The sequence below is a fragment of the Humulus lupulus genome, chromosome 8 (assembly GCF_963169125.1).
Source record: "Humulus lupulus chromosome 8, drHumLupu1.1, whole genome shotgun sequence".
NCBI lineage: Eukaryota > Viridiplantae > Streptophyta > Magnoliopsida > Rosales > Cannabaceae > Humulus > Humulus lupulus.
In genome coordinates, this window is record NC_084800.1 from 143,741,016 (window position 1) to 143,813,104 (window position 72,089).

Here is a 72,089-nt window from a genome sequence, read left to right on the forward strand (position 1 = left end):
GGGTCGTGGTGTCGATGCTGATAAATGGTTAGAAGCATGTAGGTCATGTCACCACTCCTCGTACCTCCACTACTTATTGGGGAGAGATGTCAGAGGATGGTAGAGAAGGACCACGTCAGGTACTTGGTGCGTACGACCACTACTTGTCTGGCGTGGGGATACGTTCTGCCATCTGTGAATTTCAGGGTCGTACCTCCGTATGCATTTCGTACCTCCAGGAGAATAGAAGGCAAAATCCTCCCAAGGCTCGTGGTGCGCAAGGCTAGTACATGCGACACGGTGTGGCGTGCGAGGCCCCTGCGTGTGAGGCACTTCCATGGTGCGGGGGGCTAGTGTGCGTGAGATGGTGTGGCGCGCGAGGTGCAATCGTGGCACGCGAGGCCCCTCTGCGCGAGGCACTGTCATGAGTCGCCTCCAAGGCACGGGGCACCTTCCAAGTGTGCGGCCCTCTTGGCGCGCGGCCCCTCTAAGGCACGGGGCACCTTCTAAGCATGAGACCCTCTTGGTGTGAGGTGCTTGTGACGCGAGACCCTCTTGGTGCGAGACGAAGGCCTGTTGCTCAAGACCATGTCTTGCTTGGTTCTGCCGCGGGGCTCTTAGCAGAAGACGCCAGGTCGAGCTTCGCCGCTTCCATCTCAAATCTATAGTTTGAAGGGCACAAAGTTGGAGTCTCGTGCAACTAGGATTTTTGGTATCCACACTTGCCCCCAGTCTACGAGAGGGTCTTCAGGCTTTCTTGTAGACTTCAAGGTGCGATGCTTTTGGGATGCTCGCGAGGTATTAGCTTGCCTCTCCATTTTGACATTATAGAAAAACACACTTTGGATTTGAAGACTATTATGAGATTTTGAGAATGAATGTGAGCCTATCATTGTGCTCTGTGGACCCCAAGGCAAGTGCCAAGCCCCATTCTTGACCATTGATCGAGTAGTGGATCCAATGGCTAAAGTGAGTTTGTGGTTCTTATAAACAGACCTTCATCTCAAGCATAATATTTGCATTTTCTCTCCTTAGCTTGGTGGTTTTAGTGTCTTCACTTCCTCCAAGAGGTAAGGGGTTCGATTCCTCACGAACTCATTTTGGTTGTCTCTCCCTTTTATTATTTAAATTCATTTCTTTTATTCCAATATCCATATAGGTGTTTGGAGACTAAAATACCTTTCTCCTTCATTTTTGCAGGTGCATACATTTGACCCCTTGCATTTCTTCGATCGCGATGGTGCTTTTGACCCCTGGCCTCCTTTCAACCATGACGGTACTTTCAACCCTTGGCCTCCTTTCGACTGTGACTGTGCTTTTGACCCTTGGCCTTCTTTTCGACTGTGTCAGTGCTCAATTTTTCTTACTCAAGGTATAATCTCTTTCTTTCTTATGTTCATTGGGTCTAAATTAGCACTACTCGGGATAGGTTGCCTTGGCGGGATCTCCTTGTGAGCTAATCCACACACATGTCCTTACTTGTACCTCGTAGTTTGTCATTTAGATCTCCTGTGTCTATAGGTTTTGAGCCTATTCCTTTGTGTTTTGTAGCACTCCCTTAACCTACACATGCACCATTATTACCTACGAGACGAGGTTCCATGGCATGTGAGGGATTGTCTAGCATTCCTCTGGGGGTCAAGTTTGTAGACTTATCTTCAGACTCGGAGTCCCCCGAAAACAACCCTCACCAAGACTATGACACTTTGAAGCAGACCCGTATACGTCACCTTGACCACATGGCTTAACTTAGGCATAAAATCTGGGTGGTGGAGAGCAAAATAGATTCAGTTTTGAGGGATGATGGAGTTCCTTTCTCTTTTGACCCTAGTGACCACATTGCAAACCTTAGAGTGAGCCTTTTTGATCTACAAATGCAGTTGGAATTCATGGAGGGAAACCTCCCACCTGAACCTCCTGCCCCGTTCTCCCCTTATATTTGTCATTTGGTCACTTCGGGTTCCCCTCAACCCTTGTCTTCAATTCACCCTTGCTCAGCGCTTCCACTCTCAGCGACTCGGTGGAAAACTCTTGCTAGAAAGAAAAAATGGAGGGTAAAGTGCCCTATTTTGACCTCACTTTTTTCCTTGGGTTTTGAAGATATGTCGAAGAAAGTGCGGCGACAGGTGGCTCCCGAGGGGCTAGATTCTGATCCTCTATTGGCATATTCTATTGTGTCCAACATGTCAGAGAACTAGCTGTTGGAGTCTGAGAAATACCATATTGACAAGGAGTATAAGTTGTATATTCCTTCCAACAAGTGTCAGGACGATAATACCCCCCAGGGGTACGTGGCCATGAGTGAGCATATCCTGTAGGCGGGTGGGACCATTCCCTTACACCCATTCTTTGTCATGATCCTTAACCATTTCGACCTTGCTCTGCTCCAGCTAGCGCCTAATAGCTGGCTGACCTTAAGCTGCCTATACATGGCATTCATCGATCTCAACCGTCGTGCTCCTATGGCTCAAGAGATGCACTTTATGTACAACCTTATGCCAACCCTTAAATCCAAAGGCTTTTATTTCCTACAAAGACAATTCCCAGGTTTCCTTCATAGAGGGCTCTGTATCCAACCCGGGGTCTTGGAAGCAGGACTTTTTCTTCGTGAAAGGTCCCCTTTTTGTACGTGAACACTTTCGCTCATCCCCAAGTAAGTACTTCAAGATTTTCTTCCTTTTACCTTAAATTTTTTATTTTGGAACTTATGCTCATATTGGTAACTGTGTTGATTGTGTAGAGAACTGGGGTGTCCCCGACATTATTGAGTTGGAGGCAGCACCGGTGGACACCTTTCTTGATGTTGACCCTGCTAAAAAGATGGTCGCCAGTCTCTTCACCATGGCCAACCTTAACCGTTATGGTTTATCCACGGTTTCGGATCCCGCTTCGCTGTGGCATATTTCCGAACGAAGGAAGAAGGCGACTTTAGTCGAGCCTCACTCGGACAAGGGTGATGCAGATTGGGTGCCTGAGGAGGTTTCCCCAGAATCTAGACGCCCAACCCAGTCATCTCTGTCTCCCAAGGGGTGCCCTCCTTTGGTCCCTATGGACCGTGACATGGCCTCTCATTCCCGCAGTCCGCAGGCCATGCCAGGGTGCTTTTCATGCCCTTTTCTGAGGAATATGATACTCTTCCTCATGCTCCCATCATTCTCGGTCCGTCGGGCCCCATGTTTCTGGTGTTCTTATGCCTCCTTCTCCTTCAGTGAGTGGGTCATCCATGCCTGCTCAGTCGGGCACCCCTGATTCAGAGGGGAGACCCTGGGTGGGTCGTATGGCAGCCTCTTATCGGCAAAGGTATACCTGGGTCATCGAGGGTATTCCTGAGACCGAGTGGAGAGGTCTTGGGAATTTTTCCATGTCGGAGTTGGGGAAACTCTTGTGCACTCCATAACTTGGGTGAGTTCATGCATTTCACATTTGTCTTACTCATTCCTCTATTTTTTTTTTGTTTATTTTGGGCTCTTTGTTTGCTCATCATCATCATTTTTTTTCTTGTAGGCTTCTCTGGTGGCTCAACGCTTCACTGACTTGGCACAGGACCTCTCTTTGTCGAACGCTGAAAGGGACCGTCTAACGGTCAAGGTTCAGGAGTTTGAGAGGGAACTCGCTAACACCAAGCTTAAGCTTGAGAATTCCCTGGCGAAGGCCTCTTCATCGTCAAAAAAGAAGAGGAGAGGAGAAGCCAAGGTCGTGATGTTGCAGGAGAGGGTCACTCGCCTGGAAGCCAATCTTGAGAGAGCAGAAGCCAAGGTTGCAACGTTGCAAGAGAGGGTCACTCTCCTAGAGGCGAATTTAGCTGAGATTGAATACAAATCCATAGAGTGCACCCTCTATGGAATGTGTAGGCAAAATCCTAACTTCGATTTCTCTTCCTTTGGTGAGCATGTCGTCGCCAAGGTGGCCGAGTGGAATGCTCGTGGTGGGAGGCCTTGAGATTTTGCTTCTGCAATTTTTATTATTTGATTCGATTTGGTTGTATGCTCATTTGAGCCTATCATTTTTTTTGTTGGAACTTTTCTAAGTCCTACCACATTATCGCAACCCTTTTTATATATATGTGTGTGTGTGTGTGTGTGTGTGATCATTGGCTTTTGTTTGTCTATGTTTGAGGTCCTTTTGAGGCCGCAAAAAAGAGTTCGATAGGTCTTTCTTACTTTTTATTTATTATTTATTATTGTTGACGGTGAGAAATCATCAATGATATAAGCTCAGAAAACTCAAACTGTATTGCAAAAGATATGTAGGAAGAAGATGAAAAGACCTTGAAAGAACAAAAATGCATAACTACAATGGAGCAAAAATCATATATTCCTTAATTGTCTGTGCATACAAAGAATTTTCCAACCCCTAAGCCTGAGGGGTTGAAGCCTATTTATAGATGGGCTCTGTTTTCCCCTGATACAAGGTGGTCCAAAGGGACAATATCGTATGTAGGTACATTGTCAGGGTAGTAAGGCAGTACGTAGGTACGTTGTCAGGGTAGTGGTGCAGTACGTAGTGGTGTTGGCTCTCTCATACTTGGTCAGAGGCATGCAAAACATGCCACCACTTCACGTACTCATTTGTGTTGTCACTTCATGTTGGACATAGATGTCAGAGTCATGCATTTGCCACCGTTATAGTTGTATATTCCGTACTCATATGCACGCCTTGTACCTGGTGGTCCATCTTTCATCTTCAAGGTACCATTTCCCTCTAATCCTCCTTATATTCTATTGAGTGTTAAAGAATAGTGTGGGCTCTTCGTTAATGTAGAAGGAACTCCCTTTACCATGTTTCCACGTTGAGGCACTTCTAAGAGGTGGGCCTCAGGTAGTGAGCCTCTGTCGCGCAACAACCTTGCATCATGATGCACAGAGAACGGAGCCTAGTACAGTGAGGCATCTAGGAAGGTGGTTCCAGCAATGATGGAGTTTAGCATTTGGGCACGCAGCGCCTCTCATAGCAAGGTGCCTCTTCACTTACTCAGCCCCAAAACTCGAAGCCTCTTCCTCCCTGCAGGCCTCTCAGCAAGTCAAGCGAGGCTCAAAGCCTTGCACAGCGATCCTCGCGCAACGCCCCTCGCCCAGGGCCCATCATGCCAAGGCTCACACGCAACAGCATTCGCACAGTGCCCCTCACACCACGACCCTCGTGCAGCGACCCTCGCGCCACAGCCCTCGCTCCACAGCCATCACGCAATGACCCTTGCACAGCGACCCACGCGCCACGGCTGTGCGAGGGACTATTCTCCTTGCAGACCTCGCGCCAACTCGAATGAGGCTCTTGGCCCCACACAACGGTGCCACGACATGATACCCTTCTCTCCGTGGGCCTCGCATAGCGAGGGTCACTTCTCAAGGGACTCGTACACGGGTCCTTAGGCGCATGCGGGAGGCTCGTCGAGGTGACTTCTGTTGGGGTTTTATGCCCTAATTAAATCCCAAATTCTTTGTAATCTCATTTTATTATCAATAAAAGAATAGAAATCATTTTTTGACTTGGTCAATCACTTTGCTCACATATTTTTTTTCATGATTATTTGTTTAATATAAACTTCTATTAAATCCCGAGCATATAGCTAATCTTATTTATAGCGACGTAATCACAGTGGAATATAAATATTATTATATGTTCAAAATAAATTAGTCCTAAGATTAGTCAGTGCCCAGGATTTACACTGACTTGCCAATCTACAATATGATCTACTTACACATTATAGTGTTATGTTCTTTCCAAAACATTAGCAAAGTAGATAAGATCAAATGTATTTGTTACATCGGACTGGACCGATATTGACAGTTGATAAGATAAGTAAACATACCGTTATTATCTATTCTAGTCATATCATATAGTTTACCATAGGTTAATTCAATATCAATTCTGAGTGGTTAGTATTCTAACTGATTGTATTATTTGACTTCTTTGACTTGTTAGTTACCGGCTTACCCTACGGACTAGCCCATACTTACATCTTCGGAACTCGGTAGTATAATTGAGTGGGAGTGTTAATCATAGATATTAACATCTATAGCTTCTGATGAAGAAGTGAAACGATGGTTTCCTTTTAGTTTGGATCAAGGTGTTAAATGATAGAGATCTCATTTCAGTAATTAAATTAGTTTACTGAAATATCATTTACAAGGAACTAAGTGTTTTAAGGATAAAATACAATGAGGGGTAAAACGGTATTTTAGTCCTATCTCATTGTAGACCGTCTATAGAGGATTGAGTGAAAATTATGGTTGTAACAATGGATAATTAATAGTGTATCTATATTTGTTATAGAGCGTTCTATGAATTCAAGAGTGCAATTCCAAGTCTATAGTGGAGTCACGAGGAATTAATAAGTTAGTAAATTTTTTTGTTAGATTTATGATAACTTATTGGAGCTTGATTTCATAGGCCCATGGTCCCCATTGTACCTTCGATAAAATCATCTAGATAGTCTCAATTAATTGATTTAATCATCAATTAGAATTATCAAAGTTGACCAGGTCAATTTTGGATAGTTTCACAGAGTTGTGTAATTTTGATAAGAAAAGAGAAATTATGGCAGATTTATTAATTAAGATAAATTGGTATCTAAATTAATAAATAAGTTTAAATCAAGGTTCAAATTATAAATAATTAATTTGATAAAGGATTTAAATAATTATTTAATTAAATCAATAGATAATAATATAGGCCTTGATTTTAAGTCCAATGGGCTTATAATCAAATGAGGAATTTCACGGGCCTATGGCCCATGATAATTTCGATCTAGGGCTTCAAAATGGCTGTTATTTTATTGATTTTTTTAATTAAGTTAAATGGCCTAATTGAGTCTATAAAAGGATTGCTTACAGAGAAGTCAAAACAGAAGTTTGAGAAGTCACAAGTCAGATTTTCTGATTGTTTTAGATTCTCTCTAAACACAAGTCTTTTTCTAAGCCTCTTTGTTATTTTCTCTTCTTCTCTCTTTATCTATCTCATGTGTTGAGAATTGCCCACACTAGTTCAGGTGGTTCTAAGGATACATTGGAAGATTGTGAAGAAAATAGAAGATCGGTTCAGTTTCTTGATAATACTTTGCGACAGACAGGATACAAGAGTTAGAGAAACTGAAGGAAGGACTCTTTAATTCCGCTGCGTATACTGTAAGTATTCTATTCTTTGTTTCTCTTTGAATTCAATTTTAGAAACATGTTTTAGGCTATCTTGCATTAATTTGTTTAATATTAGATATACATGAAAATAAATAAATATCCTGTATAAGCTAATCCAACAGCTTCGTCTAAAGACCTCTCTGCATGATGCACGGGAAGCTTCATGAGGGTCTCGCATCAGGTCTTCTCAGCAACATGTCCTTGGCAAGTGACTCCGTGTGCTAGTGTTCGAGTGGACTCGAGCCTCGTGCCTTTGCATTTCAAGCTATTTGAGGCCCTTTTTAACGTTAACCTCACTTGGTGGCGTCTTGGCAAGTAGCTTTTCGCATAGCGAGCGCCTCCATACACAAAGCCTTCAAGAATGAACTCTACTTTAAATATTTCTTGGGAAATTATTCCACATTCACAATTATGCTTGAGGTCCTTTTGAGCCCACACGAAGGGGTTCGATAGGTCTCTCTTTGGTGCACTTTGATTGCATCTATAAGGATATGTTGACCCTTTGGGTTTTAGTCATCCTTTTATATAGTTTCGCACGCGCTTATTATTTCCTGCGAGAAGCGTCCTTCTCGTCATTATGCATAGTACTATTTTTGCAAGGGTCTCTTTTAGGACCTTTTTTGGCTAGATGGCTTGGTGGCCGCTCTAGACTTATTGGTGGATGTTCTTCCTGAGGTCTTTCCTCTCATGGCGGTATCAGCCTTTATTAGGAGGCTTTTATTGTAGGACCTTTTGACCTTCTTGATGTTCATAAGGGTAGCTAATCCTTGTGAACTCAAGTGGTGCCTTGCAAAGTCTTCTTCCTTATCTATAAGGGGTCTCTCTTTTATATATATATATATAAGGGTTTTTTGTTTAGGACCCATTTTTGGATGTATACTCTGCCCCCCAAGTGGTTGGCGAGATTAATCTCATCGGGCACTTTGATCATTTCACTCATGCATTTTGATAATTATTGGAAATGAGAGTTAGATAGTGTGATCATTTTGCTCGAATGAGAGTTCTTACTACATATTCATTTGATGCCAAAACATATTTGTAGCAACCCAAATTTGCTAATAAGGCTTAGGGCCATGATTAGCATGCCTGGAGGGCAAGAATTGTTATATTGTATTGAATATGTGAATTTAATGAATATGTGATTAGAAATGCATGTTTAGGTGAATTAAATATGCATGTGGGTCCCATTTGGTTGTTAGGGGCATATTTGTAATTTAAGCCCGTTGAGGGCATAAATGTTATATTTATCTATATTGTGATTGATACCATGTGTGAGTGGTGATATAATTGTGATGCACGTTCTGAGACGATCCTAGGGAGTTGTTTCGCTAAAAGTCACAACAGGGTTAAATACCCAGCTCGGGAGGAGCCTAGGGGCATTTTGGGAATATTAGAACTTGAGTATGAGAATTATTGAGAAATGGTTAGTGGCACTTTGGTAACTTGAGTAACTTTAGGTAACTCTTAAGGATAGTTTCTTTAAGTGGGAAAGTGGTATTCTTGCAAGAGATTAAGGAAAAGTCTAGGATGCCCTTGAGGATTAGCTAGAATCTAAGTTAGAAAGCAGGGCAATTGGGTCATTTGGCTTAGGTGATAGATAAGCTTCGGCTGACCGAAAAGTTTAGAACGTTCTCACATTTTGGCTTATGCAAGACTTGTGTTTTGGGAGCTCTAGAGAGAACTAGAAACCAGGAAGGAAGATCTCAGGAGTTTTATGGGATCAAGAGGGGAATCAAGCCAAGGAAAAACTAGGGGATTGTTCTGCATATTGAGGTAAGGAAATCTGAGTAATTTTTTTGTAGAATTCAGCTAAGAATGTTATGGTTTCAGAGTTGAATTGTGTGTTGTCTTGTGGATTGTTGGAGTGAAATTCATATTGGGATTAGTGGAATTGAGCTTCGAATTGGATAGGGAAAGCAGCTCAAGGTCGAATCTCCATTTGAGGTGAGAGTTTCATGCATTTCTGAGGTTATGCTCTGTTATGGTTTAAGTTTTATGAAGTTTTAAACCATTTGGTGAACTATGGGTTTGAATGTGTATTTAAGCTAGTTGTTGTTGTTTCAGGGTTACCACACTGTTTATTTGGGGTTTTGGATTGATTTGGGACTTGGGAGTACCTTGGGGTTGATTTGGAAGAGTTTTGGCTCGGGAAAATGTTGGGGGAAAACCCAGTTTTCTGGGATGGCGTATGAGCGTCGCGGCCCTGTTCTTCCATGCTGCAGCTGTAATGCCCCGAATTCTCCGATGTGGTTTAGTGGCGGTTTAGTTGGCTGGGAGGGCCGTAATTGTTTAATTACACCATTAAATGAATATATGCATGTTTATGTGAATTATATTATGATATAATGATATATGCATGCATGTGGGTCCACATTTGATATATTATGATGTTTTGATAATTTGGCCCATTGAGGGTAAATTTGTGTATTTGGGTGCATGATGTGATTTGTGAATGAGATTCCATTATTATGGAGATATATTCGAGCTATTCGGCATGAGACGGTCATATTTAGTGGATTAGCGGTTTTGTCATAACGGGGTCAATTTTGGGGTAATAGGAATGTTTATTTGATGATAAAGTGGGAATATTTGAGATCAGGGTGAAATTCTGGAGGTTTTGACTATAATGTCCCCGGGGGTGTTTTCGGGACCCCGAGCATTAGGTTTTATTTGAGGTTACTTAAGCTTAAAGTAGCTGTCAGATAGAACGTACGATAAGAAAACCTCTCGTTCTCCTTCGTTAGTTCATTTTTGCCACCCGAAGCATATTTGAAGAAATCTTGAGTTCTAGGAGTCGGAATCAAGTGAGGATCGAGGCATAGCGATCCTAGGAAAGATTAGAAGCTTCTTGACTGAAGGATTTGACAGGAAACAACCTAATCGAAGGTAATCTAAGTTTAAAGTTTTGAGTTTTTAGAGTTTCTAAGCTTTGAATTGGACTTTGTGAATTGTTGAGTTTTCGATTTGTTTGAACCTTGGGACTTGAGGATTTTGATGCATTGGGAAGCTTGGGAACCTTGTTTTGATGATTGGGGAATGTTTAGGTATGATTTTGGAGGTTTTGAGAAGTTGAAAATGCGTTCGAGAATGGCCCAGGGTTGGGGGTCGCGGCCCTGTTCTTGGGCGCCGCGGCCTTAGCTCGAGGTTGAGGGAGGAGGTTCTGTTTGCGCTAGGCGCCGCGGCCCTTGGTGTTGGGCGCCGCGGTGCTTGCCCCTGGATTTTCTGGGGGCCGCGGCACAAGGTGCCAGGGCCGCAGCTCATGTCCAGGGTTGAGCCCATTTGCATGTTTTGACCCCGGGATCATGGTTTTAGGCCTCGGGATCACTCCTACTACCCGGATTAGTGAGGATTGATGTCTCGGTGGCTAAATCTTGGTTTGAGAACCTTTGAATATCATGTTATTGATGGTATCCTATAATGTGTTATGATTAGATAACCGCTAAAGGACTAAAAGCTAAACCGTTCTCAAGGGTCGTTCTCTTGTTCATTCTAGCTCGAATCAGAGGTAAGAAAACTGCACCCCAGATGTGACATGCATGGTTATTCATGAGGCATGTTGGTTGTATAAATGTGGACATGAATTGATTGGGGAATACTTAGCAAATGTTGCTCACTTGTGCATGGTACTGACTCATTAGTCAGATTTGGCAAAGGTGCTAGTATCAACTGTGAAGCTGTGACTCATTAGTCAGGTTCGGCAGTGGTACTGGGCACCAGTCACATTGCGCTAACTCATTAGTCAGGACGGCCTTAGTGTGTTTAACACAAGCCAATAAAGATTAGATCTAATTGACTTTCTGCATTGAATGACTCAAAGAGCATTAATGCCGGACCGACCTCAAGTTCGATGAATATTATAAGCGCTTGAAGGCTAGTGGCTTACCCAGCAGCCACTCTTCCATTTGAGTTAGTGACCTATTTGTCAGTCACTCAGTATGGTTTACCAGAACCTGTTGAAGGCTAGTGGCTTACCTAGCAGCCACTCTTCCATTTGAATTAGTGACTTGCTTGTCAGTCACTTAGTAAGGTTTATCAGAACCTCAAGTGATATTCACTCATCTATTTGAAAGCTATGAGCTCTATGTGATTATAATGATAATCAATTGATGATGTTTACATATAATGCTATGTTTTCTTGCTGGGCTTTTGTAACGACCCAAATTCACTAATAAGGCTTAAGGGCCTTGATTAGTGTGCCAGGAGGGCATTACTGGAATAACTGTGATTTAATGAGTTATTATATGTTTAATGATGCTTATATGATAATTGATTATATTATGTGGTAATATGATATGGGATATATGCGAGAACCACATTATGATGTGGATAAATCTGCAGCCGGCGACTCGAGGCGATCCTAGGGCTAGATAGCAGGAAAAGTCACAACGGGGCATTATAATTGACTTTGGACAAGTCAGGGGTATTTTAGGTATCGGGTAGTGGTTTAGACTATCGGGTGATGAAAATAAATAATTGGAGATATATTTGAGGTTAGGATGTCTAGGCGGGATTATTGGGGGATTTTACCGTTTTGGCCTCGGGGACGCTTCCGGCACCCCGAGCTTTGGGATTAGTTTAATAAAATAAGGGTATACTTGGAAGACTTAGGAAAATATTAGACAGAAAATCATAAACCGACCCTAACTCTCTTTCTCTCTCTCTTTTCTCTTGGCTAAGGAAGAACTTCTGAATTTGAGAGGAAATAGCTGGAATTGAGCTGTGTTTTAGGGAATTGAAGGGAATAAATAGGAGGATTAACTCAGGAACTGATCAAGGTCTGAGCTAGTGCTAAGGTAAGTATTGAATTTTCGTTTCTAAGGTTAGGAATTCAAAGGAAATGGCTGAATCTTAAATATCTGTGGTTTTTGGAATTTAAGGTGGGATTGAGGCTTGAAACTTTGAAGATAGGTCAGGGGACTCTTGGAGAATCGATTCTACAGCTGAGGTAAGGTTTAATTCAAAGTTGATGGTTGAATTTGAGAGTTTTCATGGCTGGTTTTTGGTTCTATGGGTTTGAAATTTCAGAAATTAGAATTGGGATCTTAGTGAGTCTTAGGCTGGATTTCTGGTTGGATTACGTTGTTTTAATCATTCTAATGTTGTTAATATTAGTTGGTTTTTAGTTAGGGGCTTTGGGGTGGCTTAAGGTGAGGTTTAGGGATTGAAAATGGTGGTTTTTTCTGGGTTCGAAGGGTCGAGCCGCGGCATGGTTCTTGGTGAGCCGCGGCCCTTCGAAATGGTTGCATGTAGAAGAAGAAGGGCGGGCCGCGGCATGGCCCAAGCAATGCCACGGCCCTTACCTGTTTTTGAGCCTTTGGAGGTTCTGTTTGAGGGCCATGCCGCGGCATGGGTGGCCTATGCCGCGGCGCTTAAGGAATTTTGGGATTTTAAGATTTTAGGATTGGAAATTTAACCTAAGGTGCTCGGGGTTGAGTCTTTTACTATATTTGGTGAAGTTCAATGTTCTGAGTACTAGAACTTGGCTTAGAAACTCATTTAAGGTTGTAATGGTGTCTTTCCTTATGGTTGTGACTAGGTGTCTAGCTAGGACTCGAGGATCGGATCGCGCTCAAGGGGTGTCGCCCATAGCTAATTCATCTGAAAGCTAAAGGTAAGAAAACTGCACCCGATTGTATGTTTGTGATGGGACTAAGTGCTCCCGAGAATTGTATCGTGTCAATGATGGTATTACGCCATGGGACATGTAAAAGCGGCCTAAGAGTGCCGTACATGATATTAGCACACAGGGCGCAGATTGGCCACTGGTAGCCAAAGTCAATGGGATAACAGAGGGGGTAGCCTGAGGGCGCCAGCCCTAGTTATCATTTGTAAACTGTAAATGACGTGAGTTGATATGCTTATTATTTGAATTACCTGATTATACCAATTGATGACATGGTTGAGATTATGTAATGTGATGTGAGATATTGACTTGTTGCTAATTGCTTATGCTTTGTTGTTGTTGTGTTTTCTTGCTGGGCCTTGGCTCACGGGTGCTACGTGGTGCAGGTAAAGGCAAGGGCAAGCTGGACCAAGCCTGAGGTGGAGAGCTCCGAGGTGAAATGTACATAGCCAGCTGTTCGATCACCATGGTCGAGGAGTGAGTCAGGACAGGGATTACCTAACTGCTCGTTTTGCCTTAGTATGGCTGGTTTATGTATTTGAACCTTATAACTTTTGTAAACGACCTTTAAACTAATATTTTTGGGATCCCGTGTTAGTGAACAACGTTTCTTAATGAAAATGTAGCTTTTGAGACCAAAATATCTTAAACCCTAGTTCCTTTACAGTCTCGTAGACACACTTTCAACTAATAGACTTGACTAGCAAGTCTGGCACTTTACAAACACACAGTGTAACGGTCTTGGCTATCCAGGGCGTTACAGCTTTGGCTCATGGGTGCTATTTGGTGTAGGTAAATGGAAAGAAAAGCTCACCCAGCCTTGAGTGGAGAGCTTAGGTGGTGATGTGTACATATGCGGCCGCTTGACCACCACGGCCAAGGAGTTCTCAAAGGAACTAGGGGGTTTACCCTATTTTTGCCGCTTAGGTCAGCGGGGTTTGAACTTTTGGAACAGTAATGACCTTTTTGAGTTGTAAATAACTTGTAAATGTTCTTGTGGGCCCATGAACAGTTTTATGTATCAAATAAAATATATCCTTTCCTTTTTATTGGTTTTCACCTTAATCTATTAATAGCACTTAGAACACGTTTTTAACCAAAGGACTCAGGCAATGAGTCAAATTTCCGGTTCACCGTAACTGTTCTGGGGTAACCAGGGCGTTACAGCAGCGCTAAGTTGAATCAGGAGGAGGGCACCATTTTGGGCGTCGTGGCCCCCATAGGGTTGTGCCGCGGCGCTAGGCCAATTTATGGGCAGGGGAAAATGTGTTTTCAGGGTTTTGACTTAGGGGGCTCGGGGGACGCTTCCGCTACCTTGTGCGAGGAAACGGGGGGTCCCGAGAGCACGAGATTGGTTCTAGGAGATGATTATGAATTGATTAGTAATGAGAGTGCTATGTATGTGTTGTGACTAGGTTTCTTGTGAGGCTCGGGTTAGGGGATCGTGCTTGAGATTTCGGTGCACAAGAAGCTCGGGACATAAGTAAAAAAAAATGTTGTACCCATAGAGCAGGGCGAGGCCCCAGTTGTGTTGCAGGCACGGACCTATATGATTATGTGCAGGGCATAGCCCATTGATTATGTTAATATGTGTTTGAGTGTTTGATTAATCAAGCTATTTATGCCTATATGTGAATGAATGGCTTAGGCCGAGAATGGTGAAGGCCGGGAACGGCAAGGGCCAGGAACGGCGAGGGCCGAGAACGGCAAGGGGGCCGGGAGCAGCGTTTAGCACGCGGAGTGCGAGTTGCCAGGGTAAGACCCTAAAGGATACCTGGGATATCCTTACGGTGTAGACCGTGAACCTAGGGCCTGGTAAAGCGCCTGGGACGGCACAGCCGTATGTGTTTAGCCTGTTGGTGGATTTGTTGTGTTGAGTAAATTATATGCATATGTTATCTATTTGTGTGGATTTTTCTTGCTGGGCTTCGGCTCATGAGTGCTCTGTGGTGCAGGTAAGGACAAGGGGAAGGCCGACCAACCATGAGTATGGAGAGCGTGAAGCGATGCGTACAAGTCCGATCTGCCTGACTATCACGGCTAGGGGTATTTTTGGAAGATGCTTTGTACTGAATCCTATTTTGTCGTTTAGTCAACTTAAAACATATTTTGAGTTGTAAATATTTATAAACAGTATTTTTGGGATCCCTAATGTAAAACACTTATAATTTTCAATGATTGTTTACATTTTCAAATTATGTGATTTTATTACAATTTAGTTACACTTTTGGGTTAAACGCTTGGTTAGCTAGTTAAATGCACATTTTATACTCACTTAGTAACAGCTCTAAGGTAGTAGGGCGTTACAACATGGTATCAGAGAGAGGCAAGGTTTATGGTTCTTGGAGATTGACCAAACATGTACGCTCGCTGTCAGTGACAAGCTCGACTCAGGGTTGGTTGGTAATAATTGATTTACATGCTTGAATATGTGCTTTCATGCCCTATTTGCCTGCTTATTTCATATAGATCATGATGAATGAGTAAACATATGCATGATGCCAGGGCATGGCCCGTTGAGTGTTATATGTTATTTGTGTTATGTGGACTACTGGTTATGGTTGGCTGGAGTGAATTGGGAAGTGGTTTTGGATTTTGTTATCATGCCTGATGAGCGGCGTCGTTGATTGCATGCATATAGTTGAGATGCCTCGACAATCATCTAGACTCCGCGATAGTCGGGCCGAGGATGACACTCAGAGTCAGGACCCTCCACCTGCCCCACAGAACTGGCAAGAGATGTTTTCCGAAATGGAAGCAAGATTGCAACGAACAGAAGAAGAACTTTTACAGTTGAGGCAACAGACCCCTCCATAGGTCACTGGGCTACCAATTCAGCAAGTTGTGGCGCCAGTGCCGGTTCAGCCTGTGATGGAGAACAGGTGGGAACCTTTGTATGAAAGGTTCAGGAAGCAGCATCCTCCCACCTTAGAGGGTGGACCAAACCCACTGCGGGCAGAGCAGTGGATGAATATGGTTTCCTCCATCCTGGATTTTATGAGGGTTGAAGGGAACGAGAGTGTACCTTGTGCCAGCTACATGTTCAGAGAGGATGCCCACATCTGGTGGGATGTAGTGGTTCAGAGAAGGAATGTGGCAGTTATGACTTGGGAAGAATTCAGGAATATCTTCAATGAGAAGTATTACAATGTGGTAGTCCGAGCTGTGAAGGTTGACGAGTTCATCAACCTAACTCAGAACCGGTTGACTGTTACAGAGTATGCCTTGAAATTTGACCGGTTGGCGAAGTTCGCGCTGGACTTGGTGCTGACGGATGCAGCAAGAAGAGAAAGATTTGTACGGGGGTTAAATGTTATGATCGCCTGTGATGTAAAGACCACCTTGGATCTAGAGACTACTACCTATGCTCAAGTTGTGGACAAGGCCCTTACAGCTGAGGGGGCCAAGGACCAGATTTGGAGAGCGAGCAATGTTAGGCACGATGCTAAGAGGATGGTGCCTCCTTTTATTGGATCTAGTCGGGGTAGTGGCTCCAGTGAACATAAAAGGAAGGCCCCAGATTCTTTTGTTCCTCCTAGCTCGGATAAGAGGGCACGGGGTGCTTTTAGTGGCTGTCAGGGCGAAGGTGACAGCTGGAGAGTTTTCCAGTGTGTCCCCGGTGCAGACGATGACACCAGGGTGAGTGCAGGATCAGGGCCTGTTTTTTCTGTGGGAGTGCCAATCATCTGAAGAAGGACTACCCACAAGCCAGGAAAGAGAAGCCGAAGTAGGGCGACAGTCTCACTCCTGCCAGAATGTTTACTTTGACTCAGACTGAGGCGAAGGCTAGCCCCTCGATTGTGACAAGTTAGATTTCTAGTGCTGGTTCATCTTTTACTGCGTTGATTGATTCGGGAGCTACCCATTAGTTTGTATCTGCTAGAGTACTAGATCAGCTGTGTAAACCTAGTGATTTGTATGCTAGGGGTTTTCAGACTTTGTTGCCAACTGGGGAATCGGTAGTCTCTAGGAGATGGATTAGAGCTTTGCCAGTAGAGATAGATGGTAGGGAGTTGTCTGTTGATCTGGTTAAGCTTGCAATGGATGACTTCGATATGATCCTAGGGATGGATTAGTTATCGAAGTATGGGGCGATGATTGACTGTAAGCACAGGATGGTGACTTTTGAACTAGATGGGGAGGTACCCTTTGTATTTGTGGGAACAGTCAGTGGACCGCGGGTACCTATGATTTCATCACTGAAGGCTAGAGACTTGATGATGGAAGGTTGCATAGGATTCCTAGCGAATGTTGTGGATGCTTCTAGGGTTATGACGGTTGGACCAGGGGAGACCAGATTGGTATGTGAGTTTCTAGATTTATTTCCAGCAGACCTGCTAGGGTTGCCGCCGCAGCGAGAGATTGAGTTTGTCATTGAGTTGGTGCTAGGAGCGGAGCTAGTATCTAGGACACCTTACAGAATGGCTCCGGTAGAGTTGAAGGAGTTGAAGATTCAGTTGCAGGAGTTATTGGATTTGGGGTTCATCAGACCGAGTTTCTCGCCATGGGGTGCTCCAGGGTTGTTCATCAAGAAGAAGGATGGATCTCTTAGGATGTGTATTGACTACAGAGAGCTGAATAAGTTGAACATTAAGAACAAGTATCCACTGCCTAGGATCGACAATTTATTTGACCAGTTACAAGGAAAGACAGTGTTTTCCAAGATTGATCTCCGATCAGGTTACCATCAGTTAAGGATCAAAGAAGAGGACATACCAAAGACCGCTTTCCGCATGAGGTATGGACACTATGAATTTCCGGTCATGTCCTTTGGATTAACCAATGCCCTAGCAGCTTTTATGGATATGATGAATAGGGTTTTCAAGGATTATCTGGATAAGTTTGTGATTGTATTCATCGACGACATTCTGGTGTATTCTCAGTCAGAGATAGAGCATGAGCAGCATTTATGTTTGGTATTGCAGCAATTAAGGGAGCATAGGTTATATGCTAAGTTTAGCAAGTGCGAGTTCTGGTTACTGCAAGTTACATTTTTTGGCCATATCTTCAGTAAGGAGGGGATTCTGGTTGGTCCTAGGGAGCTGTTTCCCTTACCCTAATTAGAAAGCCCATTTCCATCTTTGGTCCATTTCTTCTTGCCACCTCAGCCAGCTGACTTCATTCATAAAAATGGGTGCCACATAGGCGCTAAGGTAATTACTTAAGTGCAGCTGGCTTTTTTCCACGTCATCCTTCTTTTCCCAGAATTGCTACGAGTCTGGCCTACAGCATCCGAGCAGCAATGCTCCCTTTCTGTCCCCTTTTTCTTTTGATTCCTTTAATTCCCCTTGGCGCTTTGAAGGTTCCTTTCCTAAATGACAAAACACACAAATTTACATAAATATTTATAATTACTAACAACAACTCACAGACTCTAAAATGGACTCACTACTTAAAACAAAAAGGTTAAAGTTGAACAAATTTACAATTAACACACTTTCACTACTCTTTTCAACCTAAAAACAAGTTCAAAGATCACAAAAATAACTCTAAATCATAGAGTTATCAAGTCACAACGGGGTTAAATACCCGGCTCGGGAGGAGCCTAGGGGTATTTTGGGAATATTATAACTTGAGTATGAGAATTATTGAGAAATGGTTAGTGGCACTTTGGTAACTTGAGTAACTTTAGGTAACTCTTGAGGATAGTTGCTTTAAGTGGGAAAGTGGTATCCTTGCAAGAGATTAAGGAAAAGTCTAGGATGCCCTTGAGGATTAGCTAGGATCTAAGTTAGAAAGGAGGGCAATTAGGTCATTTGGCTTAGGTGATAGATAAGCTTTGGCTGAGGGAAAAGTTTAGAATGTTCACACATTTTGGCTTATGCAAGAATTGTGCTTTGGGAGCTCTAGAGAGAACTAGAAACTAGGAAGGAAGGAAGGAAGATATCTGGAGGTTTATGGGATCAAGAGGGGAATCAAGCCAAGGAAAAACTAGGGGATTGTTCTGCATATTGAGGTAAGGAAATATGAGTAATTACTTTGTAGAATTCAGCTAAGAATGTTATGGTTTGAGAGTTGAATTGTGTGTTGTCTTGTGGATTATTGGAGTGAAATTCATATTGGGATTAGTGGAATTGAGCTTCGAATTGGATAAGGAAAGCAGCTCAAGGTCGAATCTCCATTTGAGGTGAGAGTTTCATGCATTTCTGAGGTTATGCTCTGTTATGGTTTAAGTTTTATGAAATTCTAAACCATTTGGTGAACTATGGGTTTGAATGTGTATTTAAGCTAGTTGTTTCTTGGTTACCATACTGTTTATTTGGGGTTTTAGATTGATTTGGGACTTGGGAGTACCTTGGGGTTGATTTGGAAGAGTTTTGGCTCGGGAAAATGTTGGGGGAAAACCCAGTTTTCTAGGTTCGCGTATGAGCGTCACGGCCATGTTCTTTCGTGTTCCGGCGCTAGGTTGAATCAGGAGGAGGGAACCATTCTGGGCGCCGCGGCCCCCTTAGGGTTGTGCCGCGACGCTAGGCCAATTTCTGGGCAGGGGAAAAATGTGTTTTCTGGGTTTTGGCTTAGGGGGCTCAGGGGACGCTTCCGCTACCTTGTGCGGGGAAACGGGGGGTCCTAAGAGCACGGGATTGGTTCCGAGAGATGATTATGAATTGATTAGTAATGAGAGTGCTATGTATGTGTTGTGACTAGGTTTCCAGCGAGGCTCGGGTTAGGGGATTATGCTCGAGATTTCAGTGCACAGGAAGCTCGGGACAGAGGTAAGAAAACTTTTTTACCCATAGAGCAGGGCGAGGCCCCAGTTGTGTTGCTAGGGCACGACCCTATATGACTATGTGCAAGGCATAGCCCATTGATTATGTTAATATGTGTTTGAGTGTTTGATTAATCACGCTATGTATGCATATATGTGAATGAACGACTTAGGCCAGGAACGGCGAAGGCCGAGAATGGCAAGGGCCGAGAACGGCGAAGGCCGAGAACGCCAAGGGGGCCAGGAGCAGCGTTTAGCACCCGAAGTGCGAGTTGCCAGGGTAAGACCCTAAAGGATACCTGGGATATCCTTACGGTGTAGACCGTGAACCCAGGGCCTGGGACGGCACGGCCGTATGTGTTTAGCCTGTTGGCGGATTTGTTTTGTGTTGAGTAATTGATATGGATATGTTATCTATTTATGTGGAGTTTTCTTGCTGGGCTTCGGCTCACGGGTGCTCTGTGGTGCAGGTAAGGACAAGGGGAAGGCCAAGCAACCGTGAGTGTGGAGAGCTTGACTGTCACGGCCAAGGGTATTTATAGAAGATGCTTTGTACTGAATCCTATTTTGTCATTTAGTCGACTTAAAACATATTTTGAGTTGTAAATATTTATAAAAAGTATTTTCGGGATACCTAATGTAAAACACTTATAATTTTCAATGATTGTTTACATTTTCAAATTATGTGATTTTATTACAATTTAGTACACTTTGGGGTTAAATGCTTGGTTAGATAGTTAAATGCACATTTTATACTCACTTAGTAACGGCTCTAATGTAGTAGGGTGTTACAATATTCATTTGAAATGAGTGAAGTACATGGTTACCTATGGTGACTTTGTTCTTACTACATATAAAGAGGTCTAAGTTAGCCTTCTACCTCATAGCTATTACACTTAAACTTGAATGTTTAGACAGAACAATAATATTCTTGCCTCAGACATGGAAGTCTTACTGATAATATTTTTTTAGATGCTCTGCGTTCCACGCTCTGGGTACCATGGTATCATCCAAATGTGCCAGCTTGTAGATGTTAGGGGGCACCACCTGGGCAACTTGGTAGGGCCCTTCCCATTTTTCTCCTAATACATCCACGCTCGATCTCGAGTGTTGGGCAGGACTTTCCTTAACACGAGGTCTCTGACCCTGAACGCCCTCTCTTGCACCCTTGAATTATAGTATCTTGCGACTCATTGCTGGTACGTTGCCAACTTTAGTTGTGCCCCTTTCTCTCCTTGCTTCCAACAGGTCCAAATTCTCTGCCAATGTTGTGAGGTTAGTCTGGTCATCATATGCCTGTATGCGGATGGAGTTGATTTTCATTTCTATTGGGAAGACAGCCTCGCAGCCATAGGCTAAGGCGAAAGGCGTCTCTCCAATGGTGGAACGAGGCGTGGTCCTGTAGGCCCAAAGCACATTGGGCAGTTCTTCGACCCAGGCTCCTTTTGTAATGCCCTGGTTACTCCAGAATAGTTACGGTGAACCGAAAATTTGACTCATTGCCTGAGTCCTTTGGTTAAAAACGTGTTCTAGGTGTTTCTAACAGGCTAAGGTGAAAACCAATAAAAAGGAAAGGATATGTTTTATCTGATACATAAAACTGTTCATGGGCCCACAAGAACATTTACAAGTTATTTACAACTCAAAAAAGTCATTACTGTTCCAAAATTTCAAACCCCGCCGACCTAAACAACAAAAATAGGGTAAACCCCTAGTTCCTCTGAGAACTCCTTGGCTGTGGTGGTCAAGCGGCCGCATATGTACACATCACCACCTAAGCACTCCACTCAAGGCTAGGTGAGCTTTTCTTTCCCTTTACCTACACCACATAGAACCCATGAGCCAAAGCCCAGCAAGAAAACACAGTATTGTATGTAAACGTCATCAAATGATTATCATTATAATCACACAGAGCTCATAGCTCTCAAACAGATGAGTGAATATCACTTGAGGTTCTGGTAAACCATACTGAGGGACTGACAAGTGGGTCACTAACTCAAACAGAAGAGTGGCTGCTGGGTAAGCCACTAGCCTTCAACAAATGAGAGACTGATAGGTATGTCTCTAACTTAACAAATGAGTGACTGATGGGTAAGCCACACAAGCGCTTATAATATTCATCGAACTTGAGGTCGGTCTGGCATTAATGCTCTTTGAGTCATCCAATGCAGAAAGTCGACTAGATCTAATCTTTACTGGCTTGCGTTGAACACGCTAAGGCCGTCCTGACTAATGAGTCACAGCTTCACAGTTGATACTAGCACCTTTGCCAAATCTGACTAATGAGTCAGTACCATGCACAAGTGAGCAACATTTGCTAAGCATTCAATATTCAATCCATGTCCACATTTATACAACCAACATGTCTCATGAATAACCATGCATGTCACATATGGGGTGCAGTTTTCTTACCTCTGATTCGAGCTAGAATAAAGAACGACCCTTGAGAACGATTTAGCTTTTAGTCCTTTAGCGGTTACCTAATCATAACACATTATAGGATACCATCAATAACATGATAATCAAGGGTTCTCAAACCAAGATCTAGCCTCTGAGACATCAATCCTCACTAATCTAGGTAGTAGGAGTGATCCCGAGGCCTAAAACCATGTTCCCGGGGTCAAAACATGCAAATGGGCTCGACCCTGCTCAAGAGTCGCGGCCCCCAGAAAATCCAGAGGCAAGCGCCGCGGCGTCCAACACCAAGGGCTGCGGCGCCCAGCACAAACAGAACCCCCTCCTTCCTCATCGAGCTAGGGCCGCGGCGCTTAAGAACAGGGTCGTAGCCCCCAACCCTGGGCCATTCCCAAACGTGTTTACAACTTCTCAAAACCTCCAAAATCATACCTAAGCATTCCCCAATCATCAAAACAAGGTTCCCAAGCTTCCCAATGCACCAAAACCCTCTAAACCCAAGGTTCAAACGAACCGATAACTCAACAATTCACAAAGTCCAATTCAAAGCTTAGAAACTCTAAAAACTCAAAACTTTAAACTTTGATTACCTTTTATTGGGTTGTTTTCTGTCAAATCCTTCGGTCAAGAAGCTTCTAATCTTTCCTAGGATCGCTATGCCTCGATCCTCACTTGATTCTGACTCCTAGAACTCAAGATTTCTTCGAATATGCTTCGGGTGGCAAAAATGAGCTAACGAAGGAGAATGAGAAGTTTTCTAATCGTACGTTCTATCTGACAGCTACTTCAAGCTTAAGTAACCTCAAATAAAACCTAATGCTCGGGGTCCCGAAAACACCCCCGGGGACATTATAGTCAAAACTTCCAGAATTTCACCGTAATCTCAAATATTCCCAATTTATCATCAAATAAACATTCTTACTACCCGATAATTGACCCCGTTATGACAAAATCGCTAATCCACTAAATAGAACCGTCTCATGCCGAATAGCTCGAATATATCTCCATAATAATGGAATCTCATTCACAAATCACATCATCCACCCAATTACGCAAATTTACCCTCAATGGGCCAAATTATCAAAACATCATAATATTTCAAGTGTGGACCCACATGCATGCATATATCATCATATTATAATATAATTCACATAAACATGCATATATTCATTTAATGGCGTAATTAAACAATTACGGCCCTCCTAGCCTACTAAACCGCCACTAAACCACATCGGAGAATTCGGGGCATTACACCTTTCAACTTTTCCAACTTTGTTTTCAGGTTCCTTTTTAGGATCTAGTTAATGGCCTCCACTTGTCCATTGGTTGTGGGTGTACTACAGTGGAGAAACTCCTCTTAATTCCCTTTTCTCTGCAATATTCTTCAAATACCCCTCCTTCAAACTGCGTCCCATTGTGGGAGATTATCTTGTTGGGTACTCCAAACCTACAGATGATAAATTTGTTGACGTAGGTGGTGATTTGCTTAGCCGTTATGTTGACTAGAGGCTCTGCTTCCACCCATTTAGTAAAGTAATTGACTGCTACAACTGCGTATTTTTCTCCTCCTCTTCCTGCTGGTAGCGCTCCAATCAAGTCATTCCCTCACACAGCAAAGGGCCACGGACTAGTCATGCTCACCAGCTTATTTGGTGACTGTTTGGGGTAATTTGCATGTCATTGACACTTGTCACATCTCCTCGCGAAATCGCTCGCATCCTTCTCCATGGTAGGCCAGTAATACCCCTGGCGTATGGCCTTTTTTGCTGTGGATTGCCCCCCAGCATGATTTCCACATACCCCTTAGTGTATCTCTTGTAGGACTTTTAAAGCCTCCCCCTTGTATATACACCATAGGAGTGGGGTGGAGAAGCCTCTCTTATACAAAACTCCATCTACTAGGGTGTATTGGGCGGCTTTGTAAATCAGCTTACGAGGCATCTTTTTTGTCCAAAGACAATGTTCCGTCACTTAAGTATCTCAAGATGGGTGCAAACCATGACTCCTCAGAGTTATTGGCCATGTGAACCTCATCTTCTGCTATGCTTTGCCTGGAGAGGTATTTGACAAGAATGGACTCAAGCATGTCTTCATCTCAGGTAGAGGCGAGTTTTGCGAAAGCATCAGAATTTGCATTTTGTTCCCTTAGGATCTGTTCTATTGTGTATTTTTCGAACTGATCCAAATACCCCTTCACTTTGGCGAGATATGCATCCATTTTTGGGCCTCTAGCTTGATATTCGCCCTTCACCTGAAATACTACTAGCTGTGAGTCACTAAAGACATGCAAATGTGTTACCTTCAACTCCTTGGCTAGTCGCAGGCCAGCCAGTAGTGCCTCGTATTCTTCTTCATTATTGGAAGCTTCAAATATGAATCTTAATGCACAATACATCTTATGTCTCTCAGGTTCCGTCATTACTATGCCAATGCCGGCTCCTCCTTCATTAGATGCCCCGTCGACATGGAGGCTCCATTCTTCAGGCTTCTTTTCCTATTCACTTGTTGGTTCATTCTCTTCTATTTCTCCATCCTCATGGGGTCGATGTGCAAACTTAGCTATAAAATTTGCAAGCACCTGCCCGTTGACTGAGGTCCTTAGGGTGTAAGTGATGTCAAATTGACTTAACTCAATTGACCATTTTAACAACCTTCCCGTAGTCTCAAGTTTGTGCAAGACTTGACGCAAAGGGGTGTTGGTGAGCACTTCAATAGAATGAGCGTGAAAATAGGGCCTCAGCTTTCGCGAAGCCACTACCAAGGCATACGCTAACTTTTCTATTTCTGGGTACCGATTTTCTGCATCTACCAATCGTTTTCTTACATAGTATACGGGCTTCTGATGCTTCTTTTCTCCTTTGACCAGGGCGGCGCTTATAGCATGCTCTGATATGGCTAAGTACAGGTACAGTTTTTCCCCTTTTCTGGCTTAGCCAAAAGGGGTGGTTTTCCAAGGTGTTCCTTTAGCTTAGCGAAGGCTTCCTAATAATCTTCATCCCAAGCAAACTTTTTGCTCCCTTTTAGGATGTTGAAGAAAGGGACGCATTTGTCAGTGGATCTGGAGATGAACCTATTGAGGGCTTCTACTCTCCCTGTTAAGCACTGCACCTCCTTCTTTCTTCGTGGTGTGCTCATTTCCACCAATACCTTGATTTTGTCAGGATTGGCCTCAATACCTCGGGAATTCACCATAAAACCCAGGAACTTCCCTGACAAAACTCCAAATGTGCACTTGAGCGGGTTTAGCTTCATTTTTAATTTTCGGAGGGTGTCAAACATCTCACTGAGGTCGTTTGTGAGCTCTTCTGCCTTCTTTGTCTTTACCAACATATCATCTACATATAATTCCATATTTCTTCCTATATGATTCGCATACATTCTGTTCACCAACCTTTGATAAGTAGCACCTGCGTTCTTTAACCCAAAAGGCATCACTTTGTAGCAATAAAGCCCCTTGTCTGTTATAAATTAAGTAGCTTCATATCACTTTGTCGGCCGAGTTCTGGGTATTTGATTGTACACTGAATATGCATCCATGAAGCTAAGTAGCTCGTGTCCCGCCATGGCGTCTACTAACTGATCCATCCTAGGAAGCGGGAAGTTGTCCTTAGGGCAGGCTTTACTGAGGTTAGTAAAATCCACGCAAGTCCTCCACTTTCCATTGGGCTTTGGGACTAAAACTGGGTTGGATACCCATACTGGATAGAATGCTTCTCGGATGAACTCATTTGCCTTCAACTTGTCAACCTCTTCTTTTAGGGTCGCATATCTTTCTGGGTCTACTTCTCTCCTTTTCTGCCTCACAGGTCTTGCTTTTGGGTCGATGTTGAAGTGATGACACATGATTGATGGATCTATCCCCACCATGTCTTCGTGACTCCAGGCGAATACATCGAAATTGACTTTCAGAAATTCTACCTGCTCTTCCATCACGATACTTGGAAGGTTTCTTCCTACCTTCATCTTCCTCAATAGCTCATTCATGACTGTGACTTCTTCCAACTCCTCTACTAGCTCGGCCCTGGGTTCCTCTGCGACCTGCAAGTCCATTTTGTGCGGGTTTGTGCTTCCATGCACCACCATTACCATAGGCACTGACGACTTTATGGCCGTGCGGAGGGATGTGTTATAACATTCCCTCGCTTCTTTCTGCTCTCCTTTCATGCTTGTTATTCCCCCAGGAGTCGGGAATTTCATGGCTAAGTGGTACACTAAAGTTATCGCTTCAATTTTCTTACGGAGGGTCTCCCTAATGCCGTATGGAAGGTCGAGGCGCAATCTACCACGACAAAGTTTGCCATTATGGTGGTTTTTCTGGGTTGTTCTCCCATGGTGAGGGCCAACTCAATTGTGCCTATGGGCTGTATTGAATCTCCTGTAAATCCATACAGGGAGGTATAGCAGGGCTTTAGGTGCCTGATGTTCAGTCCCATCTTCTCTAAAGCTGGGTGATACAGGATGTCTACGGAGCTTCCATTATCCACCAAGACTCGATGCACCCTCATGTTAGCAAGCTAGACAGTCAACACCAAGGGATCATTATGAGGGAAATGCACACCCCGTGTGTCTTCTTTAGTGAAGGTTATCAAGTCATTCTCCCCCTTAAAACTCTTCAGGGGGCGCTGCTCCAAACTTAAGACGTATGGCAGTGGACTTCGCCTGGCTTCCCTGGCATATTTGTCTCGCCCCTTCCTTGATTCACCTCCGAACCCTGGCCCTCCAAAGATGGTCCTATCATCTCCTTGCACCTCTGGGGCTACCTCCCGTGCCCATGGTGAGGATGCTCTTCCTTCTGGCTTTTAGTTTTCTTTGAGGACGTATCTGCCCAAATGTCCCCTGCGTATAAGCTCTTCAATTTCTATTTTCAAATGAATGGATTCTGCGGTGGTGTGGCCAATATCTTTATGATACTAACAATATTTACTAGGGTCTCTTTTTTATCAGTCTTTTTTATTGGCGAGGGCCTCCAGAAAGGAACCTGATTTTCATTCGTGACGAAGATATGTTCCCTAGTGTGTGTGAGGTTAGTATAAAAGGTATAGGGGCCTGTTTGCGCTCGTCAATGCGTTGGGGCTTCCTAGGTCGATCATCTCTTGACCCTTCGTAGACCCTCTTCTTCTTTGCGCTTCTTTGGCCTTCTCGGATTGAGGGTTTTGGAGGGGACCAGTCTTTTCCGGCCTTAAGGCTCTCGTGACCATCCTCAACACGAATATATTTCTGCGCCCGTTCGAAGAAATTGTCCAAGTCAGTGACCTCCCTCTTAAGCATGTTATCCCACATCTTACTACCCGAGCGTACTCTGAATGTAATGACCATTTTTAATTCCCCATGGGTTAAGCTTCCTACTTTGGCTGCCTCCATATTGAACTTGTGGATATAGCTCTTTAGACTCTCATTTTCTCCTTGTTCCACGTTAGCGAAGCTGGTGCCTGGCATTGTGTAATCATGCACGGCGTGATGTTGCTGGAGAAATTCATCAGAAAATTGTTGCCAAGACCTGATGGACCTAGGCCGGAGTCTTTTGAACCATTTGTACGCAGGTCCCTTCAACGTGGCAGCAAAGCAATGGCATCTGGCAGTAACACCCTGGGTAACCAAGACCGTTACACTGTGTGTTTAAAATAGTGCAAGACCTGCTAATCAAGTCATTTAAACAAAATGTGAATCTAACATCATTAACTTCGGTTAGGAATAAAAGACTTTGGTCATAAACAGGTTATTTTATTAAAAACGATAGTTTAGCACACGGAATCTCAAAACAGGGTTTAAATGACATATTTACAAAAATTTCAGAAGTTATAAATAACTCAGGCCTCTCTAATGGCAAAATACACATTTTAGGTTTCTGTCCCTGTACAAACCCTCGACCGTGGTGGCCGAGCAGCTGACAATGTACACCTCACCCCAAGAGCTCTCCAACTCATAGTTGATTCTACATACCCTTGTCTTTACCTGCACCACGTAGCACCCATGAGTCGAGGCCCAGCAAGAAAACATAACAGCATGGCATGATCAATATCAATAACCAAATATCTCACAATGCATAACCAAGAATTCAGCAATTCATAACATTCACCTATTCAGTGATATCAATCGACAATTTAACAATTTGTCATCTAGATAATCAACATATCATATTTATCAGATTACAACAACAATCAAATGCATAACCAACAGTTTATCTCAATCATTACACAATATTTAGGGTCGGCACCCTTAGGCCGCTCCCTCTGTTTAACCCACTGTCTTCGGCTCACTTAGGCTGCCCCCAGTCTAATACCCACTGACTCCGGCCAGCTTAATCAAGCTCAGTGATTAATAAGCTGTCCTCGGGTACCAGTGTCCGAGCCACGCCATGTGCGCAAATATTATTTACGGCACCCTTAGGCTGTTTATCTTATGTCCCATGGCATAATACCATCTATAACATCATACAGATATTGGGAGCTCTTAGTCCCATCATAATCACATAATAATGCATACAAATATAGGGAACACTTAGTCCCAACCTAACCACATAATCGGTGCAGTTTCCTTACCTTTTGATTTCGCTAACTCGTTCAATTTGATCCTCAAGCACGATCCTGTCTGAACCTTAGCGCGCACCTAGTCACAGCCATAGATCAGAATCATCACCAATCCTCGAATCCAAAACCTATCCTCGGGACCAACCCCGAGTCCTCAGGAAGCCCTAATTCAACCAAACAGGGTGATGGAATCAAACCCCGAGCCCCCAGGCAAAAACCCTAAGAAATAACCCAAAAACCCCTTTCTGGAAACAGGGTAGCACTACAGCGCTCTAAGGAGGGCGCTACAGCGCTACTAGCAGAGCCAAAAAAGCCCAGAAAGCCCAAGCCTAGCGGTGTAGCACTCAAAGGCTAGCGCTACAGCGCTAGTCACAGACCAGCAACACCCTGTTTTTCCCTTCTTCGATTTTCTCGAACCAAAACCCCTTAGAACCCTTCCAAACCTCAACTACACACCAAATTGAGTCTACCATCACCTATATCTCATCCCAAATGGCCCAACAACCCAAAACTTAGCCACATGCATCATCAAGCTAAGAAAATAAAAATTGAACTCAAAAACTCAAGAACTCATCTGAAAACCAGCAACTACCAAGCAATTCAAGATAACAAAACCCAGAAATCCTGACCTTTTATGGAGAGCCCAACTTAGGTTGTCTCTAATATCCCTCCAGTCCTTAGCTCCTCAATCCCCAAAGCTCAATTCCCTTAAGTTCCATCCAAAACCTCAAGTTTAGAAATCTATTCTAGCAAAATTCAGAAAACTCAACAGAACCCTTTAAACCTTACCTCAATTGAGTAACCAATCCATGTTAACTCCTTAGCTTCACCAAGGTCTCTAGCCCCAAACTCCAGCCTTAACTTTCCCTAAAATCCTAGCTCCAAAACTCACAAGAAATGGTGAGGAAAAGAACAAAACGAATGGAGAAGAAAAGTCCCTGTTTTCCATCTTTCTCTTTCCTTCAACTTCTCACACTTTCTAACAATTCCACTATGGCATAAAGGCAAATGTTACTTATCTCTTATTTTCAAATGACCATATTGCCCTCCCAATTAAACCAAGATTTTAGACATCCTAAGGGCATTTTAGTCATTGCTCCCAATTCCCACTAATTCCTCAAGTGTCCTAAATATTTACCACTTAATTCCCATCATCTAATTATTCACCAACTATTTTTCCTCATTATCAAATAACTTCCAATATGTTCTCCAAATTCTCAGATACATCCCCAGGCTCACCCCGGGCCGGGTATAAATCCCTACTGTGACTTTCTCGCTAAACCGCTTGTTAGGATCGCCTCAAGTCACAAGCTACAAATATATCCACGTAATAATGTGGTCTCAACATTTATCACGGATATTTACGTTTATGCCCTCAACGGCCATGTTGATGGTGAAATCTTGTCAACGAAATTAGATCGGAAAACTCAAAGTTAAGTAAAGTGATGTTCAGATGAGAACTTAGAATGGATTTATGGAAGGATAAACACAGATCAACAATGGAGTAAAAACTATATATTGCTTAAGAGCTTTAGCTTACAATGAATTTTCCCAACCCCTATTCTGGAGGGGTAATGATTTATTTATACTGGAGCTCTAATGGCTCCTTATACATTGTGGTCCAAAGGGACAAGAGTGTACATAGGTACATTGTCTGGGTAGTGGCACAGGTCATGGTGGAGCAGAAGGTCATGGTGTCAGCCTGGTACGTGGTCAAAGGCGTACACATAATGTTTCTGTAATGCCCCGGATTCCCTAATATGGTTTAATGGCTGGATTAGTAGGCTGGGAGGGCCATAATTGTTTAATTATGCCATTAAGTGAATTTATGCATGTTTATGAGAATTATATTATAATATGATATTAAATGCATGCATGTGGGTCCACATTTGTTTACAGGGGTGTTTTGGTAATTTGGCCCGTTGAGGGCATAATTGTATATTTGTTTGTATGTCAATGATATATATTGTGAGGCCACATTATAATTTGGATTGGTTCGAGTATTTTGGCATGAGATGATCTTTAAATATAATTTATCGGTTTGGTCATAACAGGCTTAGGCTCGGGGCTCGGGGTGAGTCTTGGGGTGTTTTTAATGATTAGAGCGTTATCGGGAATTATAGGGTAACGGGATATGAGTTATTGGTGGTCGAGAATATTGAGATTAGCGGGAATTGGGAAGCGTTAATTATGATTAACGGGATAAGTGGAAAGTACCAATTTTACCCTTGAAATGATTTTAGAAGCCTTAAGTGACCTAGGGGCATTTAGGTCATTTGGTTGGATTTATATGACCTTTAAGTTGGCTGTAGAAGCATATAGAACAAAACAGAGCAAAACAGGGTTATCCTTCTCCTTCCCGTACATCATTCTCCACCATTTCTCCTTTGGAGTTTTTGAGCTCAAAGTGAGGTTTCAAGCTAGGAAATCAAGGGGCTGGGTTTGTAGACTTGGTTCAGCCATTGAAGGAGGTTCAAAATCGGATTTGAGGTAAGTTCAGCCATAAGTTTCTGGTTTTTACTCTGTTTTCTTTTAGTTTTTCAGCCTATGGTTTTGTTGATGATAGTTTGGATTTGTGGAGGTTTTGATTGATGTTTAACTTAGGTTTTGATGAGGGTGAGTTATAGGTGATGTTTAGAGGTTGAATTGAATGTTTGGAGGAGGTTTGGAGCTGGTTTGAAGGCTTGGGTTCCAAGGGAAAACACAGGGGTGGTTTGTTGGTGCGTGTTGGATTTTTGGCTGGTCTGGGTATTGAGCCGCGGCACGGCTGTGGTGCGCCGCGGCCCATGGAGTCTGGTAGAGAGGGTTGCCTCTGTTTGAGGGGCGCGCCACGCCGCAGCTGGGAAGGGCCGCAGCCCTTAGTGGCTTTTTGGCCAGAATTGTGTTTTTAGCTTGGGGATTCAAGCCTTAGGCCTCGAGGTCGAACTTATCACCCGGTTGAGTAGTGTTTAATGTCTCGAAGGCTAGATTTTGGTTTGGGAACCCTCTGTTATCATTTTCATTGATGAATCCTATATTTTGGTAATGACCAAGTGACCGTCAAGGAATTAAAAGATTGATCGTTCTCAGGGGTCGTTCTTATAATAACTTTCACTCGAACCAGAGGTAAGAAAACAGTGTATGAACACAGTTGCACCCTGTATATGTATATGACATGCATGGTTTGTTATTGAGGCATGTTAGTTTTTATATGTGGACATGGATTTCATATTAAATGCTAGTGAATGTTGATTATCTGCTTATGGCACTGACTAGTCAGGGACACTGACCCAAGAGTCAGAAATGGCAGAGCGTTATGAACGCCGGGCCAAATGAAGATTAGATCTAATCGATATCAGCATTGAATGGGTCTATGGCATTAATGTTGGACCGACCCTAAATTCGATGAACTTATAAGCGCTTGGCTAGTCTAAGACTAGTACTCAGAGCCAGAGCATATGGCTCCGGTGACTGTTGTCACATGGCTAGGGAACGATGTTCCAAGGTTATGACTCTGTGGTCATGAGGGAGGTTATGTTGGTGACCATTCACCATACACCTATCCTGATCAAGCTTATGAAAGGATAACTTATTAGTTAAGCCCTGGTGACCCTATCGTCACATGGCTGAAGGGAGCTGAACCCACTGTTGTGACTTTTACTATTGTCACCTATTTGTTTTGGACTGTTAGTCCTGGATGATTATTATGATCATTGTTGATATTATATCATGCTTTATTGTGTTTTCTTGCTGGGCCTTGGCTCATGGGTGCTATGTGGTGCAGGTAAAGGGAAAGAGAAGTTCACCCAACCTTGAGTGGAGAGCTTAGGCGGTGTTGTGTACTTATTTGGCCTCTTGACTCCACGGTCAGGGAGTTCTCAGAGGGACTAGGGGTTTACCCTATTTTTGCCGCTTAGGTCGGCGGGGATTGTAAATTTGAAACAGTAATAACCATTTTGTACTGTAAACAACTTGTAAACATTTTGAATGGCTCATGAGCAGTTTACTTACTTAATGAAATGTATCCTTTCCTTTTTAATGGTTTTTCACCTTAACCTATTATTAACACTTAGATCATGTTTTTAACCAAAGTACTCGGGTAGCGGATCAAATTTCTGGTTCACTGTTCACCATAACTGTTCTGGGGTAACCAGGGTGTTACAGTTTCCACTCTCTGTACAAATATGTACCTCCACTACCTGCGTGATGTAGATGTCAGGGTCACGCTTCTGTCCTCCTCATGGTTGTACGTCCTACACCCGTACACGTATGGGTACTTTGTATATGATGGTTATTTTGGTGCGTGGCACCTTGGGGGACCGCGGGACCATGGTGGTGTGAGGCCCCTGCACATGGGTGTGTGAGGCCTTGATGCCCAGGTGCGCGAGGCTGGTGGTGCAAGACGTCTTAGGGGGTCGCAGGACCATGGGTATGTGAGTCCCTTGCACAAGGGTGCGCGAGGCCTTTAGGCCCAGGTGCGCGAGCTGGTGGCACGAGACACCTTAGGGGGCCGCGAGACCATAGGTGTGTGAGGCCCTTGCACACGGGTGCGCGAGGCCTTTATGCCCAGGTGCGCGAGGCTGGTAGTGTGAGATGCCTTAGGGGGCCGCGGAACCATGGGTGCATGAGGCCCTTTCACACGGGTGCGCGAGGCTTGTGGCGCGAGATGCCAGGCGCGAGCTGCGCCTCTTGCGCGAGACGCATGACCTCGCTGTGCGAGGCTTGGGGGCGAGATGCCAAGCGCGAGGTGCGCCTCTTGCGCGAGACGCGTGGCCTCATTGTGCGAGGCTTGGGGACGAGACGCCAGGCGCGAGGTGCGACTTTTGCGCGAGACACATGGCCTCGCTGTGCGAGGCTTGGGGTGAGACGCTAGGCGCAAGGTGCGCCTCTTGCGCGAGACGCATGGGCGTGTGACACCCTTGGCGCACGGCGTGCCTCCGAATGCGAGACTATTCCTCGCGAGGTGCAAGGTGGGCTTGTGGGTCATTGGCGCGAGACACCCGCAGCACCCCAGGTGCCTCTTCGTGAGATGCGGGAGATAGGCCCGCGAGACAGGGGGTCTCGCAAGGTGCCTGGGTACTTGGTGCCCTTTGCATGCAGATAGGTGTTTATCCCAGGTGTCTTTGGCAGCGTTTACGCGTGTGAGTGCATCTTGACCCATGAGCACGTCAACCTCGCGCAGGCACGTCGTACCTCACTATGTGAGGGCCTTGTGCACCTATCCTCTTGCAGTATTCATTCTGGGCCCTTAGCTTAGCAGGGCCAAACCTTATGGCTCATAACGTGTTGTTTCTCATGAGACAATCTCCTGTATTCAAAAGGCCTACAGGCTCGAGCCCAATAGCATGACTAAGTGACCTTTATCCCTGTGTTCCAACCAGGGACTAGAGATTTTTTCTTTGGTGGATTTTTGGCATCCACAGGCCAAATTAGCAAAATACCCTCATAACAAAATATATACCCCTATGCATGCCTTTATCATCACATAATCATGCATATAATCATATAATAGCACAAATAATCAATTATGGCCCTCTCGGCCTCCTAATCAAGGTCATAAACCTTATTAGGAAATTTGGGTCGTTACAACTATCCCCTCCTTACAGAAATTTCGTCCTCGAAATTTTATCTGAGCTGCCCGGAATATAAATTCTGCACTACTGATTCCAATTTTCCCAGGTCATTCCTTGATTTCACTGTTTCTAAAACATTACCTTAACTCAAGGTACAATCTTGTTCCTCAAAACCTTATTCTTTCTATCACATAACTGAACTGACCACTCCATATAGAATAATTCTATCTTCAGCTGCAAATTCCCATAAATCAACACATGAGTTTCTCCAACCCATGTCCTCAACATGGAGTACAAAACACACCGCGTACAGCTGACAGTGCCAAAACTGTTACCAACTTAGAAGCAACCTCACTGATCCTTTCCCGGATCCAAACAGTCTTAATATTCTAGAGTCCAACTTGTTCTTCACTCCTTTATCCTTGGTGATGTCCTAAGGAGGATACGATCTTCTCATTGGAATTCCATATTCCTGTTTTTCCAATTCAATAAAACTTTTCCATTTACTTTGAAAAGTGAGCCTCCAAGATCTATCTTTTTAACAATCTTAACAATCCCTTGAACCACCTCAGGATCCGAATATAACATCTCACTTATCTCGTTCCAACGAATGGGTGCTACACAATCTCTATCATACCTCATCTCATACAGTGTCCTTCTAATAATTGGATAACTCCCTTTCTCTCTGATTTACCACCAATCCAAAAACTAACAGCAGTACCAAATTCCAATTATATACTCATTGTCTTTCTTAACCCTTCTAAGACCTGAAAGTAAAACAAAGTCCTTATTCAATAAAAAAAAGTTCACCCCAAATGCTGGTCCATAATGACCCAACCATCCCACGCTGACTAACCACCTTGGCAGCCCACTGCGATACCCATCGCGAAATTTCCTTATTCCCATTGTAACATACTCAAAGGCTGTAATAGCCTTACCAGTTTCTAATACCTTGTCTTGACCTATTAACAGGTTAAGAGCTTTTTCATGTATTCCATTATGTCCCTCTCCATCCTAGGCCACCAACATAAAACCTTCAAACTCTGGTACCTTTTTCATGATGCCTGGATAAAAATTCCTAAAGAGTAGTATAAGATTCATCCAAAATTTCGATGTAATTCAGTGGTCCATCAGATTCCAGATCTGATCCTTATATTTTAATAAACTTATACCTGACACTGTAAAATCTAGCTAAGACTTTGCCTTCAATTCTTTCCATCTGGGGTTTACTTAACTGTCTTTCTTTGATCCTTTATAAGATAATAATTCCAAGTATCAAATTGGCTACCTAGCCCACTAGAAACTCCATTCTAGTTCTAGTCGGGTCCTTAACCAACATCATGCATAAACAATCACCTTTTTCCTGTCATTGAGGTATCATAGCAACTCACAAACTGATTCTGACCGGAAAAAGGCGTAGAACTCAACCTGAAATGCATGTACCACCATGTCGCTTAAGGAAACCTCTACTCCTAAGGCGTTCCTTAACCTTGGCAAAGTTCCAACCAGAATACATCACAACACCATCGATCAAGACAATAAAAAATCCAATTCAGATAATCTTTGAATACTCTGTTCACCCATTTCACAAAGACAATTTGGCATTGACCAAATTCTCAACACATGACTCAGCATCCTCAGTTCCCTTATCTAATATAACAGCAATCTTCTTCCTATCCTTCTCCCTGATCTCCAGCTGGTAATAACCAGATCAAAGATCCCTAACTGTCCCTGATCTCTAGCTGGTAATAACCAGATCAAAGATCCACCTTGAAGAACATTATCATATTCAACAATTGAGCCTTTAATTCTTACAGCTTTGTTGAAACTGTTCAATACAGCGTCTTAGATCTGATTCCATCCCTGACACCAATCTAATCACCATTCCATCTCTTTATACAGATGAACTCCTTGACAAATCCCTTGGAAAGTTATCCAGAAACTCACAGACTAATCCAGTCTGTCTTTGTCTCACTGGTACAAATTAAGTAGTGTCCATCACACTAGCTAAGGTTCTAACCATCTCCCTGCAGTAGATCTCCCACTCTAAATACAAGTGATAATTACTGTAGGGGTTTCTCCCTTTTAAACTCAAGAGTTACTGTTCCTTTCTTACAATCCATCACTGTTCCCATACTTGACTAACCCTTCCATATTCAAAATCCTTACATTGTAACTGTCTTCGAAGATACTTTAAGTAGTACCTGATATGTTCACTGGTCTTAATGTGTTTCTGATCAAACTTCTTCATACTTGATCTTTTTCCTTCCTGTAATATAACTTTGAGTACCCTTGAGACACGATGTTAATACCTTCTCAAACCCTACCTCTGACCCTGCTGCTTTAGTCGTAATATCATCATTGTAGTAGTCACTCACATTTTGATTCTAGCTGGGGAGTAGTTCAACACATCACTAATGAACCTGAATGCAACCCATTCATGTCGTTTCTCTATTCTCCACTTGTCGGACTTATCCATGTCATTGAAGTATAAAACGATTAGGAACCTTTATTATTAATACACCACACCCCACTCGGTATAAGTAATAATTCCTGAAATGTCTCTTTCCTTGATCCTTATCTGGTAATAACCAGACCGATGATCAACTCCTGAAGACATTGTCATGTCTTGTAATGGAGTTTTTAAACTCTTCATCTCTAGCAGGCAATATCAACGAGTCCCATCATACAATGCTCCATCCAATCCATTTCTAAGTCACATACTTCTTCAGGTGAATCAATAATTCCTTAAGCCAAACTAATATCATTCTTTATAACGTCCTTGATACCAAATCCATTCATTCCTAAGTTCCAAACCATATCCAAAAACTTCTTGCATACTCAGCTACATCCTTATTGACCAATTTAAATTCCTTTCAGTCTAATCACTGTACTTCAAGAGATGTCCTCGACTGTCCAGGGTTGTCCCTTATGTAACACATTAGCTTTCCCTCAAGCCCACAACAAAGCTCTCATATGACGAGCTCAACCAATTCCCCTATGAACCCCCTTTACCAATCATATTTTAATTCTTCCTCAACAAGTACTCATATATGAATCTTTTTTTTTAGGAGACACATAGCACCAAGCTCTTTCAGTTCTTTTTTCTAACCAGAGCAAAAACTATCCAATCCACTGGTCACTTCCGAGGAACTAGCCTTGGGCTCTAAATGAATAAGGTATCCTCGTCTTCCCTGTCTTGATGGCCAACCTGTAAACTGAACCCCCTTCCTGTCAAGACCAAGAGCCATAAAACCACCAAAGGTTCTCCTTTTTCTGATCACTCAGTAGCCACTCTTACTAAATTCCACGAACGAAAATATCATCACCTATATTCCTTCATCCTAGATAATAAGGCCCTCTCTCTACTGCCCAAGCACAGATAACCATCTCAGAGTTCAACTCATAAATGACCCATCATCTCCAGCTACATCCATTTGTACCATAATCCAAAGTGGATTGATCAATCCACCAAACTCGTTAACATATATTGTTGTTGTCTTACCACTTTCGACATTCTTCTGCCACAAATGCCTAATACAGCTACTCTATCTCAATTTTTCCTCCTCATATTATCAAGAATAGGATTAGCCATACCCATTCACTAACCAATTCTTGAACAACCCAAACCTTCCTCAAAACTAGAGGATAATACTTCCAAGGCCTTCCATACAATAATTCTTATATGTTCCCTCTCAGTAACCTGCTTTTCCGTCCATCTAATCCCCTCTATCAGACCTCACAGCCTGACTCATACATCAGCAAACATCTGATATGAATCTCATGGGCAGGTGGAGGATTCCAACCCCAACTGCCATCTTCTACCCTTACTAAAATCAAACTGGGTCCAATTAACCATTCTCAACACATACAACCTGAATTAATCTGTCTTCACCGACTAAACCTCTTAACCCTGATGTTCATCTCCAGAATCATCCCAAGAGCAAATCCGAACAACCATAGTAATCTTGCACATATAAAGCATACCAAACACCAATTTACAATACTATACATAAATTACCAAATTTCATTACCATTAAATGCATACATACTACGCATTCCATATGCCAATAAACAGGTATAGCATATACGTTCAATTTATACATATAATCACCTACAATTCATATACCAATCATTATCCAAATATTCATCCACATTCAAGAGCGATGCTAATCAGCATGCCTTAATATCATCACACAACAGTCAAGGGCCAGGCCCTATCAGTATCTCATGCTCCCTATTGATCACACCAATTAATGCACTCATATTTCATTCAAGCACTTAAGCATACAATTTCATGTATTCAATTACAAACCCTTGAGTCGAGCTTGTCTTTAGCGGCAAATGTACATGTCTAGCCGGTCTTCAGGAACCCATAAACCTAGACCACTCTGATACCAAGTTGTAACACCCTAGGTAACCAAGACCGTTACACTGTGTGTTTAAAATAGTGCAAGACCTGCTAATTAAGTCATTTAAACAAAATGTGAATCTAACATCATTAACTTCGGTTAGGAATAAAAGATTTTGGTCATAAATAGGTTATTTTATTAAAAACGACAGTTTAGCACACAGAATCTCAAACAGAGTTTAAATCACATATTTACAAAAATTTCAGAAGTTATAAACAACTCAGGCCTCTCTAATGGCAAAATACACATTTTAGGTTTCCATCCCTGTACAAACCCTTGACCATGGTGGCTGAGCAGCTGACAATGTACACCTCGCCCCAAGAGCTCTCCAACTCATGGTTGATTCTACATACCCTTATCTTTACCTGCACCACGTAGCACCCGTGAGCCGAGGCCCAGCAAGAAAACATAACAGCATGGCATGATCAATATCAATAACCAAATATCTCACAATGCATAACCAAGAATTCAGCAATTCATAACATTCACCTATTCAGTGATATCAATCGACAATTTAACAATTTGTCATCCAGATAATCAACATATCATATTTATCAGATTGCAACAACAATCAAATGCATAACCAACATTTTATCTCAATCATTACAAAGTATTTAGGGTCGGCACTCTTAGGTCGCCCCCTCTGTTTAACCCACTGTCTTCGGCTCACTTAGGTTGCCCCCAGTCTAATACCCACTGACTCCGGCCAGCTTAACCGAGCTCAGTAATTAATAAGTTGTCCTCGGGTACCAGTGTCCGAGTCGCACCATGTGCGCAAATATTATTTACGGCACCCTTAGGCCGTTTATCTTATGTCCCATGGCATAATACCATCTATAACATCATACAGATATTAGGAGCTCTTAGTCCCATCATAATCACATAGTAATGCATACAAATATAGGGAACACTTAGTCCCAACCTAACCACATAATCAATGCAGTTTTCTTACCTTTTGATTTCGCTAACTCGTTCAATTTGATCCTCAAGCACGATCCCGTCTAAACCTTAGCGTGCACCTAGTCACAGCCATAGATCAGAATCATCACCAAACCTCGAATCCAAAACCTAGCCTCGGGACCAACCCCGAGTCCCTAGGATGCCCTAATTCCACAAAACGAGGTGGTGGAATCAAACCCCGAGCCCTCAAGCAAAAACACTAAGAAATAACCCAAAAACCCTTTTCTGAAAATAGGGTAGCGCTACAGCGCTCTAAGGAGGGTGCTACAGCGCTACTAGCAGAGCCAAAAATGCCCAAAAATCCCAAGCCTAGCGCTGTAGCACTCAAAGGCTAGCGCTACAGCTCTAGTCACAGACCAGTAACACCCTGTTTTTCCCTTCTTCGATTTTCTCAAACCAAAACCCCTTTGAACCCTTCCAAACCTCTACTACACACCAAATTGAGTCTACCATCACCTATATCTCATCCCAAATGGCCCAACAACCCAAAACTTAGCCACATGCATCATCAAGCTAAGAAAATAAACATTGAACTCAAAAACTCAAGAACTCATCTGAAAACCATCAACTACCAAGCAATTCAAGATAACAAAACCCATAAATCCTGACCTTTTATGGAGAGCCCAACTTAGGTTGTCTCTAATATCCCTCTAGTCCTTAGCTCCTCAATCCCCAAAGCACAATTCCCTTAAGTTTCATCCAAAGCCTCAAGTTTAGAAATCTATTCTAGCAAAATTCAGAAAACTCAGCAGAACCCTTTAAACCTTACCTCAATTAAGTAACCAATCCCTGTTAACTCCTTAGCTTCACCAAGGTCTCTAGCCCCAAAATCCAGTCTGAACTTTCTCTAAAATCTCAGCTCCAAAATTCACAAGAAATGGTGAGGAAAAGAACAAAACGAATGGAGAAGAAAAGTCCATGTTTTCCTTCTTTCTCTTTCCTTCAGCTTCTCACACTTTCTAACAATTCCACTAAGGCATAAAGGCAAATGTTACTTATCTCTTATAGTCAAATGACCATATTGCCCTCCCAATTAAACCAAGATTTTAGACATCCTAAGGGCATTTTAGTCATTGCTCCCAATTCCCACTAATTCCTCAAGTGTCCTAAATATTTACCACTTAATTCCCATCATCTAATTATTCACCAACTATTTTTCCTCATTATCAAATAATTTCCAATATGTTCTCCAAATTCTCAGATACATCCCCAGGCTCACCCCGAGCCGGGTATAAATCCCCGCTGTGACTTTCCCGCTAAACCGCTTGTTAGGATCGCCTCGAGTCACAAGCTACAAATATATCCACATAAGAATGTGGTCTCAACATTTATCACGGATATTTATGTTTATGCCCTCAACGGCCAAATTACCAAAATACCCTCATAACAAAATATATACCCCTATGCATGCCTTTATCATCATATAATAATATGATCCATATAATCATGCATATAATCATATAATAGCAAAAATAATCAAGTATGGCCCTCCCGGCCTCCTAATCAAGGTCCTAAACCTTATTAGGAAATTTGGGTCGTTACACTGGCCCTGCTGCTAATTCCCCTTAATTTCATTAGGTCGTTAAATGCGTCCAGATGGTATTTGGGATCTGTATTTCCTTCATAAGGGGTCATATGAGGCTCGCTAAAGTTGGTTGGGAGCCGGACGGCTTGGATTTCCTTAGTGAAGGGTGATTCGTAAACGAACTCATCATCGATGGCTTGCCCTCCAATTGCGGTGATTATCTTGCTCCGGAGGCTCCTCATTTCTATGTCTAGGTTTTGTCTCCTTTTGTTCAAGTAGTCTCTCAAAGTGGACGGGTTAGCCTTTCCCTTTCCTTTGTCTTCCCAGGGGGCCATAGGAGGTGTAGTCCTTTTGTCTGTCCTTTTCTTATTGAGCTCTTCCCTTACGTCCGACGGTGTTTTCCTTGAAGTGACTTCGACTTCGTTACGAAGGTCAGCATTGTTCTTTTGCTCTAGCCTTTGAGACTGTTTTGGTGGTCCGGGACGTTCATGCTACTTCATCCGGGGGGTATTACTGGTGGAGAGTCGAGTCCTCCCATTGTCCACCGGGACTGTGGTTTCTGCCCCCTCTTGGCCTCTCTCTTTTCACCTAGGAAGAGATATGCTTTATTTCCCTTATAGCAGGCCATTCAACACCTCTTGCATATTCTCTAAGGTGGTTTCTAGCCTTTTGTTCTTCCGAGGTAATTCGCGTATCTCCTCTTCATAAAATCGAGACCTAGAGCTCGAGCTTATGGAATAGACTCGGGGATCCTTGTCAGGCCTGCGCGTTGATGGGCCTGGATTCTGCCAGCCTGAGTTCGGCATCTGTGGCAGCTTTGGGGACGAGAACTTTCTGGCATCTCTCGCAGAAGCAACCGCTGATCTTGGACAATTCTCATCAGGTGGAACTTCCAGGGACAAAGCCTCTCTTTCATCCTCAAGAACCCCGGGCTCCTTTGGTGCGTTCACATTTTCGAGTGGTGAGGATTCTTCATGGAGGCCTTCAGCTGATCTCCATCGATGTGGACCTCAACCTCCTGTGGTTCTCTCAACTGCTTAGAGAATCTAGGCATCTTTTCTACCGGAATCAATGGAAGAACAGTGGCTTGGCATTTATCCTTCCACAAACGGCGCCAAACTTTTGACGGCAGAAACTCATCAATGAAATATAGATGGAAAACTCAAAGAATTAATCAGAACTTAATGAATGCAAACGAACTTGTAGAAATTAGGAGGAAAATTGCAAGTGAACAATAAAAGAAAAACTTGTATATGGTTCTTAGAATAGTCTGATATTACAAGAATTTTCTAACCCCTTAGATGGAGAGGAGAAGATCCATTTATAGCTTGGCTCTAATGGCATTGGATACAAGGTGGTCCCAGGGGACAAGAAGATACTTGGGTATGTTGTTGTGGTAGTGGCACAGGTCGTGGTGGAGCAGAGGGTCGTGGTGTCGATGTTGATAAATGGTCATAAGCATGCGGGTTATGCCACCACTCCTCGTACCTCCACTACTTTTCGGGGACAGATGCAGAGGTTGGCTGAGAAGGACCACGTCAGGTACTTGGCGTACGACCACTACTTGTCTGGCGTGGGGATAGGGTCTGCCATTTGTGATTTTTAGGGTCGTACCTCCGTATGCATTTCGTACCTCCAGGAGAATAGAAGGCAAGATCCTCCCAAGGCCTGTGGTGCACAGGGCTAGTGCGAGCGAGATAGTGCAGCATGCAAGGCCCCTGCGCGCGAGGCGCTGCCGTGGTGCGCAGGGCTGGTGCGTGCGAGACGATATGGCGTGCAAGGCCTCTGCGTGCGAGGCACTGCCATGGTGCACAGGGCTGGTGCATGCAAGATGGTGTGGCATGCAAGGCCCTTGCGCATGAGGCGCTTCCGTGGTGCGCGGGGCTGATGCGCGCGAGACGGTGTGGCACGAAAGGCCCCTGCGTCCGAGGCGCTGTTGTGGTGCCCGAGGCGCTATCGTGAGTTGCCTCTGAGGCACGAGGTACCTTCCATGTGTACGGCCCTCTTGGCGCGAGGCCCTCTTGATGCGCGGTCCCTCCGAGGCACAGGGCACCTTCCAGGCACGATACCCTCTTGGCGTGAGGTGCTTGTGACGCGAGACGAAGGCCTGTGGCTCAAGACCATGTCTCGCTTGGTTCTGCAGTGGGGCTCTTAGTGGAAGACGCCAGGTTGGGCTTCGCCGCTTCCATCTCAAATCTATGGTTTGAAGGGCACAAGGCTGGAGTCTCGTGCACCTAGGATTTTTGGTATCCATAATGAGACTTTTTGTTGGATTTTGGATGTTAATACTAGTTCTATTGTTTGGATATGAATCATAGGCTGAATTCTAGGATTAGGGCTTGGAATTGGTGAGCTTAAGGGAAGTTAGCTCATAAAATTGCATGGGATTTCTGGGTTTTGAGACCCGAGCCACGGCCCTATTCATCAGGCGCTGCAGCCCGCTTGAATAATTAGGCCTGAGGGCCTGGGAAACTTGCCCAGCCGCCGCGGCACAAGGTGTAGTGCGTCGCGGCCCATGTCCCTCCGTAGATAGGCATTTTTCCTTTGACTTGGGGCACGCCGAGGCCCTTAAAGGGGACTAGGGCGTGGCTCAAGTGTGGAATATTGGCTGTTTGAAGGTTTTTAGCTCGGGAACTCAAATGTTAAGGCTCGGGAAGGTTTCCATTACCTAGTTTGGTAGAATCCAAGGTCCTGGAGGCTAGATTTATATTTTGAAGTTATTTAATTGATTAGAATTTGATGGATGGATATTATGAATGCATTGTGACTAGGTTTTCAGCGAGGCTTGGGTTAGAGGACTGTGCTCGGGATTCCGGTGCTCAAATAGCTTAGGACATAGGTAAGAAAACTGTTGTACCCGTAGAGCAGGGCATGGCCCTAATGATTGAATTGCAAGGTGCAGCCCTACTGTTTATGTTTAGTATATGTTTAAATATTTTTTGATATTTTGCTATGTGATATGTATTTGTTAGCAAAGGGCGAAGGCCGAGAACGGCAGGAAGCCGAGTACGGCAAGGGGCCGAGATCATCGTTGAACATGCAGAGTGTAGGTCGTTAGGGCAAGACCCTCCTAGGATGCTGGGGTCATCCTCTCAGTGAAGATCGCAAACCCAGGGCCTAGTGAAGCACCCGGGGCGACATGGCCGCTATGTGTTTAGCCTGTTGGCTGATTTGTTATACGTTGTTGATAGATATGCATATGTTATTTGTTTTGTGTTGAGTTTTCTTGATGGGCTTAGGCTCATGGGTGCTCTATAGTGCAGGTAAGGGCAAAGGAAAGGTTGACCAACCATGAGTATGGAGAGTGTGGAGCGACGGGTACATGTTCGGCCTGCCTGGCCACCACGGCCAAGGTTATTTTTTGGGAAGATGTAATGTATTGGTTGAATTGTCGCTTAGGTCGACCATAACTATATTTTTGAGATGTAAAGTATTTTCTAAACAGTATTTTGGGATCCCAAATGTATAACTCTTTACTTTTTCAATTATAGAGCACATTTTTATATTAAATGACTTTTATTCCAGTTTAGCTACACTTTTAACCTAAAACCTCAATTAGCGAGCTAATGGCACATTTTTAACTCACTTAGCAACGGCTCTAAGTAAGTAGGGTGTTACAAGACCTTAGGTCTGATTTTGGATTTTGGTAAGGCTAAGGGATAGTTTTTGGGGTGCCTATACCAGTTATGTTTCTTTAATATGAAACATGGACTGAATTCTAAGTTTAAGGTTTAATTTAGGTGGATTTTGAGAGTTTAGCTCGTAGAAATGTATGGAGGATTACTAGGCTTTGGGCTCGAATCGCGGCCTTGTTCTTCAAGCGTCGCGACCCGTGTGTGCGAAGAGGCTGGGAGCCTCTAAATTTTTCCCAGGCGCAAGTAGTGCGCGTCGCAGCCCATGTCCCTACAAGAGAGCCCCAAGGTTCTTTGACTTGCAACGCGTCGTGGCCCTACTATCCCATTTAGTAGATTCGAGGTCCCGGAGGCAAGAATATTATTCTGAAGTTTTTATATGGTTTAGGGCTTGATGGATTATTATTATTGCGTTGTGACTAGGTTTTACCGCAAAGGCTCGGGTTTAGGGGATCGCGCTCGAGATCACACTTGACAGTCAGCTCGGGATACAAGTAAGAAAATTGTTTGTGCCCGTAGTGTAACGCCCTGGTTACCCCAGAACAGTTACGGTGAACCAGAAATTTGACTCATTGCCTGAGTCCTTTGGTTAAAAACGTGATCTAAGTGTTATTAACAGGTTAAGGTGAAAACCAATAAAAAGGAAAGGATATGTTTTATTGATACATAAAACTGTTCATGGGCCCACAAGAACATTTACAAGTTATTTACAACTCAAAAAGGTCATTACTGTTCCAAAATTTCAATCCCCCCCGACCTAAGCGGCAAAAATAGGGTAAACCCCCTAGTTCCTCTGAGAACTCCTTGGCCGTGGTGGTCAAGCGGCCGCATATGTACACATCACCACCTAAGCTCTCCACTCAAGGCTGGGTGAGCTTTTCTTTTCCTTTACCTGCACCACATAGCACCCATGAGCCAAAGCCCAGCAAGAAAACACAGTATTACACGTAAACATCATCAAATGATTATCATTATAATCACACAAAGCTCATAGCTTTCAAACAGATGAGTGAATATCACTTTGAGGTTCTGATAAACCATACTGAGTGACTGACAACCAAATCACTAATTCAAATGGAAGTGTGGCTGCTAGGTAAGCCACTAGCCTTCAACAAATGAGAGAATGATGGGTAAGTCTCTACTTTAACAAATGAGTGACTGATGGGTAAGCCACACAAGCGCTTATAATGTTCATCGAACTTGAGGTCGGTCCGGCATTAATGCTCTTTGAGTCATTCAATGCAGAAAGTCGATTAGATCTAATCTTTACTGGCTTGCGTTGAACACGCTAAGGCCGTCCTGACTAATGATTCAGCGCAATGTGACCAGTGCCCAGTACCACTGCCGAACCTGACTAATGAGTCACAACTTCACAGTTAATACTAGCACCTTTGCCAAATCTGACTAATGAGTCAGTACCATGCACAAGTGAGCAACATTTGCTAAGTATTCCACAATCAATTCATGTCCACATTTATACAACCAACATGCCTCATGAATAACCATGCATGTCACATTTCGGGTGCAGTTTTCTTACCTCTGATTCGAGCTAGAATGAACAAAAGAATGACCCTTGAGAACGGTTTATCTTTTAGTCCTTTAGCGGTTACCTAATCATAACACATTATAGGATACCATCAATAACATGATAATCAAAGGTTCTCAAACCAAGATTTAGCCTCCGAGACATCAATCCTCACTAATCCGGGTAGTAGGAGTGATCCCGAGGCCTAAAACCATGATCCCGGGGTCAAAACATGCAAATGGGCTCAACCCTGCACATGAGTCGCAGCCCTGGCACCTTGTGCCACGGCCCCCAGAAATTCCAGAGGTAAGCACCGCGGCGCCCAGCGCAAACAAAACCTCCTCCTTCAACCTCGAGCTAGGGTCGCGGCCCCCAACCCTGGGCCATTCCCAAACGCGTTTTCAACTTCTCAAAACCTCCAAAATCATACCTAAACATTCCCCAATCATCAAAACAAGGTTCCCAAGCTTCCCAATGCACCAAAACCCTCAAAACCCAAGGTTCAAACGAATCGAAAACCCAACAATTCACAAAGTCCAATTCAAAGCTTAGAAAGTCTAAAAGCTCAAAACTTTAAACTTAGATTACCTTCGATTAGGTTGTTTTCTGTCAAATCCTTCGGTCAAGAAGCTTCTAATCTTTCCTAGGATTGCTATGCCTCGATCCTCGCTCGATTTCGACTCCTAGAACTCAAGATTTCTTCAAATATGCTTCGGGTGACAAAAATGAACTAACGAAGGAGAACGAGATGTTTTCTAATCGTACGTTCTATCTGACAGCTACTTCAAGCTTAAGTAACCTCAAATAAAACCTAATGCTCGGGGTCTCGAAAACACCCCCGGGGACATTATAGTCAAAACCTCCAGAATTTCACCCTGATCTCAAATATTCCCAATTTATCATCAAATAAGCATTCCTATTACCCCAAAATTGACCCCGTTATGACAAAACCGCTAATCCACTAAATATGACCGTCTCATGTCGAATAGCTCGAATATATCTCCATAATAATGGAATCTCATTCACAATTCACATCATGCACCCAAATACACAAACTTACCCTCATTGGGCCAAATTATCAAAACAGCATAATATTTCAAATGTGGTCCCACATGCATGCATATATCATTATATCATAATATAATTCACATAAACATGCATATATTCATTTAATGGCGTAATTAAATAGTTATGGCCCTCCCAGCCTACTAATCCGCCACTAAACCATATCGGAGAATTCGGGGCATTACACGTAGTGCAGGGTGTGGCGTGCTGCCCTTTGGCACACCCACATGGGGCCATTTTGTTAATGAGCATGCCTTGGTGCTTGATCATTAGTCAAGTCTTGCACCAAGAAACCTCATGGGATAGGGTAGTGGCAGTTTTGTAATATTGCATATGTCTCCCAGACAAAAATCATATATGTTCCTAGGAAGACTTTATTTCCCTAGAAGGCTCCTTAGGGGGAGGTGACCTGGTGACTTAGGGAAGCACCATGGCCATCAGCAGATAGGGGCCAAAGCTGTGTACTCCCTTGCCCTATCAAGGCTATATATTAATGAAATAACATTTATCCATACTTTCCCCTGTGTGCTTCCTTGTTGCTTATGTGTGGCTTGTTTGTTAGCTTCGTTGGGCCACTGCGTGCCATTTGCCTTGTTGTGTGCTTTGTGTTGTGTGGACGTTCCTAGGAATGACTTGCTGTGTGCTTGCTCATACTTCGTTATTGCCCGTTGCATGTCCGATATGTGTATGTGGCTAACCGCTGAGTTTGTTTGCCTGTAGGTGTGTGTTGTAGGCTGACTTGCTAGCTTGAAGAGTCTGCAAGTGCCGCACGTTCCGTCTAGTTGGAGTACCCAAATAGCCGGCCCGTGACACAGGGCATGACCCGATTATTTGTGTTTATTGTTATGTGTGAATATTTGTAGTTGTTATGATATGTTTGCATGGTTATGATTGATCAGCGAAGGCTGGGTCGGGGAAGGCCGGGATCGGCGAAGGCCAGGCACAGCAACAAGCATGCTGAATGCAGGTCTCCATGGCATGGTCATCTAGGGTGTTGTGCTCATCCGTTCTCGGTGAAGACCGCAAACCCAGTGCCTGGTAAAGCACCTGGGTTGGCATAGGTCGTTATATGAACAATCTGATATATGTTTAAAGTTGTGCATTTACTTAATTGAATTGTCCTATGCTATGTGTGGAGTTTTCCTACTGGTCCTTGGCTCACAGTGCTCTATGGTGCAGGTAAGAGCAAAGGAAAGGGAGACCAAGCATGATTTGGAGGGCATGGAGCAAGGCGTACATGTTCAACCTACCTGGCCACCACGGCCGGGGTTGTTTTGTGGGACATGTTATAAACAGTTGATTTTGTCGCCTAGATTGATTGTACCTTAACTTTTGAATTGTAAACACATTTTGAAATAGTGTTTTGGGATCCTGATGTAACACTTTTATAAATTTATTAAATGTCCCAACCTTTTTATACTTAATTTTCATTAAATGAGTCTTTATTCCATTTTAATCACACTTTTCAGTCTAAAACCTCGATTAGCGAGTTAATGGCACATTTTAAAATCACATGGTAATGGCTCTAGGGTTGTAAGGCATTACAACTTGGTATCAAAGCATCCCAAGATTTTTGTTCCTAGAGATTGACCGAACATGTACGCTCACTGCCAGAGACAAGCTCGACTCAGGGTTGGTCGGTATTAAGTGAATTATGTGTTTAATTGCTTGTCTGAGTTGCCATGTTTTCCTGAATAGTATAGATAGAGCATGATGAATATATATATGCATATATATGATGTCAGGGCATGGCCCCTTTGATTGCTATATGTTTATGCGATGCGTGCATTATATTTATTTAATGTTATATTTGACTGATTGGACTGGGAGGAGGTTTTTGGATGTTGTTATTATGCCTGATGTGCAGCATCATGGATTGCATGCATACTGAAGTTATGCCTCTGTAATCGATTAGACTCCGCGGAAATATGGCCGAAGATGACAACTAGGGTCAGAACCCTCCACCTGCCCTACAGAACTGGCAACAAATGTTTGCAGAAATGCAAGCTAGACTTCAAGGAACTGAAGACGAGCTCTAAGAACTGAGGCAGCAGTTCCCTCCCTGGGATGTTGGGTTACAGATTGCACAGGCTGTGGCACCAGTGCCAGATCAGCCTGTGATGGAAAACAGGTGGGAGCCTTTATATGAATGGTTCAGAAAATAGCACCCTCCCACCTTTGAGGGCGGTCCAGACCCATTGCAGGCAGAGCAGTGGATGAATATGATTTCCTCCATATTGGACTTCATGAGAGTGGAATGAAATGAGAGGGTGGCTTGTGCCAGCTACATGTTGAGGGATGACGCCCGCATCTGGTGGGAAATCATGTCCCAAAGGAGGGATGTGACTACTATGAGTTCAGGGATGCTTTCAATGAGAAATACTACAGTGTTTTAGTTCAAACTGCGAAGGTGGATGAGTTTACTAATCAGACTCAGAAATGACCGTCACAGAATGACCCTCGAGCAGAAGCACTCCTCTGTGGGTGAGGTGGCTTTGGATGTCGAATTGATAACGGGTGAGCAAAAGCACTCAAATACACATTGTAATTTGAACACAACGTTTATAGTCTTCGGGAGAAGATTTTTACAAGCCTTGCGTCGGGAGGATGCAAGCACTCGCTGGCCATTGAAGGGAGTTCAAGTGGTTGAGCGTTTCAATCAAGATCAAATTAGTGAAGAGAAGTACAACAAGTTGCGGCAAATCTCAAGAGGGAGTCTTGTTTTGTTTAAGTCAATGTTTTTGTACTTGTGATTCTTTATTAATTGATTTTATTCTCTGGGCGTGGCTCCAAGGAGTAGGTTATCCGAAAGGGTTTCTGAACCTTGTAAAAATTCGCTGTATTCTTTATTGTTTTGCACTGTCTTTTTATTGTGTTCAATTTCTGTCGTGACAAGTTTGGTTTCTGTCCCGACAGAACTGTAATCTGTGTAAACAGTTAATTACCATTCCGCACTTTAATTAATTCACTTGGTTTAATTAATTTGGTAATTACTAAAAACGGAATTTCATTATTAATTAAACTCTTTAATCTAATAATCTTATTTATTAATTCCATGATTACTCCACTATAAATATGAAATTGCAGTCTAAGTATTTATAGAATTATTTTTACAGAGTTTTCTCTTGTAGTCCATTGATATAATCAATAAATGTAGTTATGTCCTCCATTTATTGGTTCGTTAATTAGAGCTGGTCAAGATTACCGTTTTACCCTTCTAATTACCTATTAATCCTTAAGTACCATTAATTCACTAGCGAATAATTAATCTATAATCAAATTATAGATTTGAGCTCAATAACTATTTAGTTCCAAAATTAACTCTTAAGGGAACCAATAATCGATACATTAGGAAAGTATGGATTTCATTATTGTAAATCATGTTCCCAGCCATTCATGATATTGAATCTCCAAACCAAAATTCATTAGCCTCATTATACTAAGAAACCTTAATGAGTGAATCAAAAGATCCAATAAACACAAACAAGAGTTCATGAAGACTCGGGATTTAGACTGATCTACAAATGATCATCTATTATGATAAGAATTAAATCTTTATGTCAAACGACAAGATTATAAAGATAATTAATTTTCATTGGTCCTGACATATATAATCTCTATTATATAAAACACTTTTACTAAGATGTCTATCCACATCAGTAATCTGAATCTAGATTACTCGCATCTAGTATGCTTAGCAAACCGTACTAGTAATTATTCATTAGACATTTCATACTTTAATATGTTATTGACTATTTTATTCATTATAATGATATTAATTCTCTCGTACTACTACAAGATCATATTCTCATGAATGAATAAATAATTTTCTTGATATTATTATATAATTAATTCAAACAATAATTATAACATTCAAATATAATAAAATTGTACTTTTATTTAAATCAATAAAATGTCTTTACATGCTTTTAGGGCATTAATCCTAACATATATATGACAGGACCGATGTGAATTAATTTCTTTATAAACTTATTGTTTGTCATAAAGACTTAATTCATATCTTAAAAGATGATCATTTGTAGATCAGTTTAAATCCTGAGTAATCATGAACTCATACCCATGTTTATTGGATTTTTTTATTCATTTGTTAAGGTCTCTTAATATAATGAGGCTAGTGACTTTTGTTTTGGAGATTCAATATCTTGAATGGCTAGGAACATGATTTTACAATATTGGAATTCATGCTTTCCTAACGAATCGAATATTGGTTCCCTTAAAGGTTAATTCTAGGACTGAATAGTTATTGAACTCAAATCTATAATATGATATAGATTAATTATTCACTGGTGAATTAATGATACTTAAGGAACAAGAGATAATTAGAATGGTAAAACGATAATTCTTAACCAGCTCTAATTAATGAACCAATAAATGGAGGACATAACTATATTTATGGATTATATCGATGGACTACATGAGAAAACTCTGCAAATATAATTCTATAAATACTTAGAGTGCAATTCCATATTTATAGTGGAGTAATAATGGAATTAATAAATAAGATTATTTAATTAAAGAGCTTAATTAATAGTTTGCTTTATTGGATCTTAGTATTATAGATCCATGGTCCCCGAGTTGCATATGTCCTACACTGTCAAGGGTAAAGATGTCACATGCAAGATTAATGGAGAAAATGAATAAATTACAAAGGAATTAATTTTTCGAGACTAAGTGATAATTATATGCAATTAATAAATTATCAATTAATTGATTATTTGACTAATTAGTTTTTATTTAAAAAACTTTTTATTAGTTTAAATTAATATTATTTAGTGTTTGGGTTAATATTAAAGAGAGCTAATTATTATCTTAGCATAAGATAATTATTCAAACTAATAAATTTAAGATAAGGTTAATTTTGAATTAACTGATACTTATTTTTCGAGAATAAATATATTGTCTTAAAGTTAAATAAATAAACAAATAAAAAAATTAGGGACAGACATAAGTGGTGCCACTTACAGTGCCATGTGTCCCTTAGATTTTAATTTTGAATTTCAAATATTATTTGTTTATTTAATTATTGTTTTAATTTGATTAAAATAAAGAGATTAGTTAGAACTAATTAAATTAAAAGAAAATAAAATTGTTTTATTATCTTTATAATTTTTAAAATATAGCATTCTTTTTAATAAGTTGTTGGATCAGACCTGTAAGTCAGATCGATCGATAGAAATTTTTTTAAGCCTGAAAAATTCAAGAACTCTCTATAACCTTCTCTCTTCTCAAAACTCTCTAGATCTCATGTGTTGAGAACATCTAGAGAGCTTAAATAATCAATCCAGTGAATCTTACGTGCACACACACATCCTTGTATGTTTGAGGAAAGGCTTGGAATATTATGGTGTGAGTCTTCGCTGGATAGAAAGATCGTTTGATTATACAAAAAGACTCAAGGAATCTTTATATGCTACAAGATCTATACTTCTTCAATTTTGTGTGTTTATTTAATTTGTAGATATATGTATTGATCCTGGCTCGGTATAAATAATTTTTAAAACCACTATCAATTTCCGTTGTGTCTGATTTTATTCAAATAAATACCAACAATAACGACGTTAAAACATTATATTGGTGCCTTGGAATGAAAAAGGATATAGTTGCGTATGTGGGGGAGATGCCTGACTTGTCAACAAATCAAAGCAAAGCATCAAAGACCTGGAGGAACTCTGCAACCTCTGCCAATCCCATAGTGGAATACATCGCAATGTACTTTGTGACAGGATTACCAAGAACATTGAAGCAACACGACGCGATTTGGGTAATCGTAGATTGTTGTCCTAAGTCAGCTCATTCTTGTCGATCCATGTGAATTACATAATCGATCATTCCAATACTCACTATGGCATAGGGTGTGTATTTGCATCCACAAGTGGTATGTATGTGTTAGGGTTTATGCTCTGAAAGCATATGTAAAGACATTTATGAAAGTTAACAAAAGTGCATTTTTCTTATAATTGAATATTTTAATTATTGTTTGAATAGTTAATATAAATATCAAAAAATGTCATATTCATTTTATGAGATTATGATCTTGTATGAGTACGAGAGATTTAAGATCACAAATCATGAATAAAATAGTCAGCAGCATATTAAAGTAAGGAATCTTTAATGAATAGTTGCTAATACAGTTCACTAAGCATTCTATGAATGCATGTGATTTATATCCAAATTACTTATGTGGATAGACATCTTAGTGAATGTACTTCATATAATTAGATTATATATGACAGGAACGATGTGAATTAATTTCTTTATCAACTTACCATTTGCTATAAAGATTTAATTCATATCAACATGATGATCATATGTAGATCAATCTGAATCCTGAGTAGTCATGAACTCCTATTCATGTCTATCGGGTCTTTTGATTCACTCGTTAAGTTTTGTTTGTATATCAGGCATAATGACTTTTTTTTTAGATTCAATGGCATGGATGGCTGGAAACATATTCTTACAAGATTTGGAATCTAAGCTTTCCGAACGGATTGTATATTGGTTTCCTTAAGGGTTAATTATAGAACTGAATAGTCATTAAGCTCAAATTTACAATATGATTATAAATTAACTGTTCACTAATGAATTAATGGTACTTAAGGAACAATAAGTAATTAGAAGAGTAAAACAGTAAATTTAACCAATTATAATTTATGAACTAATATTTGGAGGGCATAACTATATGAAGTAATTATATCAATGAACTACACGAGCTAATTCTATAAATATAATTATGTAAGTACTAAGAGTACACTTCCATATTTATAGTGGAGTAATAATGGAATTAATAAATAAGTTTATTTAATTATAGAGTTTAATTAATAATCTGATTTAATGAAGCTTAAAATTATAGGTTCATGGTCCTCAAGCCACCTCAAACATCAGAGTCTAGGGTGTGAAAATAAGTGACAAATTAAAAGGAAAAAATGACTAATTTTCAAAGGAACTAATTTTTCAAGGCACAGATATAATTATTGGATAATTTTACGTGAATAATTAATTTATCAAATTTAACTGATAAGTTTTATTTGAATACCATATGTTAGTTAAATATAGTATTAATTGATTTTAAGTGAATTAATGTAACGACCTAAATTTACTAATAAGGCTTAAGGGCCTTGATTAGAGTGTCGGGAGGGCATAATTGGAATATATGTGATTTAATGATTAAAATTATGCTATATGACTATTTGAATATCTGAGATGCATGACTATGTGTATTAGTATGCATGTAGGGCCTGATTAGATTAGAAAGGGCATAACTGTAATTTTGGCCCGTTAAGGGCATAACTGTATATATATGTGATAAATTGTCGAGACCACATTATTATGTGGATATATTTGTAATCTGTGATTCGAGACGATCCTAGTGAGCAGGTTAGCGAAAAAGTCACAGCGGGGATTAATACCCAGCTCGGGGCGAGTCAGGGGGTATTTCTGGGAATTTAGAGAATATATTGGGGTTAATTTTGACATTAAGGAATATAATTGGTGATTAATTAGGTCTCGGGAAGTAAGCGAAAAATATTAGAGGCACTCGAAGAATTAGCGGGAATTGGGTAAAATGACCAAAATGCCCCTAGGTTGATTAAAAGATTTAGAATTAAAGGGGAGGGTATTGTGGTCATTTGGCATATAAGGATAGGTATAACTCAGGTTTTATGACTTAGTGGGAAGTGTAGAAAAGGCTGGAAACTCTGAAGGAAAGAAAGAAAAGAAAAGAAAGAAAAAGAAGGGAAATAAAAGGGAAAGGAAAACAGGGTATTTTTCAAGGTCGGTTTGGCTTTCCCCCATCAGTTCTTGAGGTATTTTGGAGCAGAAACTTAGGAAGAGTTTGGGCAAGAGCTAGAGCCTAGGATCCCTATTCTATCTTGAGGGATTGGCAAAGCAATTCATTCAGTTGAAGCAAGACTTTGAAGTTTACTTCAAATTCTGGTTTGGGTATTGAACTATGATGTCTAAGCTGAATTTGATGGGAACTCTAGGGAATTCAAGCTAAGGGTTTGAGGAGGAGTTGAGGCTAACTTAAGGTCGAATCCCCATTGAAGGTATGAAATTCTAGCTCTAAATTCTGAGGTTTTGGTTGTTTTGCTGAAGTTTCTGAGTTTGAGGTTCAACCATGGTGAATTTTGAGATTAGGGATGCATGTGTTTAAGTTTTGTATAGTTGAGATGCTTGGGATAAGTTAGACATGTTAGTAAGCTTGATTCTAGGTTTGGTGGAAGTTTGGAGAAGTTTTGGTAAGGTTTGGCTCGGGGAAAGTTGAAGGAAGGAAAAACAGCATTAGTTGTTCTGTGACTAGTGCTACAGCGCTAGGCCAAGTGCCTTGGAACAATTTTGGGCTCTGTTTTTAGCGCTGTAGCGCCTTCCTTAGAGCGTTGTAGCACTAACCTGTTCCCAGAAAGGGGTTTTCTTGAGTTATTTTCAAGGGTTTTTGCCCGGGGGTTCGAGGTTCGATTCCACCACCCCGTTTGGTGGAATTGGGGCTTCCCGAGGGCTCGGGATTGGTCCCCAGGTTAGGTTTTGGACTTGAGGTTTGGTGGTGATTCTGACCTATGGTTATGTCTAGGTGTGCGCTAGGGCTCAAGAGGGATCGTTCTCAAGGATCAAAGTGAATGAAGCTAGCGAATTTAAAGGTAAGAAAACTGCACCCGGTTATACATTTGTGAAGGGACTAAGTGCTCCCGATATCTGTATAATTTCATAGATGGTATTATGCCATGGAACATATGATAAACGGCCTAAGGGTGCCGTATACAATATTTGCGCACAGGGCGCGGCTTGGCCACTGGTAGCCGTGGACAGCTTAATATTCACTGAGCTTGGTTTAAGCGGGCCGGAGTCAGTGGGATAAACAGAGGGTGCGGCCTAAGGGCGCTAACCCTAGTTATCATTTGTGAATTGATTATTGATATGAGATGATATGTTTGGTATCTTGAATACTTGGTTATCATAAATGCTTAAACTGTTGAGAACATGTTTATGTGATATGAGATATTGGATTGTCTGTTGATTGTTTATGCTCTGTTATTGTGTTTTCTTGCTGGGCCTTGGCTAACGGGTGCTACGTGGTGCAGGTAAAGGCAAAGGCAACTTGGACCAATCCTGAGATGGAGAGCTGTGGGGCTGAATGAACATATTCAGCTGTTCGGTCGCCATGGCCAAGGAGTGGATCAGGACAAGGAATGCCTAATAGTCTGTTTTGCTTAGAATGGCTAAAAATTGTATTTAAATCTTGAATCTTTGTAAATGGTTTTAATCTTATTATTTTTGGGATCCCGTATAAACAGAAAATGTTATTTATAAGAAATGCGGCTTTTGAGACCAAAATCTTTTAACCCTAGTTCCATTATAGTTTCAGTAACACGTTTTTAATTAAATGATTTGATTAGCAAGTCTAGCACTTTTATAAACACACAGTGTAACGGTCTTGGCTATCCAGGGTGTTACAATTTGGTATCAGAGCGTCCTAGGTTTATGGGTTCCTGAAGACTGGCTGGACATGTACATTCGCCGCGAAAGACAAGCTCGACTCAGGGTTTGGTAATTGTGCACACATGATTATGCGCTTAAATGATTTGAATGAGATATAACTGTTGATATCTGTTTGATTAATAGGGAGCATGAGATATTGATAGGGCTTGGCCCTTGACTATTGCATGATGTTATTGAGGGGTGCTTATCAGCACTGCTATGCATGTGAATGAATATTTGGATAAATTGCTATGGAATTGATTGCTTGTGAATGATTGGAGTTCCAGTGATGGATCATGAAAGGATTATTACCCTGTCATCATAGTCTGATTTTCTGAGTCGTTGATTATAGATTGACTTGGATAATTATGCGTCCAAGAAAATCTACGCGACTAGTCGGCAGGTCCGGGACTAGAGATGATGATCAGGGCCAGACCCCTCCATCAGTCCCTGAGAACTGGCAATAGCTGATGGCAGATATGCAGGCTTGGTTACAGAGCCAAGATGAATAGATCCGAATTTTGCGGCAGCAGGCTCCATCTGGGAGTGTTGCCCCCATTGTGCCACCTGCGGTGGTACCTGTTGTGCAGCCAGTTGAGGTTGGGAACAAGTGGGAACCGTTGTATGAGCAGTTCAGAAAGCAGCAACCCCTGATCTTTCAGGGAGGACCCGATCCACTGAAGGCTGAACAGTGGATGACCATGATTAATACCATTCTTAATTTTATGAGGGTAGAGGGACACGACAGAGTGGCCTGTGCCACATATATGCTGAGAGAGGATGCCCGAATCTGGTGGGAGGTGGCATCGCAGACTAGAGAAGTTACTGCTTTTACTTGGAAGGATTCAAGGACTTGTTCAGTCAGAAGTATTATAATGTTTCCATCAGGGCAACGAAAGTAAATGAGTTCGTGGGGTTAGTTCAGGGCAGTATGACAGTTGCAGAGTATGCCCTGAAGTTTGACAGACTTACAAAGTTCGCACCAGATCTTATGCCTACTGATGCAGCTAGGTGTAACGTGCCGGCCTTGGTGGCATGTTACAAGCTAGGATGGCGCTCGGTCAGATGCGCATGCGAGGGTGCAGGCTGGTGAGCATGCTGATGCCTAGTTTGTACGGCAGTGGCATTTTCGTAAATATCTTCAATATTGCCCGGAAATGGATGAGACTTGGTAGGTTCCATATTGAAGGGTCAATGAACGCAATGGTATGATCGGATTTGGGAGATTCGGAGAATTGGCAAGCTGGAAGCCAAATATGTCTCCCAAGCGAAAATCATATATGTTCCTGGTAGAAGGCTAAAAGCTCAGAAGGCTCTTTGTAGGGGGAGCACCTGGTGTCAGCTCTCCACCACCCCCTGGCGTAGGTGCATCAAGTGAGCTACTACTAGTTGGTAGGACTAGTAGGGCGGGAATATGAGGACCACGAGGGGACTCATAGGTCTCCATGAGTAGGAGTACTCATGGACATTACCGGGTCGTCCCGGTAGTGCGTCAAAGTGTGCTGCCAGAGGTTTAAGGGTACGGTTCCCTTGGCTTGCCGGGATGCCGCTTGCATGGAACGTGGCCCAAACCTCCCAGAGATTTCGTGGTGCGCCATGGCCACGAATCTCGACACGAGATGGCACGGGAAGTCATTCGTGGGACTTGTTAGCATGCAAGCATTGGAGGGTGCACTATGCTTGAGTAGGACAAAGGTCCAGTGTATGCTACTAGTCTAGCAGCCAGTCTCGAGGGCCTGCCAACATGCATGATGGTATGGTGCCTTGAGGATTGGACCATGGACGTATGGGAGTCCTTGGTCTGGGACGTGAACTAATCGGATAGTATCAAATGGGACATGATGGGAGGTGTTGGCACGTCAGCTTGGTGTTGGCTCTTAGCCACACATGCTACCTTGACTTGCAAATGTCTGGGTGAGCATCGGTGTTGGGATTTGCCTTACCATAGTGAGAACCTATGGACAGTGTGTGTCTTGGATAGATAGCCTTGATGCATGATTGCACTCATAGATGCTTGAGAGAATGATTCAGCGAGAGTTGTTCGAGAGACGGAAGTGTGCAGAGGCACACGGTCGCGCGAAAAATGTGCCCATTGTTATTTGAACGGTTGGAAGGCTGACCTTGGCTTAGAGGAGTCAAGGTGCCGCACGGGCATTTCTGCTGTCAAAATGTCAGCTCGTGACAGTTGGTATCAGAGCCAGGTTCATCTTAAGTTAGGGTGAACCTGGTTGGCCCATCCTAGAAAGGATGTAGGCGTGTTGAAGGACCATAAAGGTCTGGATGCTTGGACAAATGTCGTTGAGCCTTTTAGTCAACTAGAAAGGATCAGTAGGCTGAGACGGGATGAGACTTGGTTGCTCTTCTTCGTGGGAATACTGGACATCCTAGAGAGGGGACAAGTTATGGCTGCTTCGAATCAAAGTTCAGTGATGCTAGAAATACAACAACCACGTGCAAGTGTGGAGAAGTGCTACAAAAGAGTTGGAACTCATTGACACGAGACAAGGTTTGATCGAGAGGTCAAGGTTTTATGCTTGGTTCACTAGTTCAGGTTTGCCTGAGTGACAGTGTAAGTCGCGTGGAGCGCTGTTGTTGAAAAGGGAACTTGTACGCAAGAGTGGGTGAGCATAATAGTGGCCGTTAGACGCTTGTCAGTCACGACAGAAATCGAGAGTGGATAGCTCTGGGGAACTAGATAAAGATGAACATGAAATGCTTCAGTTGCTACTTGTGTGCCAAATGGCATCACATGGAGACCAAGGTGGCCATGGCCGTGATTGTCAGAGGGTAGTCATACTTGGAGGTGTTTGCATGTTATCTTGGTTCGCCCAAGAAGGGAGGCGCCGAGACAATTGAGTGGAACGTGTTGCCTCCCAGTGATTAGCTGGTGTGGGTAACACTGTGGCATCGTAGGAGATGCTGAGTTGTGGAATACATGCATCAAAGGCCAGCAGGGCCGAGTAGACCGCGCGCAGTGGTCAGAATAGTACTAGAGTTTCGAGAGTGTTGGAGAGCCGCGTCAAGGAAACTTAGAACTACAAGAAGGCTTAAGGAGGCAAAGATGGCGCTTGAGTTTAAATGTGGGTCGGAGGGCCTTGCTATTGGGACTTAGTGACCATAGAAGTCGAGAGAAGCTGCCCGGAGGGGCGAGATGCTAGTATAGAGCAGAGGGATAGCTATGTGGACAGTGCACGCATAGGGGAATCGACAGTGGTGCTGCACGAAGTAGTTGACTCGAGAGTCACATCCTACAGGGTGCACTTCTAGATTTGTTGTGTGCATGAAAACTTGGGGCGGTCAGACGTTCTTGTGTGTGGGCAAGTTGTCGAGGACGCCAACAGTTGAAGTGGGGGAGATACCTTCACGGTTCAAACATCCAAATAGCAGACCAATGTTCCATTACGAAAGCATCGAGATGAGTTATCATGGAGATCGTTAGTTGTTCAGAATGTAAAGTCAAGGAGACTCAGAGACAAAGACAGAGCCAGTTACCTAGGGTGAAAGTCATCAGGACTCAGGTACTAAGGTAACATCAGTGCAACGTTCTTCTAAGGTGAAAGTCAGCAAGACTCAGGTAACGTAGAGATGTCGAGGGGCGAAGAGTCAGAATGGCTGAGACATTAGTTCAACATCATCTTCAAAAGTGATAAATGGAACGAGGGACCGCATGAGAAAAGCGGTTAGCTTGCGAGCTATACCTTGAGAGGTACACCTCAAGAAGAGAAGTTATTCCCAAGTTGAAGTGGGGGAGCCCACTAATTCATATGTTCGAAGGGTCAGGGTACTTGTTCAGTTTTGGTGTGTGAATCTAGAGAGAAACACAACAACAGATGGGTTGTACAGTGCGAAGACATGCATGACTGATGTGAGTAGGTCAGGTGACCAATTGAAACTGCAGATAGACAGTATGCATGGGCGTAGGCTGAGACCAAGATTGGGCAGGTGTTGCAGCATGTTATGGGACATGCTTAGTGTTTTATGGGGACACGTGTTTATGGGAACACAAGCCGAATGATTCAGAGAACATATGCCGAAGGGAGATAGCGGATTGGGACAACTTCAGACCTCAAGGGTGAGGTAAAGTGCAGTCAAGTTGGTCAAGATTCAACAGGCCGTCTAGAGTTAGGCAAGATTGATTTGGGGGCAGAACTTGAGGCATGATGCTGAGAGTCAGCATGAGCACGAGCCAGAAGGCAGTGTAGTGGTTTCGAATGATGTCAGATCATTGACCACATGGTGGAAGCTCAGAGGAGCAGTGATGCTTATGGTCAGAAGTGGCCATTTCGCATCAAGCCTTGGGTATGCAGTAAGGCCGAAGGGCCAAAAGTCTAGGAGGCTACTTCGCGAAGTCGGTGTGCAAGGATGCACTAGATACTGCATAAGGCTACAGTTGGCATGAGTGCCACGTTGAAGAGAGACATGCCTTCAATGGAAGGATGTTTCATAGGTGCCGTTGGGAACGGTTGGTTTGCGAACCTCACCCTGAGGGGGGTGCACCTTAATTTCCTCCTTGTCAATAAAAGAGTAGGCATTGGAAGATTGGCGAGAAAGCAAAAATCAAAAGATGTGTTAGCTTTGGGGTCAATGTTGCAAGGGCTGCTTAGTTGACTGGAGGGACATCGTGATGGACTCGGAGGAGTTCATGTATGTAAGGAGTATTCGAGTGCAGCGGCACTACTTCATGGGAGAATTCTGAATTGTGATGGTGGCATGGGGTCCTTGATCGAGTCCAAGGGTGGACATGGGAGATCATCACCAAGTTAGTCGTTCTACAGTGGTAGAGGGACTAGTGCAGACTCAAGATTCGGAAGAAGCATGGAGTGAGCTTAGGAGTCGAGGCAGGAAGATTGGCCAGCGGTCTGTCGATGAAGGCATCGACAATTGAAGTGTGGAAGAGTGTAACGTGCCGGCCTTGGTGGCACGTTACAAGCTAGGATGGCGCTCGGTCAGATGCGCACGCGAGGGTGCAGGCTGGTGAGCATGCTGATGCCTAATTTGTACGGCAGTGGCATTTTCGTAAATATCTTCAATATTGCCTGGAAATGGACGGGACTTGTTAGGTTCCATATTGAAGGGTCAATGGAACGCAATGGTATGATCGGATTTGGGAGATTCGGAGAATTGGCGAGCTGGAAGCCAAATATGTCTCCCAAGCGAAAATCATATATGTTCCTGGTAGAAGGCTAAAAGCTTAGAAGGCTCTTTGTAGGGGGAGCACCTGGTGTCAGCTCTCCACCACCCCCTGGCGCAGGTGCGTCAAGTGAGCTACTACTAGTTGGTAGGACTAGTAGGGCGGGCATATGAGGACCACGAGGGGACTCATAGGTCTCCATGAGTAGGAGTACTCATGGACATTACCGGGCCGTCCCGGTAGTGCGTCGAAGTGTGCTGCCAGAGGTTTAAGGGTACGGTTCCCTTGGCTTGCCGGGATGCCGCTTGCATGGAACATGGCCCAAACCTCCGAGAGATGTCGTGGTGCGCCATGGCCACGAATCTCGACACGAGATGGCACGGGAAGTCATTCGTGGGACTTGTTAGCATGCAAGCATTGGAGGGTGCACTATGCTTGAGTAGGACAGAGGTCCAGTGTATGCTACTAGTCTGGCAGCCAGTCTCTAGGGCCTGCCAACATGCATGATGGTATGGTGCCTTGAGGATTGGACCATGGACGTATAGGAGTCCTTGGTCTGGGACGTGAACTAATCGGATAGTATCGAATGGGACATGATGGGAGGTGTTGGCACGTCAGCTTGGTGTTGGCTCTTAGCCACACATGCTACCTTGACTTGCGAATGTCTGGGTGAGCATCGGTGTTGGGATTTGCCTTGCCATAGTGAGAACCTATGGACAGTGTGTGTCTTGGCTAGATAGCCTTGATGCATGATTGCACTCATAGATGCTTGAGAGAATGACTCAGCGAGAGTTGTTCGAGAGACGGAAGTGTGCAGAGGCACACGGTCGCGCGAAAAATGTGCCCATTGTTATTCGAACGGTTGGAAGGCTGACCTTGGCTCAAAGGAGTCAAGGTGCCGCACGGGCATTTCCGCTGTCAAAATGTCAGCCCGTGACACTAGGCAGGACAGATTCATTAGAGGGCTTAATGCTATGATTGCCCGTGATGTGAGGATTACAATAGTTCCTGGAGGGACAACTTATGCCCAGGCTGTAGAAAAGGCTCTTACCGCTGAGGAAGCGGAGAATAAAATATGGACAGAGAGTGCAGTGAGGCGGGAGGGCCGCAAGGTGGTGCCTCCCTATGCTAGTTCTGGTAGGGGCGGAGGCCCCAATGATTCGAAGAGGAAGACCCCTGATGCTTCAATCGCTCCTGGCCCTGATAGGAGAGGTCGGGGTACTCAGGGAGGCCGTCAGGGAGGCGGTGATACATGGAGGACTTATCTTGAGTGTACAAGGTGCAGAAGACGCCATCCGGGCGAGTATTGGGCTAAGGCATGTTATATGTGTGGGGTGGTGGGACACCTCAAGAAAGATTGCCCGACAGTGAAGAAGGGAGTTGCAGGGAAGGTGGACAGCTTGACTCCAGCTCCAGTGTTCACCCTGACGCAGGCCGAGGCCGAGGCTAGTACCTCGGTAGTGACAGGTTAGCTTTCTAGTGTTGGCACTCCTTTTACTGTATTGATTGAATCTGGTGCTACACACTCGTTTGTTTCTAGTAAGGTGATTGATAGACTATGTAGACCTAGTGAGTATTGTGTTTCAGGTTTGGGACTATTTTGCCTACAGGGGAACTGGTAGTGTCTAGGAGGTGGATTAGAGCACTGCCAGTGGTAGTTGATGGTAGGGAGTTATCAGTAGACTTGATTGAGTTGAATATGGAGGACTTTGATATGATTCTAGGTATGGATTGGCTGGTTAGATATGGAGCTACCATTGACTACAGGAAGAAGATGGTGACTTTTGAGCCAAAGGGCGAGGATCCCTTTGTTTTTGTGGGAGCGGTTCATGGACCCCGCGTACCCAAAATATCGGTGTTGAGAGCCAGAGACTTGTAACAGGGTGGATGCATAGGCTTTCTGGCTAATGTGGTGGATACCACCAGAGTTTCACCAATTGGACCGGAGGAGACCAGACTGGTTTGCGAGTTCTTGGATGTGTTTCCTGAGGATTTGCCTGGGTTGCCGCCGCGTAGAGAGATTCAGTTTGTCATTGAGTTGGCACCAGGGACAGAGCCAGTGTCGAGGGCACCATATAGGATGGCACCAGCGGAACTAAAATAATTGAAGATACAGTTGCAGGAGCTTCTGGATTTGGGGTTTATCAGGCCTAGCTACTCGTCATGGGGTGCTCCAGTTTTATTTGTGAAGAAGAAGGATGGGACTTTGAGAATGTGCATAGACTACCGAGAATTGAACAAGTTAACTATCAAGAATAAGTATCCCCTACCAAGGATTGATGACTTGTTCGATCAGCTACAGGGTAAGACAGTGTCCTCAAAGATTGATCTTCGATCTGGTTATCACCAGCTGAGGATCAAGGATGAGGATATACCGAAGATGGCCTTCCGAACGAGATATGGGCACTACGAGTTTCTGGTCATGTCGTTTGGTTTGACCAATGCCCCAGCAGCCTTTATGGATCTAATGAATAGGGTGTTCAAGGATTTTCTGGATCAGTTTGTTATTGTCTTCATCGACGACATCTTAGTGTATTCCGGTTCAAAGGCTGAGCACGAGCTTCATCTTCGACAGGTTCTTCAGAGGTTGAGGGAGCATCAGTTGTACGCCAAGTTTAAGAAATGTGAATTTTGGTTACCAGAAGTGACATTCCTTGGACATATATTGGGTGCAGATGGGATTAAGGTGGATCCATCTAAGGTAGAGGTGGTTAGGGATTGGCCGAGGCCAACAAACGCCTCGGAGGTGCGGAGTTTTCTTGGTTTGGCAGGTTACTATAGACGGTTTGTAGAGGGCTTCTCGAAGACAGCGGCACCGATGACAGAATTGACACGGAAGAATTTGAAGTTTATCTGGTCTGACAAGTGCGAAGACAGTTTCCAAGAGTTGAAGCGACGACTTATTTTGTTGAGTCTTCCTTCGGGGGAAGGAAAGTTTGTTGTTTACTGCGATGCATCGAGGTTGGGGTGTGTTGATGTAGAATGAGAAGGTTATAGCTTATGCATCACGACAGCTGAAGGAGTATGAACAGTGGTATCCTACCCATGATTTGGAGTTAGTAGCAGTGGTATTCGCACTGAAGATTTGGCGACATTATTTGTATGGGGAGAAGTGCGAGGTGTACACTGACCATAAGAGTCTAAAATATTTCTTTACACAAAAGGACCTGAACATGAGACAGAGGCGTTAGCTTGAGTTGGTAAAGGACTATGATTGTGATATTCTTTACCATCCAGGGAAAGCCAATGTGGTGGCAGATGCATTGAGCCGGAGAGGCCCAGGTCAGTTATATAGTTCCATTCAGATCTCAAGGGAGTTAGCTGATGCAATGGTCATAGCGAGGATAGAGTTGGTGGTAGGTTGGTTGGCCAATATTACTCTGCAGTCGACCCTACTAGAGCGGATCAAAGAAGGATAGTTGGTAGACGCTCAGCTACAAGGGATTAGAGAGAATGTCTTAGCGGGAGTAGCTAAGGACTATTCTATAGCTGAGGTTGGTTTGCTTCGGTATTAGGGACGGATATGTGTTCCAGCTGATGAGGAGATCAGACGTGAGATACTAGATGAGTCTCATACGACGTCGTACTCGCTTCATCCGGGTACCACGAAGATGTACCAGGATTTACAGACGTTATATGGTGGCCCGGGATGAAAAAGGATGTGGTGGAGTACGTAGCCAGATGCTTAACCTGTCAGCAGGTGAAAGCTGAGCATTAGCGACCAGCAGGGTTGCTTCAGCCTTTGGGTATTCCCGATTGGAAATGGGAGGACATTACTATGGATTTTGTGGGAGGTTTACCCAGAGCAGTGGGGCTTCATGACTCGGTGTGGGTGATAGTGGACAGGTACACCAAGTCAGCTCATTTTCTTCTAGTAAGGTCGACATATACTGTGGATCAGTATGCTGAGTTGCATGTGAGGGAGATCGTACGTCTCCATGGGGTTCCTAAGTCTATAGTGTCAGACCGGGATCCTATCTTCACTTCCAAGTTTTGGGGTGGTTTGCAGAAAGCTATGGGAACTCAGTTGAAGTTCAGTATAGCCTTTCATCCTTAGACTGACGGACAGTCTGAGAGGACGATTCAGGTGTTGGAGGATATTCTCATAGCCTGTGTGATTGACTTTGAGGGTTCATGGAGTAAATACCTTCCGTTGATTGAATTTTCGAATAACAATAGTTACCAATCAACAATTGGAGTGGCTCCCTACGAGATGTTGTATGGGAGGAAGTGTAGATCACCCATTCATTGGGATGAGATGGGTGAGAGGAAGTATTTGGGGCCAGATATGGTTCAGAGGACAATTGAAACTATAGAAAAGATCCGAGCTAGGATGCTCGCCTCTCAAAGCAGACAGAAAAGCTACGCTGATCCTAAGCGTAGGGACGTGGAGTTCCAGGTTGGGGACCACGTGTTTCTTCGAGTTTCACCATTGCAGGGAGTGAGGAGGTTTGGAAAGAAGGGCAAGCCAAGCCCTAGATTCATTGGACCATTTGAGATCTTGGAAAGGATTGGTCAGGTGGCTTACAAGTTAGCCTTACCGCCATCTTTGTCAGGAGTCCATGACGTGTTCCATGTTTCTATGCTTCGAAAGTACGTCTCAGATGTAACTCATGTATTGAGGTATGAAGATTTGGAGTTACAAACGGATTTGGCTTATGAAGAGCAACCGGTTCAGATCTTGGATAAGAAAGATAAAGTATTACGGAATAAGATGATTCCTCTTGTTAAAGTATTGTGGAGGAAAAGTAGGATCGAGGAAGCGACCTGGGAGCTTGAGACAGCGATGTGGGATCAATATCCCGAATTATTCAGGTAAATTTCGAGGACAAAATTCTCATTAGGAGGGGATAGTTGTAACGACCCAAATTTACTAATAAGGCTTAAGGGCCTTGATTAGAGTGCCAGGAGGGCATAATTGGAATATGTGTGATTTAATGATTAAAAGTATGCTATATCACTATTTGAATATCTGAGATGCATGACTATGTGTATTAGTATGCATGTAGGCCCTGATTAGGTTAGAAATGGCATAACTGTAATTTTGGCCCGTTAAGGGCATAACTGTATATATATGTGATAAATTGTCGAGACCACATTATTATGTGGATATATTTGTAATCTGTGATTCGAGACGATCCTAGTGAGCAGGTTAGCGAAAAAGTCACAGCGGGGATTTATACCCAGCTCGGGGCGAGTCAGGGGGTATTTCTGGGAATTTAGAGAATATATTGGGGTTAATTTTGACATTGAGGAATATAATTGGTGATTAATTAGGTATCGGGAAGTAAGCGGAAAATATTAGAGACACTCGAGGAATTAGCGGGAATTGGGTAAATGACCAAAATGCCCCTAGGTGGATTAAAAGATTTAGAATTAAAGGGGAGGGTATTGTGGTCATTTGGCATATAAGGATAGGTATAACTCAGGTTTTATGCCTTAGTGGGAAGTGTAGAAAAGGCTGGAAACTCTAAAGGAAAGAAAGAAAAGAAAAGAAAGAAAAAGAAGGGAAAGAAAAGGGAAAGGAAAACAGGGTATTTTTCAAGGTCGGTTTGCTTTCCCCCATCAGTTCTTGAGGTCTTTTGGAGCAGAAACTCAGGAAGAGTTTGGGAAAGAGCTAGAGCCTAGGATCCCTGTTCTAGCTTGAGGGATTGGCAGAGCAATTCATTCAGTTGAGGTAAGACTTTGAAGTTTTCTTCAGATTCTGGTTTTGGTATTGAACTATGATGTCTAAGCTGAATTTGATGGGAACTCTAGGGAATTCAAGCTAAGGGTTTGAGGAGGAGTAAACCAAGGAGGAGTAGAGGCTAACTTAAGGTCGAATCCCCATTGAAGGTATGAAATTCTAGCTCTAAATTCTGAGGTTTTGGTTGTTTTGCTGAAGTTTCTGAGTTTGAGGTTCAACCATGGTGAATTTTGAGATTAGGGATGCATGTGTTTAAGTTTTGTATAGTTAAGATGCTTGTGATGAGTTAGATATGTTAGTAAGCTGTATTCTAGGTTTGGTGGAAGTTTGGAGAAGTTTTGGTAAGGTTTGGCTCGAGGAAAGTCGAAGGAGGGAAAAACAGCATTAGTTGTTCTGTGACTAGCGCTACAGCACTAGCCTTTGGGCGCTGTAGCGCTAGGCCAAGTGCCTTGGGACAATTTTGGGCTCTGTTTGTAGCGCTGTAGCGCCCTCCTTAGAGCGCTATAGCGCTACCCTGTTCCCAGAAAGGGGTTTTCTTAAGTTATTTTCAAGGGTTTTTGCCTGAGGGTTCGGGGTTCGATTCCACCACCCTGTTTGGTGGAATTGGGGCTTCCCGAGGGCTCGGGATTGGTCCCGAGGTTAGGTTTTGGACTTGAGGTTTGGTGGTGATTCTGACCTATGGTTGTGACTAGGTGTGCGCTAGGGCTCAAGAGGGATTGTGCTAAAGGATCAAAGTTGTAATGCCCCGGATTCCCTATTATGGTTAATGGCTGGATTAGTAGGCCGGGAGGGCCATAACTGTTTAATTATGCCATTAAATGTGTTTATGCATGTTTATGAGAATTATATTATAATATGATGATAAATGCGTGCATGTGAATCCACATTTGTTTATAGGGGGTATTTTGGTAATTTGGCCCGTTGAGGGTATAATTGTATATTTGTATGTACGTTGATGATATATTGTGAGACCACATTATAATGTGGATTGGTTCGAGTATTTCGACATGAGACGATCTTTAAACATGATTTATCGGTTTGGTCATAACAGGTTTGAGCTCGGGGCTCGGGGTGAGTCTCGGGGTGTTATTAATGATTATAGCATTACTGGGGATTTTAGGGTAACGGGATGTGAATTATTGGTGTTTGAGGATATTGAGGTCAGCGGGAATTGGGAAGCGTTAATTATGATTAACAGGTTAAGCTAAAAGTACCAATTTTGCCCTTGTGATGGTTTTAGAGGTTTAAGATGACACAAGGGTATTTTGGTCTTTTTGGGATGATATATGTGACTTAAGAGGCTTAGAAAGCTGTGGAATAAACAGAGTAAAAGCAGAGGCAATTCCTTTCTCTTCCCGTACCTTCTCTTTGCTTCATCTTCTTCACTTCTCTTTGAGGGTTTTGAGTTCTTGGTGGAGTTTCAACCAAAGGGAATTGAAAGGCTGGGTTGGAGCACTTGTGTTAGTTTGTGTGGGAGGTTTAAAGCTAGTTTCAAGGTGAGTTTTGGTCATATAACACAGCTGGTACTCTGTTTTCGTTTTAGTTTTAATTCATGGATTTTGATGTGGGAAGTGAGAATCAAAGGGGGTTTTAGTGTTAGTTTGATTGGGGTTTGATGAGAGTGAGCTAAGGGTATTGTTTGGGGGTTTAAATATGTGTTTGGAAGGGGTTTTATGATGGTTGAGGGGATGGTTTGAGAGGAAGAAGCATAGGGGAAAAAAAACTGGTTCGTGTGGCCGACTTAGCCGTTCAGGGCTGAGCGTCGCGGCGCAGCAGGGGAGCGCCGCGGCCCTTGGCGTCTGGCAGATGGGGAGCCCCTCTGTTTGGGGGCGCGCCGCGGCGTAGCAGAGGGGGGCCGTGGCCCTTAAGGCCAATTTTGCTAAAATGTGGTTTTTAGCTTGGGGATTCAAACCATAGGCCTCGGGGTTGAACCTAGTACCCGGTTGGGTAGTGTTTGAGGTCTCGGGGGCTGAGTTTTGGTTTGGGAACCCTCGGTTATCATTTTTATTGATAAATTCTATAATTTGGTTATGACCAGGTGACCGTCAAGGATTTTAAAGGTTGATCGTTCTCAGGGGTCGTTCATATAATATTCTCACTCGAACCAGAGGTAAGAAAATGGTGTATGAATACAGTTGCACCCTGTATAGGTATATGACATGCATGGTTTGATATTGGGGCATGTTGATTGATATATGTGGACATGGATTGCATATTAAATGCTAGTGAACGCTGATTACCTGTTTAAGACACTGACTAGTCAGGGACCGACTCTAGAGTCGAGAATTATGCATTGAATGGCTCTATGGCATTAATGCTAGACCGACCCTAGGGTCGAAGAACTTATAAGCGCTTGCCTGGTCTTCGACCAGATGACTATAGCCAAGGTATATGACCCCGGTGACCGTTTGTCACGTGGCTAGGGGACGTTGTCCATAGTTTCGACTCTAGAGTCGTGAGGAAGGTTATGTTGGTGACCAATCACCATGCACCTGTCCTGAACGAATTTATGAAAGAATCACCTATCAGTTAAGCCCTGGTGACCCTATCGTCACATGGCTAGAGGGAGCGATGCTCATTATTGTGACTGTTGGCTATTGTCACCTATTTGTTGGACTGATAGTCCTGAATGGTTATTATGATCGTTGTTGATATTATATCATGTTTTATTATGTTTTCTTGCTGGGCCTTGGCTCATGGGTGCTATGTGGTGCAGGTAAAGGAAAGGAAAAGCTTGGCCAGCCTTGAGTGGAGAGCTTGGGCGATGTGATGTACATACAGGGCCGCTTGACTGCCACGGCCAAGGAGTTCTCAGAGGGACTAGGGGTTTACCCTATTTTTGCCGCTTAGGCCGGCGGGGATTGTATATTTGGAACTGTAGCAACTCTTTTGTAATACAAACTACTTGTAAACATTTTAAAAGGCTCATGAGCAGTTTATTTACTTAATGAAATGTACCCTTTCTTTTTTATTGGTTTTCACCTTAACCTGTTAATGGTACCTAGATCACGTTTTTAACCAAAGGACTCGGGTAGCGAGTCAAATTTTCGGTTCACTGTTCACCGTAACTGTTCTGGGGTAACCAGGGCGTTACAAAAGTGAACGAAGCTAGCGAATTTAAAGGTAAGAAAACTGCACCCGGTTATATGTTTGTGATGGGACTAAGTGCTCCTGATATCTGTATAATGTCATAGATGGTATTATCCCATGGGACATGTGATAAACGGCCTAAGGGTTCCGTATACAATATTTGTGCACAGGGCGCGGCTTAGCCACTGGTAGCCGAGGACAGCTTAATATTCACTGAGCTCGGTTTAAGCGGGCCGGAGTCAGTGGGATAAACAGAGGGTGCGGCCTAAGGGCGCTAACCCTAGTTATCATTTGTGAATTGATTATTGATATGAGATGATATGTTTGGTATGTTGAATACTTGGTTATCATAAATGCTTAAACTGTTGAGAACATGTTTATGTGGTATGAGATATTGGATTGTCTGTTGATTGTTTATGCTCTATTATTGTGTTTTCTTGCTGGGCATTGGCTCACGGGTGCTACGTGGTGCAGGTAAAGGCAAAGGCAACTTGGACCAATCCTGAGATGAAGAGCTGCGGGGCTGAATGTACATAGTCAGCTGTTCGGTCGCCATGGCCAAGGAGTGGATCAGGACAAGGAATGCCTAATAGTCTGTTTTTCCTTAGAATGGCTAATTACTGTATTTCAATCTTGAATCTTTGTAAATGGTTTTAATCTTATTATTTTTGGGATCCCGTGTAAACAGAAAATGTTATTTATAAGAAATGCGGCTTTTGAGACCAAAATCTTTTAACCCTAGTTCCATTATAGTTTCAGTAACACATTTTTAATTAAATGACTTGATTAGCAAGTCTAGCACTTTTATAAATACACAGTGTAACAGTCTTGGATATCCTGGGCTTTACAATTAATATTGGGAGAGAATAATATTAATTTATTATATGATGATAATTTAATTTGGTTTTATAAGATAAAGTTAATCTTGAATTAACTTATATTTATGTACATTTCAAATATTATTATTTTATATATATATATATATCTTATTAAATAAATAAATGGGGAAATGTCATGTGGCATTTTATGATGCCACACGTCCCAATCATCGTGCCTTCACAGTGACCGGCGCCCCACTAACATAACACAAATTGAACAGTTACTTATTTGTGTTATTTATTATTTAATTATTTAGTTAATGTTTTGATTTTATTAAAATATTAACTAAATAAATAAAACCTAAACCTAATGAGATTTGACCTAGGCTATATTAGATATTATTTTAGGCTTTCTCAAAGGAGAGACAATCACAAGTTTCAAAAACTTGAAAAACTCTCATAGAGAAAAATATTAACTTTTTTCTAATTATCTTAAAGTTTTTTCTTCTCCAAATCTCTAGATCTCATGTGTTGAGTACATATAGAGATAGAAATTTGTCATTATCATTCTACGTGCCCACATACATTTTAGTGTGTTGAGGATTGACTTGGAAGATCATGGTATGGATCTCATTGTTGCCTTCGTGGATTGGATGATCATTATTTTATACTAAAAGATAGCGATGACACTTGAAAGGCTAAAAGAGGTCTTAGATCTAACTTTTGTATGCTTTGATTTAATGTGTATATATATATTGATCCTGGCTTGATATTGATGAAAAATAATTTTTTAAAAACATTATGCTGCCTTTGGATTT